At 40.7% G+C, this 70,687-nt stretch overlaps 6 protein-coding genes and 2 long non-coding RNA genes across 9 annotated transcripts in view; 2 read left to right on the top strand and 6 right to left on the bottom strand.

Moving 5' to 3' along the window:
- The window catches only part of hspg2 (heparan sulfate proteoglycan 2), a 122,381-nt gene extending 117,316 nt beyond the window's left edge, over nt 1-5,065 (bottom strand). Inside the window, exon 1 of the mRNA XM_032519888.1 lies at nt 4,637-5,065. Coding sequence (XP_032375779.1) covers nt 4,637-4,705 — 69 coding nt within the window. The 5' untranslated portion in view covers nt 4,706-5,065. The remainder of the gene's footprint in view (nt 1-4,636) is intronic.
- Nucleotides 5,066-12,702: 7,637 nt separating this feature from the next.
- On the bottom strand, nt 12,703-21,089 carry LOC116691984 (uncharacterized). Its single transcript, XR_004332606.1, has 3 exons — nt 20,999-21,089; nt 15,889-15,891; nt 12,703-12,714 (listed from the first exon to the last, which is right to left on the bottom strand). It is a non-coding gene; the product is annotated as an uncharacterized LOC116691984 (long non-coding RNA).
- Nucleotides 21,090-22,172: 1,083 nt separating this feature from the next.
- On the bottom strand, nt 22,173-30,107 carry agmat (agmatinase (putative)). Its single transcript, XM_032519916.1, has 7 exons — nt 29,734-30,107; nt 28,247-28,449; nt 27,293-27,341; nt 26,575-26,770; nt 24,482-24,661; nt 24,208-24,292; nt 22,173-23,787 (listed from the first exon to the last, which is right to left on the bottom strand). The coding sequence occupies exons 1-7, from the start codon at nt 30,033-30,035 to the stop codon at nt 23,714-23,716; spliced, it is 1,089 nt and encodes a 362-aa protein (XP_032375807.1). The 5' UTR covers nt 30,036-30,107; the 3' UTR covers nt 22,173-23,713.
- A 991-nt stretch (nt 30,108-31,098) lies between these two features.
- On the top strand, nt 31,099-34,694 carry LOC116691965 (tubulin alpha chain). The gene is made up of 4 exons (XM_032519901.1): nt 31,099-31,294; nt 32,271-32,493; nt 33,072-33,220; nt 33,595-34,694. Exons 1-4 carry the CDS (start codon nt 31,292-31,294, stop codon nt 34,573-34,575), a joined length of 1,356 nt encoding a protein of 451 aa, XP_032375792.1. The 5' UTR covers nt 31,099-31,291; the 3' UTR covers nt 34,576-34,694.
- Nucleotides 34,695-35,215: 521 nt separating this feature from the next.
- LOC116691980 (uncharacterized) lies at nt 35,216-44,062 on the bottom strand. The gene is made up of 3 exons (XR_004332602.1): nt 44,051-44,062; nt 43,780-43,784; nt 35,216-35,735 (listed from the first exon to the last, which is right to left on the bottom strand). It is a non-coding gene; the product is annotated as an uncharacterized LOC116691980 (long non-coding RNA).
- Nucleotides 35,886-43,763, bottom strand: pink1 (PTEN induced kinase 1). The gene is made up of 8 exons (XM_032519898.1): nt 43,324-43,763; nt 42,095-42,370; nt 41,877-41,980; nt 41,180-41,362; nt 38,691-38,854; nt 38,470-38,597; nt 37,255-37,485; nt 35,886-36,679 (listed from the first exon to the last, which is right to left on the bottom strand). The coding sequence occupies exons 1-8, from the start codon at nt 43,678-43,680 to the stop codon at nt 36,395-36,397; spliced, it is 1,728 nt and encodes a 575-aa protein (XP_032375789.1). The 5' UTR covers nt 43,681-43,763; the 3' UTR covers nt 35,886-36,394.
- A 373-nt stretch (nt 44,063-44,435) lies between the features above and the next one.
- Nucleotides 44,436-52,186, bottom strand: LOC116691973 (trypsin). Of its 2 annotated transcripts, XM_032519921.1 has the most exons (7): nt 52,053-52,186; nt 51,158-51,230; nt 50,716-50,872; nt 49,851-49,989; nt 49,496-49,750; nt 48,320-48,504; nt 44,436-44,451 (listed from the first exon to the last, which is right to left on the bottom strand). In XM_032519921.1, exons 2-6 carry the CDS (start codon nt 51,228-51,230, stop codon nt 48,355-48,357), a joined length of 774 nt encoding a protein of 257 aa, XP_032375812.1. In that variant the 5' UTR covers nt 52,053-52,186; the 3' UTR covers nt 44,436-44,451; nt 48,320-48,354. The 2 variants fall into 2 exon arrangements, with proteins under 2 accessions (XP_032375812.1, XP_032375811.1); XM_032519920.1 differs by lacking the exon at nt 44,436-44,451 and having other exon boundaries at nt 48,128-48,504; nt 52,053-52,185.
- Nucleotides 52,187-56,535: 4,349 nt separating this feature from the next.
- Nucleotides 56,536-70,117, top strand: LOC116691972 (trypsin-3). Its single transcript, XM_032519919.1, has 5 exons — nt 56,536-56,699; nt 59,745-59,904; nt 61,920-62,061; nt 66,318-66,584; nt 68,240-70,117. The coding sequence occupies exons 1-5, from the start codon at nt 56,645-56,647 to the stop codon at nt 68,408-68,410; spliced, it is 795 nt and encodes a 264-aa protein (XP_032375810.1). The 5' UTR covers nt 56,536-56,644; the 3' UTR covers nt 68,411-70,117.
- Nucleotides 70,118-70,687: the final 570 nt, after the last annotated feature.

Below are 70,687 nucleotides of genomic sequence, written 5' to 3'. Positions count from 1 at the left end.
CTATCTCAATAATTATTGCCAGGAAACCTCCAATAAGAACTTGCTGCACTGAGATCAGCTGTAATCTGACCTCTTTGGAGAGCAAAATCCAGAAATTGGAAGTGATTTAGTATCTTGCTCATGGGCACTTCAGGAAGTCAGTTGATGGCCCATACTGGGCCTGTTTATTTGAGGGATGGCCATTAATCACTAGACTGCACTGCTTCCACACCGCTGACCATACAGACATGTTTAAAAGAGAAAAGAAACATTTGAATTCATTCCGAGTTTGGAGGTGTGTTGAATGTGTTATCGAAAAGATAATCAAAGCGAGGCGTAGGAGTCAATGAGGTTAGATGGCTTAAAATGTAGTACCTTTAAAAAAGTTAGATCCAAACTTCAAATTCACTCCACATACGTAATAGTTTAAAGATCTTGTTTCAGAATGTCACTTGACCTGAGAGAGGCTCGAGACCACTCCGAGGATGACACTTTAATCTGGCAAACTGTGGTTTGACACAAAAGCCATCCACGGACATATGCTTCAGAGAGAAAAGAGTTGTTAATGGAAAGAGTGGGACTCTAGTTACAACAGGCGGTACTAAAGAGTATGTGTGCTCATGTCAGCACATGCACAGCGTTGCGGCTGTACCAGCTGAGGTGCAGCTGTGTTTGGAGTTGGCTCTTCTGCCCGACACGGATGTGACTTTGGGCATGAAGGTGCAACACTACTCAGCCACAGAGCTTTGTGTGTGTGTGTGTGTGTGTGTGTGTGTGTGTGTGTGTGTGTGTGTATATGTGTGTGTGTGTGTGCAAGGATAGGGTGGGGTGGAAAACCCATATATATTTTATGTATCTTTAGGGCTTTGATGCATCCACATATTACACTGATCTGTGAGGTTAAGGAAAACAGGGTTCTGTCAACTTTGAAAGAAGTGTATTTTACAATTCTAAAATTACTGTTTATTTACGTGTAGTCTGGTGGCTTTAGCAAACGCAATTTCACAGATGTTTTTATGCTTAAAAAAAGGATCTTACTCTTTAACAGAAAGGCCGACCTCTTAGGGACCGTTCGGTATTTATGGACTGGACCACTGGAGGAAAATAGGGGAGGGTTATGTCTTTATATGCTTTGTTAAGGGGAGAGTCACCCAACATTTTTTAGTCTAAGGGGGAGGGTCACCCAACTTTTGTATTCAGGATAACAGCAAAATTTCAAAATGGTATTATCAGCCGTGTGTGTTTGTGTCGGCCGCTATCCATTTCTTTATGCACAAGTATAAACTTCAGGCCATGGCGAAAGCTCTGCGTGGAGCTTCCACATGACCATAAATTGTCACCTTTCTGACCTCTATAGCTGCCCAAGTCACACCTCACTGCAGAGTCAACAAATGCCAGCCTGCGGGCCAGCACTCCATGTGTGCCAATGCACTTGAGGAGGGGATCAAGCCACTTCAGTGCAGCATTGTCCCATCAGCCAAGATGACCTCTTCCCCTGGGCTTTAATTCAACAATGGGAGGTTTACTGAACCCAGTCTTCAAGCAATCCTGTGAATGGGTCTGGAGGGGGCAGACCTTCCCTAATTTTCAAACTGCACAGTGGAGTTGGTGGTTGCAACTTCATAGAGTCTTCATCTACTGTGAATGGGGATTAAACACCAGTTAGCCGGGGGCCTGAACCGACAAGGCGCCACTCAGAGAGACCAACCACCTCGCCTGGTTGATGCTTTACCCAGCATAGACTAAATAAATCATCACATCAAACTGTTGCTGCATCCCATTTAGCAGCGAATGAAGGGGTTGAGTTGCACACCGGAGAGAAAGACAACAATTTACGCCTATGACACACGCTCTGCAGACTATATAGTCATAGGAATCCGGGCCGCCCTTCCCCCAGCCCCAGTCCAACCCCCAATGAAGTCAAAGGACACTTGTGACAGTCTATACTGGGAGAGAACTCTGAGCCAAAATTGTCAGCAGTGGTGCTTACAGTTCTGATGTCATACATCAGAAAACAAAGTGGCCTCACTCTCCTTTATATGACTGAGTAAGACTATATCAAAGACCATTGGCCGTATCAATTCATTACCACTTGTGAAACTCTAATAGAAGTAGGGCTGCACAATATATCATTAATCATCGATCAATATCAACAGGTGCAATAAACAGATTGCGAAAGGCTGTGACATATCGCGAAAGACAGAGATTTTTTATGTTAGTTAAAGTAAAGCATCAGTAGAAAACCGCACGTTAAAATGTTGCTGTCATTCTTTTTTAATGGGGCCTTTTAAATTCCATTCAATGTTCAATTTGTTCAACAAAAGAAAGTTGGAAATGATTTCCATTGTTATAAATTCAACCAGCAATGTGTTGTATTTTGGCAGAATACTGAAATCAGCAGAAATGCAGAACTGAGCTTACTTTAATATCTGTAAGTAATATAGGTATCGCAATATTCAACAACGTTGTCGCATATCACATATTTTCCTCAAATCGTGCAGACCTATAAAGGAGTCAAAACAGATTTGTGAGTAGCCTTCTATACAGTATTTATATATATATATATATATATATATATATATATATATATATATAGCTGTAAAAATACTTGACTCGGATCATTCTAACCCCAGTGCTACTGATGGTTCACAGCAGGATACAGGTCTCATTTGTGATGGAGAGCTCTTACCCATTGAGAGCTTTTATTGACTTTGATTGTTTGAAGTAATGCGCATGACCCTGACATTCCAGTGTGGAGAAAGTAGAGGCCGTAGTAACAGCAGTGCGTGTGCTTAATTGAATCAAGAGGCAGTTGGCCTGCTGTGACACTGTGGTTCAAAGTCATAATGCAAGAAACAGATGCTTGTGGTTCCAGATAATTCATTTATGAAGGTATTGTTGTCCTAGTAGTCAATCAAGGCTGTGGTAAAAGTGTTGAGGCCATCTCCTATTACCTTCCAGTGTGATGACACAACAGCTGATGATATCCCTCTGGGGGGACTGGATAGCTTCTGTAGATCGATGATACATAACGTGGGTTGCCATTGACAATGCAGGTAATGCAACTTCTGAGTCCAAAGTGACACAAGGTGATAGATCACGCCACGCCACAGGAAAGGCTCTGCACTCGATAGCATGTTGGATGTTAAATTTACCTCAAAGTCATCAACACTTTCCTAACGTCTGGAATATTACTGCTCGTGCACTCTATATCCAGCAGGTGAAAGATTTATGTCTGCTTGCCACCGCAACTATGTCCCATCATTCAAAAAGGCTTTCCTTCAGATCAAATCAACACAGAGAGGAGTCACAGATATCTCAACCATGACAGCTCTGTTTATTGGGGGGCATAAAGGTGAGCGACCAGACGGGATTTCTACAGGGTGGGGGAGTCTATTCTCAGCAGCAAGCCAATGGTCCTCCGTTTCATGATTCATACCACAGATATAGTCCAGTAAAAACATCTTATGTCATCAATAATAACGCTATAATGAATATCCAACAGTGCATGGGCAGCATACTAGAGCTGGCATAATTGGTTATTGAAAGTGAAATTGCAACAATTTTGGTAATCGATTCATCATTTAAGTCTTTTAATTAAGCAAAGAATGCCAAACATTGTGTTTCCAGCTTTTCAAGTGTGATGATTGGCCGCTTTTCTCTGTTGTTTATCATTATAAGCCAAATACATTTGGGCTTCGGGATGTTGGTCGGACAAAATGAGCAATTTGAAAACCTAATCTTGGGCTCTAAGAACTTGGGTGGGATGTTTTATAAACTTACTAATTTGGCGAATAATTGAAAAAAATAATCAACAATGAAAATAATTGTTAGTTGCAGTCATACAGCATACTGCATAATGGTGAAAGCAAAATGAATAGAAGCAGAGGATGTAACTCCCAATAAGGGGCACTCTCCCAACTGCAGCAGGTCCTGGATGGAGAAGAATGGCGCTGTGTTGAAGTGTAGCAATGTTGTTGGGTTTTTTTTCATTTCTTTTACAACCTAAAGCTCATTTGTTTTGCAAATGAACCCTAACTTTTATTCTAAAGGATTTACACAACTGATTTAGTACGGAAGACAAAAAGAAGTCAATCGGAATGGGTGAGGACACAAAGGACGAACAAGTAATAAATGCACATTTTCAAATATCTTTTGCTCACAAAATAAAGCCAACCCCATACATAGTGTAGGCTATATCATATTAAACATGCAGTGTAGCCTGACTAACTCTGAGAAGGTTTAGGAGTTGAGGGGAGACTATGAATAGCTTGTTTCTATGGATAAACTTAGCCCAGCTTCACTCAACAGCAGCGTCTAGATTGTCATATTACTTTGAAAAGCATCTTTACAGTATGTATGCTGATATGACTGTGTGGTCCGGAATCTGTTATACAGCCCACTTGCCTGTGAGCAGCCCTGCACCAGCAGACCACACTATTTACTGAACATAAATAGTAACATTAACACATGCCTGACAATTTTGTGTGCCTTTAATAGGACATAAAAGCACTGTTTTGTAACTTTGACTTGACTTCTTGGGGGGGGGGGGGAATAGACGGTTTTATTGGTCAATTTCGTGGGTGCATGGAACTTAAAATCCAAAGTGGGGAGTTTAAAAGTGAAAAGTAAAAAGAGAAAGTTTGAGCTCACTTACAGTAACCAGCTGGCATGCGAGTATCAAAGAGAGAATAAGTCCACAGATCGAAGTGGTCGGAGTGCCCATTTTCCCGCAACCCAGCACAGGCTGCAAATGCCGGGGAAAGGAAAAAGCCGAGGTCCCTCACTCCTCCTGGCCACCGGAGAGGTGTGTTGACTGCACTTTTCTCAGACTTTCCTTCTCTGTGAAGAAACCCGACTGCTCCTCTGCGTCCCACACCCGGAGGGGCTTCATCAACAGGTAAAACCAATCCTTTTTCGTCCTTGTTCTTTGTGTTTTTTTGCAGGGGGGGGCTACGTTAAATATCGACTCTCCTAACTTGCTCCTATGCACTACGCAACTTGGTACTTGTAGTGGGGCTAAATGAAGCCTTGCAAAGTCACTTGGAAGTCCTGTGCTGGGATACAGCAAAGAGAGAGAGAGAGAGAGAGAGAGAGAGAGAGAGAGAGAGAGAGAGAGAGAGAGAGAGAGAGAGAGAGAGCTGCCGAAAAAGTAAAAGGCGGAATGGAATTCAGGGAGTGCTGAAAGAGAAGACAGCTAATCCCAGTGTGGGGAGACGCCACCTAGCAGAGCCATGCTAGCTAGCGCTACACACCGCACTCCTCACGTGTGTCGGGTCCCGACAAATTGCTGTTGTATTTTTCACACAACGTAGGGTCAGTCCGCCTGTAGCTCTAAATATTCAATTTACAGCAGGTTAAGAGACATTTAAGCAGTAGTGGAAAGTAACAAAGTAGCCTACATTTACTCAAGTAATTATCGTGACAAGGTTGAGTCAGTGGTAGAGCAGGCACACATGAACTAAGAGGTATGTGTGTCTCGAAGCAAAGGTCCAGGGTTCGAATCCGACCTGTGACAATTTCCTGCATTTCTTCCTCCTCTTTCACCTAACTGACCTGTAAAAAGTTAAAGATGGAAAAGCTAAAAAAAATGCATAAATTATCGATACAAAATATGAATAAATCTATTATTATGGATGAAGACAAGACTGTATTGACCCCTTGGTGTGCGCAGCATAAAGTATATATCTATATAAAGTCATTTCAATTAACTCCACGTTTACCAGCTGCAATGTGATAAACACAATAAATACATCAATAATTGTAACCAAATAGCCCAATATAATATACATTATTCTGACAGAGGCCGTGTTGTATGACTACTTTTACTTTTTGTACTTTGCGTTTATTTGAGTACTTTACTTAAGTAAAATTTTGAATGCAGGGCTTAGTGTTTTTACACTGGTATTACTACTTTATCTGCATACGTCTTCCACCACTGAGTGAAAGTAGCATTATTACAACTTGAAAATACTCTGTTACAAGTAAAACCCCCATCTTCAAAATCCTACTTAAGTAAGGTATGTGAGAATTATCAAAAACATACTTAAAGTAGGCTATCAAAGTAAATACTCACGATGCAGCCCAAATGGGCTATTTTGTTGTATGATATATATTATTAGATTATTTATTTTTGATGCAGTAACAGCATGCAATAGAGCTACTCCAATTTATTTTTTTTATAATGTTGTGTGGTTTAATTTACTGTATAACAATGCATTAAATGCTCATTATAGAGTTTCTAAGAAGCATTTTAATATTGTTGTTGGTTGAGATGCTTGTACCAACTTTATATACTGTTATATACTTATATACTGCAGGTTTCAAGTGCCCTGTCTGATCACAGCCTTATTAGGCTACAAAACAAGCTTTACCCAAACAAAAACATCCTCAGGGATTTCCCATTTTTCTTTGATTAGGCAATAAACCTGCTCCACGGCCTGTAGTGTACTTTTCATACCCTCAAGACACATATTTCTCAAAGTCCTTAATGGCATTCCTGAAACGTAATTCCACTCCACTCAACATTTTACTTAAAAAATAAATGGTAAATAAATGTTTTTATGAAAACATCTGGTCATTGAAATGTTAAGATTTCATTATTTTGGTAGAAAACAGAACTACTACTTACGTATTACGTTGGTTGCTACAACAACTTCTTATTGCTTTGGCTCTTGACACAGTTACAGTGATACCCGGTTGATCTCACCAAACATCCAAAGTAGGCTAAGTTACTGTGTGCAACACTTGAAATGCAACTATGCATCTCTAACTTATTCTCTTACTGTAAATGAATGATTTTCTGTCTGAGCAAAAATATTCATCGCAACTATATGACTTCCCAGTACAGCTACCTCGGTAATACAGCGGGCAACACCGCAGCGTATAGAGAAGACCTTTACGACAGCAGGTGTGTTGAAAACACAACCACTTTTGTCCAAAGTGGCCGTTAGAATCATGACAAACTGGCTTACATATAGCCACTTAAAGTGTCAAGTAAAAATAGAAACAATTAACTGTTGCTGTGTTGCTATCCCATCAGAGACAGGTCCTAAACATAAGCCACACACAGAAATACATGGTAAACTACACATCAGGAGGACTGTATGTTAGTGTCCATTCATGTCACTGGTGCACATAGCACTGGTACACACAGAGACAGCTGTTGCCAATTAAAAGCTGAACCCTGAATAGAATTGGCAAAGAGCCATTCTCATTTGCTCACCAAAACAGGCTAAAAGGGAGATGAACAGCATGTTCATCCAGTTGGCGGGTACGTGATGAATGCAGCACTTTGTGATATCTGCATCTTTACAATCTAAACACATTATAAAAGCTAGGATCTGAAAATCAAATCCTTCATCCAGACATGTTTTTAGACAAAGAAAAAGTGGTCTGCTTTGAATATTAATTTGTGTTGGATGTTTTTACACACAAACATTTGTTTTTAACAATTTCTTTGTTGATTATTACATCATTACTACATTACAACTTTTGTTTAACAAGGTGTACTCATGCAAGGGGTGACCAGAGACTGCAAGTTGCCTTATTTTAGGATCACAAGCCATAAAAGTTCGGGAACCACTCTAGTGAGTCAAATAATCAACATCTGCAATATTTAATATTTACATTTTGAGCATCTTTGTTGATACAATATTCAAGACTACAACCCACTTTATCTCTTTATCAAAGTAAACTGCGGGACTCAGAGCAGACATTTGTTCCTGTGCTCTCCTTTTCTTGAATACATGAGAGAGATCATTTCCGGCCTTTGACTGTGAATACATACTCGAAGCATCTCAGTGACCACCGTGGTGTGCTTTAGGGACTCCTCCCTTGCTTCCTTTCAGCAGAAACGGACTGGAAAAATTGTGTCAAACATGTTTAGTCAAAACCATCGTATCCAAAACCAATGTACCATTTAGTGAAATGTTAAGGAGACATCGGCATCCTCCACTCCTGGCCTATCTTCTGTGACTCGCTGCCATCTATTGGTGTTTGTTAGAGTCTGGTAAAGTACACTGTTTAACCAAGCTGCATACAGTATTTATTGCCCAGATAATCTTAATTGATGGTAAAAACAACATAATGTAATACAAAAAGAAAGTGCCAATTTTTTCTCTGGCTCTCCAACATGACATCAAGACTTCACGTAAACATACACGCTGACTTTCTTAAGCCGAGTGGCGTGTAATCTTTATATGTCCACGCTGTATACACTTGGCACGTTATCACGAGAAGAAAGCAACGGTTGAGTTTAGGAAACGTGACACGTGGGTTGGGTTTAGGAAAAAAACGGGGTTGGCTTTAGTAAAAAAGAAACCAACGGTTGATTTTAGGCAACGTGACACGCGGGACACAAAGGAACCGTCAGATGTGGGACACAATCGTCTCCTGGGTGAAAAGTCCCGGGTTTTAACTCATCCCCCACCCCGAGCATCCTCCCTACGCAGATTTTTGCCCTTTCATACAACTTGCTACGGCGTAAATTCACACGCAATTACAAGGTACTGTGAGTCAATGGCGGCCAAACAGCGTTGACAAACATGCTAAAAAGCGAGTATGCGTGTTCATAACACGGCAATAATGCCATACAAATTGAGATCAGTCTGGGCTCTGAGAGATATATCTGAATACAGCCAATGAGGGATTTATGCTGGGAAAGAGAGCTTATTAAACTACAAGAACAAACAACCAAATACAGATATTCTAGTCAGGCTTATTAAACAGCTCTATGTCACCACTGAGACAAAACTTCATCCATTTGGGCCAGTCCTTCATAACATTTAGGAGCAGTCTGCTAGCACAATCCAAATCTGATTCGCTCCCAGTTTTTTTGTTGCTGTGTTTGCACTCATGAGGCAGATATGAGGTACGGTGGCGAAGATGTGAGATGACTCACTCTGGCACTGACCCGCTCTGTGTGTTACATTAGAGGATCTGCAGCACAGTGTGTGTTGCCAACTAGAGCTGCAGCTGTAGAAAACAGCTGGGACAATGATCTGCCAAAGAATATAAAAATGCTTCCGCTGTCAGTACGAGTCAATGCCCTTGCTCTCTGATTCACAAGTTACACTGGAAGATGACCCCCCCCCCATTTCATCCAAATCATATATGGGTCATATCTCTCCTTGCCTCCACCCTTGCTTGAACCTCAATCTCTCTGAGTATCTCTGAGGAGCGAGGATACACGAGAGCAGCCTTCCTAGATGCCGTGCAGCTGAATGCCGTTGCTAAGCAAAATAATGTGACGCTTTAGAGGAAAGGACGTCTTATTTCTCTATAAACTCATTTCTGATGTCCTCACGTCTTCCTTGGTGGGATGGACTGAGACACGAGGATGGCAAGGAAGTGAAGGAAACGTGCATGCAATTTAACAACGTGAGATGTACGTCCTTTGTCAGCAAAGGACGTTTCTTTTGAATCCTGTTGCAGAGTACAAATTGAAGATTTTGTTTATTATCTTCTCTTGAAAGTTGACAGTGACTATGTTGAGATAAGATCCAGGATTTAGCCAACGAATTTTCACATCAACAACTTCTCCGTCCCCCCCCACCCCCCCGCTAAAGCCCAAAAAGTCTCCTAAGCCCCTCCCCCCACAAGTATTACCTGCTTCATGTAGTTCTACTTAAAAATAGGGTCAGTTTCAGCAAATATGAAAATTTGTTTTATGTAAATGTGCTGTATTTATATAGCGCTTTTCCAGTCTTAACAACTGCTCAAAGCGCTTTTACATCTACAGGAAACATTCACCATTCACACACATTCATACACTGTGGCCGGGGCTGCCGTACAAGGTGCCACCTGCTCATCAGATAAACACTCACACACATTCACACTCCGATGCGCAGCACCAGGGGCAACTCGGGGTTTAGTGTCTTGCCCAAGGACACTTTGACAATGACTGCAGGGGCGGGGATTGAACCACCAACCTTCCAATTGGCAGGCAACCGCTCTACCACTGAGCCACAGCCGCCACAGCCGACGGAGCTCCTTTTTATAAGTCTTACTTACTGAATCTTTAACTACACAGAATGTGATCGTTTCAGAAACGCACAGCCACAACTAAGTAAATTCCTACATCTGTAACTCTGTTGAGACATAATCCCCAATAAAACAAATTTATGACTGATAAATGTTAAAAACTGTTGGGTGCCCTGAAAGTTAAACAGAATATTGTCACACTAATCTTTGCCCATATACTTAGGTTTGAAAGTTTACAAAGCAAGTTAAAGAAACCAAAAATTTCCCAGACGAGCCTATGTGGAGTCTGAGTGTAAAATACGAAGCATTAATGGTCTAGATGATTCAATGGGGCCCCAGATAATAGTCCTGGTAAAATGAGAGTGGCTCGTCGTCATCAACATGTCACTGGTGGCAGAATTTCCCTCAAGTATACAGTCCAGTGTCTCTACCTATCAGGAGCCTGACAGGGTTTCACCCCAAGACACGCTCCGTGTGTTTGTCCCATGGTCCCAGAGGCCTTAGGAAGAAATCCATAGCAAGGCAAGTCTATCTATAGCTGTGACTTGCATCTGACCGGGGCGGAGCCACGGATGTATTACAAGACCTGGATACAGAGTTCAGGACGGAGCTCCTTTCATTCCTTTTTTAAATATATTATTTGTTGGGCATTTTTAGGTCTTTATGTGACATGACAGCTATCAAACTACCAACTGAGCTAACTGAGTTGTGTTTCTCCCAGAATTCCTCAGGTTAAGTGAACAAGCAAACCACGTTTTGGATCTGGTGGCTGCACGTTTCGCTAGTGGACTTCTACCAGCATGATCACATCACCCCCATCCTGAAATCTCTTCACTGGCTCCCTGTCCCACTCAGAATGGAATATAAAGTCTCCCTCCTCCCCCACCTTTGCCTTCACGGACATGCCCCCCTTTACCTACAGGACTTCCTCACCCCCCAGACCTCTTCACGCACCCTCCAGTCTGCAACCAGACCTTTTTTATGAACATTGACCACCACCATCAATTTCAAGTATTCCATTGGCTTGAAATTGTACATGTGTGCTTGCACATGCTTGCGTCTTGCCAGGAGAAGCTCGCAGACAGTTTGGACTTATATTAGCTGTTTAGGTTTAATTACTAATGTTAACTAGCATGTTAGTTAGCTTTAATTAGCCTGTCTCTATGTTATCTCCTAACATATACCTGCGCTCACCATCTCTGCTGATTGATAATGATTGAGATTTCTGTTGGCACAGCTACCAGAAGACTTACAACTTTCAGACACGTTGCCCATGTCACACCTACGTCATCAAGCTCAGTTGGAGGCTGCGCAGTAACGCCTAGCCATCACCGGAAATTGCTTCTATTTTCCTTCACTGGTCTCCATCCAAAACAACGGGATCTGTTGGTCCATTTCTTTAACTGTCTATGGGTAGACGCTCCATATCGTAAAGTAAATGGAAGACACTCAAACAACGAGAAAAAAGAGAGTTGTCTCGCAGGGAAAATAAAAGGCAAGTTGCATCTGCATCATCTCAGGGATGTGTTAATAGCGTGGTTGTTTTCTTATTATAGCTAGATATCTTGCTACCAGCTGGCACATTAGCACTATTACAACTTGTCCAATATTGATCATGTGTTGGTAGACGGTGTAATCTATTTTGTCTAGAAAAACAAATGTTTGCTTGAATGTTGTATGACTCTTGTATGAAACTGAATGAAAACATATTAAAATGTCTCGAAACAATTCGATAAACCAATTTGACTGAAAAAAAGGTATGTGATGTTATTACGTAGGTTTTTATTCACTTTAACGCCGTTGGATGGAAACACACTTTCACCAACTTCATACACATGAGTTTTTTTGACCAAACTTCAGATAATCCCAGTGACAAGTGAATGGAAACTTAGCTTGTATGTTTATAGGTGCATGACTCACCTATAAACATACTGTAGGTCTTGCAACTCTTTTGGATCTGGATTTAAAAAGGTCAGAGAGAGAGCTCTTGTAGGATTTTATTACATGTCCGTGGATGGAATACACTTTATGACTGCAGCCTCTGCACACGAAAACTGATATTTAATCAAAGGGGTGCTCCAGTGATTTAGTACGAGAAGGGCATGGGGGACTTGCCACAGAAAGATTCAAATGGAAAGAATGGTCCAAATCTACGCATCATGTTTAAACAATGAAGATTAGACCTAATCCACAGAGATTTGTCTTGTTTTTCTTTGATTGGGCAATAAATGAGCCTGTAGTGTACCTTTCATGCCCCAAGTCCTTTCTGGCATTCCTGAAACGTAGTTTCACTCAACGTTTTACTTAACCCTCCTGTTGTCCTCGGGTCAAATTTGACCCCTGTTAAAAATGTCTATATCTGAAATTTGGCACTCTTTTTAACCAAATTACCACAAAAAAGGATGGATTCCATGCGACACTCTTTGCAAATACAATCGCTTTCATTAAATTTTGGGTGAAAACTGAAATGGTTTCAAATCCGTATCCTGACCAAACTCATCCACTCGACATACATTCCTCTGATCTTAACTATTAGTCAAAATAATTTATAATTTCTAATGAAGTTTGTTCTTCGAGGTCACATTATAGGTTATGAGGCGATGGAAAAAAGAAAATCTAAAGCTAGGTTAATTGAAATTGATAGTCAGCTATCAGATTTGGAGGCACTATATAGAGTGGACAATCAACCTGAAGTACTGAAGAAAATCACAGCATTAAGATATGAGTACTATTCTATATTGTCCAAATATTCTTGGGAAAGTTTTAGCCAATATATTAAAAGGAGCACATTTGTTCCATTATTCATCATGAACAGTCAGTTTTTTCCAGGTAGGCATTGTACTTTAACTTGCGCCGCCTGTTTCATATTCTGTATAAAGAACACACAGAAGAGACTAATAATTTGGTGGAATGGCCCTATGTCTTGTTTACGCTTAAAAAATTTGGTTTCGGGCCATCCTTTATGAGGTGGATTGAGATTATCTATTCACACCCTACCGCCTCTGTTATAACCAACCAAAATATCTCAAGCCCTTTTACAATCGGTCGTGGAACTCGTCACGGGTGTCCCCTCTCCCCTTTCCTGTTCGCAATTAGTATTTAACCGCTAGCAATCAGTATTAGACAAAGGCGTCTAATTTCTCCTATCAACATTAATGGACAAAAGCATCATATTTCACTGTAGGCTGATGACATTATTTTATTCATTTCCCACCCTCAAGCCTCAATACCTCATCTTTTTTCTTTAATTAGTAATTTTGGCAGATTCTCCGGATTTTCTGTTAACTGGGATAAAAGTGAGTTGATGCCAATTTCTAACCAAGCCAATATGACATTTATACAGTCTACTTATTTAAAAAAAAAACTTTAAAGACTTTTCATATCTTGGTATAACTGTGACTAAAGACCCTGATGACCTTCTACAGAAAAATTGGGCTAATAAGATTGAGCAACTTAAACAAAGTACACAATTCTGGAACACTCTTCCTATTTCTCTTGTTGGTAAGATCAATGCAATTAAGATGACTGCACTGCCACGTTTTCTGCATCTCTTCCTGTCTCTTCCATGTTACATTGCCCAGTACTACTTTAAACAATTAGATTCAATTATTGCTCCTTTATCTGGAACAACAAAGCCATCAGGATCTCTAAAAAACATCGATGTAAACCAAAACATGTTGGAGGCTTTGCCTTTCCAAATTTTACAATGTACTACTGAGCGGCTCATCTGTCCTTACTTGCCTGGTGGTGGAAAGGACCCCCCCCCTCCTCTTCTTATTCCTGCCCTGCTTGGCTATGCATAGAACCATTGCTTTGTAACAAGACTTCTTTTCTGGCTATGCGTAACAGCCCCACTGAAGTTAGTAAGTCACATTATGGTACTAGCTTTGTAATCAATGGCACCATGCGCACATGGGAGCAAATAAAGCTCCATATTAAGGCGCCAAGTGTATTTACCGATACTCCAATTTGTGAAAATCATGCTTTCATACCTGGCCTAAATGAAATTGCTTTTTCTGCTTGGAAACAGAAAGGCATTAAAAGCGTGAATGATTTATATATTGGGGAAAATTTTGCCTCATTTGGGCAGCTGCAAGCCAAATATAGAATACCGGCTTTTTTCAGTTACGTTTTTTCAGGTTTTTGCAAATTAGAGATGTTGTGAAAAAAAACATACCAAACTTTGAAGTTTTGAACAAACATAATACTCTTGAGGCAATTAACAAATTTGACCCGGGCTCCTGAGGGGTAATCTCTGCTTTCTTTCGTATGCTTCACAGTGGAGCTCATATGAACATGGAGGTGTATAAACGGGCATGGGCAGAGGAGTTCAATATGGAATTAAATGATGAAATTTGTGAAGAATGTCTACGTAATGTGCAAAGGTGTTCAGTTAACACTAGACACAATTTAATACCGTTTAAAACGCTCCATAGACTATACTATTCAAGAGAAAAGTTACACAAATGTTATCTTGATATCTCACCAGTATGCAACCAATGTAAGTCCCAGATAGGTACCCTAGCACATTCCTTCTGGGCACGTAGTAAACTTCAATCATACTGGAAGTGTATTTTTATGTATTTTTCTGAGGCTTTTGGTAAGAATTTGGTACCCAGCCCCTCATAGCAATCCTGGAGGTCACAAGTGTCCTCTACTCCATCAATAAATCTGAAAGAAGAGCCATTCAATTTGTGATGGTGACTGCAAAAAAGTTAATTTTACATGAATGGAAAATGGATTCTGTGCCTTCATTTAGTTTGTGGCTGCAAGAATTGTCAAATACTTTGCATCTGGAAAGACTGAGATTTTATAATGAAGACAGAGGAGACAAGTTTGATAAGACATGGGACCCAATATTGAATTACCTTAAAAATGTTAACCCAGACGTTGGCTATTTTATAAAACCTCACTGTCGAAATTACTATGTGATTTGTAGATGTCAAATTCATTTAACTTTATTATCTTAAGATGTTTTTGTTTATAGTATCCATCCTAACTATGACCGTGGAATATTATTGTAATCCAAGATGTGCATGTTCTTCATGTTCATATATTTCCTACTTGTAGGTTTCTTCCCTTTCCCTCCTTTTCTTATCTTTTCGAAAAGGCAATAAATATTTTAAAAAATTTTTTTTTAGTAAAATTTCTAGTAAACATAAAAGTTAGATCCCTTACAAAGGGTTAAGACAGGATTCCGAAAAACGTATGTAAAACTATGGTAGAGGGGTTTGAAAGACAACAGAGAAAAAAAACCGTTGAAAACACAATGAAAAATAGTAAAAAAAATAGAATCTTTTGACCTCGGAAAGACACCCAAAACTAGTGAATGAAATTTATTGGTTTAGAAAACCTGGTCTTTAAAAGCCAGATTATCTTATTTCGGTAGAAACAGGACTGCTGTCACAAAACGGAAATGTAGCCGGCTCAATTCCAACATGTCATATTCCTCCCCCCTCTCTCACGCAGCCCGGTCTGCCTGTTTCACTGTGATGTTAAAAAAGGCAAATATGACAAATTCTCTTAAAAAAATGTCTCTCAAGTAAAAACTTTTCACAGTAAACTTGAGCATTGAGTGCCCTCTACTGGAGTTAGAAGGGCCATTACAGTGAAGACTAACAATTCTTCTCCATGCACTGGATAAAGGACCAACTCGAGCATCAAGTAAAACATGAAACACAATGAAGTGTTCAGTGTTGCTGAAATGAATAGCATGACCTCATCAAGAGACACCTCAAAACATCGGTCTCTTTTGCTTCGAAGACAAATCAGAACAGAAAAGTTCCCTATAAGACACAGATTTCCAGACTTTAGTCTCTAATATGTATCAAGCACAAAAACACTAAAACCAACACTTCCAACAGAGAAACTTGATAGTGTCTTTAGATTGACCTCCCCTGCCTGATAAATACACGTCTTTTAAACTACCTGTTCCGAATTTGTACCGCAGGGTTCTTAGTTATTAGTTAGTAATCTGCAAGATCCAGCCGAGATAACCATGATGGCACAGACATTGGAACGCTACAGGTGACTAAACAACTTTTATTGTGAATGGCTGTTTATTGCAATCCTTATGGATTTCTCCATAAAAATAAAGCACCTGTCTTACCTGAGTGCAGACAGCGTGACACCCACACAGACATCACATTGGGAATCCACCTAGGTAAAGCCCGGAGTCCGTGTTGGATTTGCCAAAATGTGAAGATAACTTTTTTTTAACAAACAAGCTCATACTTTAACAACAGTTAGGAGAGTTTCAGGCATGACATCCTACAACATAAATCTTACTTTCTAGGATGTCTTCACTTACACATTTAAGCTAGGCTTTGGATCTTTACTCTAGCTTTCCACCGTGTTTATAAGGCCACTGCTTCACATATGCTAGTATGATTATCCATTTCATTGTTCTAATAGACAATTTGAAATTAAACAAAGCAGAATTAAAATATCCTTCATATAACTATGTATGCTTATACTGCCATACAGATATGGCATGTCTGTCTGTTGGTTTTCAGTGCATTGTATAAAAGAAACAAGGATCACATCAGTGAGTTCATATCAGTGTTTTTATGGGGGTCTGTGTGTTTGGGGCATAAACCAAACTCTATTGATTTAGATTGTTGCTTTAAAAAAACAGAAAGGGCCCAAAGTACATTTTAACAAAATCTCTGATGAAGGTCAAATTAATGACAAATAATATGGTTCTATGAAATAAACACCACTTAAAGACGTATTTAACCCTTGTGTTGTCCTCCCATGTCAAAACTGAAAATTTACAATTTTTTAACGCTTTTTCAACACTTTTTGACGCGTTTGAGATACTTTTTTTTCAACATTTTCTTCATTTTTGAAACACTACCGTCAGTAAATTGTACACACCACTAACAATATATCCTTTTTTTTGTCTTTTGACAAAGTTTCTTTAGGGGAAATAAAACAATAAACTAGTGAACTAATCCTACGTTTAACTTGCAAGAAGCATTATATGGCACCATCTGTGTGATATTTGGTCAATTCGGATGAAAGAATCCCAAATTTCTGATGTAGAAACTTTTAAACTTTTAAAAACAGATCAAATTTGACCCCAGGATGGTTAAATGATTATTAATTGCTATAAAGTGTCAATGGGCTCCATCATTTCATCCATGAGATCACCTTCTGGAGATTTTGCTTAAAAATGTAAACGTTATACTTTTGATATTTTGGGATAAATAAAAAAATAATAATATGTATGTAATGGAGGCTAACCAGTATTGTATACAAAGAGCAATTTTAAAGCCAGCTATGGTATTTTAATACTCTATTAACCATGACCTGTAGTAACCCACTGATAAGAGGCAGGGTAGCAGGTGAACACTGAGCGTTCACTAACGGAAATTAACTCTTACCATGCCAGTCAGTCGGTGCCATAGAATGTGCGCAATAATTCCACTCCTTTGTGAAGTTTAAAGTAGGCCTATATCTTGTTTGTGTAAAAATATCAGAAATTTGTTTATCATTTCGTTTCTGTGCACGCCTGAACCAACGAGCCATTTCCTTGTTTATTTCCCCGCCTGCTGTGATTGGTCCACTAAAGAGCGCACGCGGACAGAGAAGAAAACAGGTTAGGTTAGATTTTGTTTACCTCACTCTAAAAAAGCCTAACACCACGGGCCGAACTCGGCAGTATAGAAAACGGTGTGAACGTTTACATTATAATCTTAATCATGACACGTCAACAGGATTATAACATAGACAGTTAAAGAAGTGGACCAACAGATCCCGTCGCTCTGGCCTGAGACCAGTGAAGGATATTAGAAGCACTTTCCCGGTGAAGGCTAGGCGTTACTGCGCAGCCTCCAACTGAGCTTGACGACGTAGATCGTACGCAACCTGTCTGAAAGTTGTAAGTCTTCTGGTAGCAGTGCCAAGAGAAATCTCAATCATTACCAATCAGCAGAGACGGAGAGCGTTGGAAAGTAGTGGTGGGCGATACTGCAAAATTTGGTATCGATCCGATACCAAATATATATAGGGTCCGTATTGCCGATACCGATACCAATACGATACTTTTTACTTAAAACAATACTTTTGTGTAGGGGAGAGCATTTCATTATTTCTGAGGTGAATGAATGATCAATTCTTTAGGCAATATTTTTTTATTAATGTATTGAAGTGCACAAAATGATTAGTTATTAGGCACTGTAGAATGAATACAGCGAGTCGCTGCTCCTCTGCGCGTTGTGTCAGTGAGTCACGTGACGACACAACAACGAATAACAGCAGAGGAGCAGGAGGGGGAGGAGGAGCAATGTGGGCCGAGATGTGAAAGCGGCGTTTGCTCAGGAAGGTGGAAGACACAAGCAAAGTATAGTGAACGTAGAGGAGAGATATCTAAATTAAAATATCGATTAATTTACAGTTGTATCGATCAAATACCAATACCAGCGTTGGCATTGATACTATCGATATTTAGATCGATCCGCCCACCCCTATTGGAAAGGCAGCTTTATTTGTATAGCACATTTCAGCAACAGGACAATTCAAAGTGCTTTCCACAAAAACAGTTAAAAAACAGTTCAAAATTAAAAACAGATAAAACACGTGAATAAACAGTTAAAATAAGAACATTAAGACACATAAAACACAAGAATAAAAGTTACAGTGCAGCATAAGAAATTAAACATTAAAGAAATGAGCAGTCATTTAAAGAAAGGCAGCATCAAAAAGAAAGGTCTTCAGCCTTGATTTAAAAGAACTGAGAGTAGCAGCCGATCTGCAGGTTTCTGGGAGTTTATTCCAGATATGAGGAGCATAGGAACTGAATGCTGCTTCACCCTGTTTAGTTCTGACTCCGGGGACAAAAAGTAGACCTGTCCCAGATGACCTGAGAGGTCGGGGGGGGGTCATGTAGTAGCAGATCAGAAATGTATTTTGGCCCTAAACCATTGAGTGATTTATAAACTAGCAAAAGTACTTTGAAATCAATTCTTTGAGGCACAGGAAGCCAGTGTGAAGACTTCAGAACTGCAGTGATGTGATCCAGTCTCTTGGTCTTAGTGAGGACCCGAGCAGCAGTGTTCTGGATCAGCTGCAGCTGTCTGATTGGTTTTTTAGGGAGACCTGTAAAGACCCCGTTACAGTAGTCAAGTCTACTGAAGATGAAAGCATGGACAAGCGTAGGTATATGTAAGGAGATAACATAGGTGCAGGCTAATTATTGCTAACTAACATGCTAGTTAACATTAGTAATTAAACCTAAACAGCTGATGTAAATCAAAACAGTCTGCAAGCTTCTCCTGACAGTATGGTGATTTGTCGACTATGCAACAGCAAGTCGCTTGGTTATTGCACAATCCTTAGCCTACTTTATTTTTTATTTTTTTTTACAAAAACGTCTGCTACGGAGCCATAACGTGAGATACAAGGTAATGGAGCCTTTTATACATTGTTGCGTTTCTTTAGAAATAAACAACGGACAAATAGTCTTGAAACGCTTCAGATGTAAAGTTATTCACTGTCAAAGTGACGTCAAAAAGAATGATGCTAACGGCGGGTGATGGCTTCGTAGCATTAAAATGGCGCCATAAGGACCTACGCTTAGAGAGGAAGGCTAACCCCCTTAAATTATAACCATAGATTAGAAGTGTAATGAGTGTTGCCATATTATTGAACATGTATGTGAGTACCTAGCTCGCCCAGCCATATAGTCAGTTTGCTGTTTTCACCATATTTAGCTAACCGTTTTTACCACATGGCTTTATTGTAAAAGGCAGTGATGAAACAAATTTGATATACTACTTCATTTGGATATTTCTATCTTGTGTTTATACTCATATTACACCACAATAGGAAATATTTTACCCTTTACTTAGATTTGACACTATATACCGTTAATTTTTACATAATAAAATTCTTATATGATATGAGAAACAAAATGCTCTTTAACGTATTTGTTAGTGATAAAAACAGCAAGCCATTCTTAATCGCTCATTTATTTGAATGTTTGTATGATTTAAGATTGAATGTACAAATGGGCAAATCATATTATCTACATCCATCTTCATGTTCATTACATTACCACAATCTAAAAAGTAATATAAAACACGTGTATGATGTATGCACATATTGCTATTTGTTCTAGCACACACACATCTAGATTTAATCCAGTATAGACTAACGTGCCAATTAATACCGTTGTGGGCAGATTGATGACATTCAGCCATACAGCAGTGGTTGCTATGGTAATCCCCACGGCAGCTTTTACTTCAAGAAATTCTTCCTTTCTACAGCAAGCACCAGAGGGACTTTATTCAGTACAGTATATCAACAACGTGGGCCCTGACAGAGATAAGAGACCATACCTGATAAAGATCATTGACTCTGTAAATCAAAAGGTTGATATGTGTATGTCCAAGGTGAGGGTGGTGTGAACAACCCAGACATATTTTGTCTATCCTTAAGGCTTTGATGCATCTCTGCAATCTAAATTCCTAATTTGCAACACAGCACACATATCCCACTGATCTCTGAGGTTAAAGGAAAATATATTCTTTCAGGAAAATGCCAGCATTGATTATGTTCTACTAAATACTATAAAATAAACTGGCATTGGAGAAACATTGAAATCTGGCTTAAGGGTGTGGTAGGTCTGGGTGATATGACAATATCTATTGTCAAAACAATAAAGGTCTATCATGCTAAAAACCCAGGGGCCAAACTGTGTTCTGACAATAAACACCCCATCCATACTGGTCATCCATTTTTGACATTGTTAATACATGATGGATAAAGGAGGCCCGCGGGCAGTTTGTAGAAGACGCTGCCCTCAGAGACTTGTTATTGAGCGGGTAAGCCGTAATAATGAGAAATATTAGGGAAGGCATTGCATGAAGGAGGACTACAGACTTGCAAGTTGTACATACCTACATCACATGTTGGAATTTAGCATCAAAACCATAACATTATTCATTAGGTAGACAACTTTTCCATCCCCATCAGGTCTTCATCAGGCATTAAAACATTGCCTTTCTATGTAGCTAAAGTAATTTCTAACACAAACATCAATAATGTATCTCTACATCTCCATAACTGACATGTTTTGCTTTTAAAAGCACTGCTTGTGATATTTGACTTCATGGAGCAGGGCCTTTTAGGCTGAATCCCAACAATAAGGAGCCCCAAGTGTGGTTAAATTATTCACTCCGTTTGGTTTAATTATTCACTCTTATCTCTGGACTCAACATGTTGCACTTTGTTCATTACAGCTCAACCTCACTATTTCTTTTTCTATATGCTTGGGTTAGCTCTCTGCATGTCAAATGAAAAAGCACTGTGGTGTTTTATGAGCTGTCCTCCTGTCACCAGTTCCAGAGGACAGAAGAGATCTATGCTTGGTTTACTTCAGAGAAAGTGACCAGGTGATGCAACATGAACCACATCATACATTAATAGAGGTGTTTTAAGCTGTACAGTTGGTATGAACTGGAATTGGAGTGGAATTCAATACCATGCCATATCAGACAATTAAACACATATATATGTCTTTTACTAAGAAGCTAAAAAAATGGATGCGCAATAAATATATACATGTCAGCAATACGCCTATTTATTACGTATGTATTCTGTTAGTTTGCAATGTCAACATACATACGTATATGAACTTGTTTCCTCTTAGTTTGCTATTGCTTGTACCGTCTCAACAGCTGTGTCTAATCTTTGTACTCTATGCTCTTTTCTTTTATCTCGTAACCTGTTCAGCTTTGTTTTGTTGATAATCTGTTTGCTTCTGTGCCTTGTTCTACTTTGCTTGTCTTGTCAATCTTTTTTGTTTCTTTGTATTAAAAAAAGCCTTTTTTAACATTGATGCCAGGGGACTACAGATGAAAAATAGCCTTTTGGCTAATTTTGGCTTTTTTAACCCATGTAAAGTCATGCGTTTCATTAATTTGCACTGTCCCCTTCTTAAATAAACTGAATTGAACTCATTGACTGTAAAGTACAGTATATCCTCCAATCAGATACTGCATCCTGCTGGTCACACACACACAATAAAGAGAGACCTTTCATTCTAGGAGCCAGGTTTTTTCTTTCATTGGGCTATTCCAATCAATCAACATGTATTTATATAGCACTTTACATCCAAAGTGCTGTATGCATATACATATCATACAATAAAAAGAATGAAACATAGAAAACAGTCAAATCAGAAAAGGCTACATAGAAACAAAAGGAGGAAAGGTATCATGTCACACCACTACTACGTATTAAAAGCCATTCTAAACAAATTGGTTTTGAGTTTGAACCTAGAAGAACTACATCTGTAATAGTATGGATATCAAGGGGGAACTTGTTCCAGAGTCTTGGGGCAGCAACTGCAAAGCCTGACCCCCCCACCGTTTATACTTGGACCTTGGGACTTCTAAAACCAGGGGCGGATTTAATCATTTTGAGGCCTAAGGCAAACACAGGCATGGGGTCCTCCACAACCCGTGTTCTCCCCCTTTTCAATCCTTATTTATCTGAGAAAGACGTGCTCTCTGTCTCACAGACAGAGCCAGAGTGCTGGATCATCTCCCATCATAACACATTGATTAGGGTGACTGCTACTCACGGGGTCTAGTTGCTGAGTATTATGTGTGTCACTATCTTTCGCTGATGCGCAGTAGGATAATGGAATAGTCCAATGTAGTGGGGACTGGGGGAAGTTTCTCATCATGAATTAAACAATCGGATAGCACTTTAGCGTATCAATGTTTACAGATATAATTGATTGGTGAAAAGTAAGACAACAAATCGTAAAAATAACTTCATGAGACGTTTTACGGGGCCCTTGGTAGCTTGAGGCCTAAGGCAATTGCCTACCTTTGCCTATTGGTAAGTCTGCCTCTGTCTAAAACCAGTTAATTTTAAGACTGCAAAGACCGGTTGAGCTCACGCAGGGTTAAAATCTCAGGCAAATACTCAGGAGGCAGACTGTTTAAGGCCTGGAAAACAAACTATAAAATCAATTCTAAAAACACACAGGGAGCCAGTGTAGGGTGTAGAGAACGGGAGTGATGTGTGCACAGTTCAATGTAAAAGTGAGCATCCGCATTTTGCACAAGTTACAAAGGCCAATACTGAGAAGTTCTGAGATTTGCCTGAGTCCCACCTGCAGCAGCACCACACATGCAGAACCAGGAGAGTGCAGTGACTACCGCAGGTAGAGTCATCTATGTCCAATGACTGCCAGATGCACCGTGTTATTTAGAAATGGTTGCTACAGTCTCTAGCCTATAGGTAGCAAACATAACAGGCATTTCAAGTTCTTAATGTCTTAATATGATAGAATAGAATAGAGGGACATGACACATGAAAGCAATCTTACCGTGTGCTTGATTCATTTTATTTGTTCTGTCTGTAAAAAGTAGTAAATATAATGTTATTGGTATTGTGTTATACATTACATAACCATGCCATCTATTGGATCTAAGATTATTATTTCATGTAACCAAGTCTGCAGCTTGAAAGATGAGAATACATGGGTTTTACAGTTTACATGATGTGTGCTACAGTTGAGTTTCAAATGGTCTTCAATGGTGCATTTATCTTGATGCTTGTAATGAAATGCAATATGTTTATTGATTCAAACTTTAAATTACATATTTTGGGTCATTTGCCTTTCTTAGGTCAGCGGGGCAGCCTGCTTAACTGATTATTATGAACAAACTAGCTGGTTGGTGTGTGTGTGTGTGTGTGTGTGTGTGTGTGTGTGTGGAGTCTGTAATAATCAGTAGTATTTCATTTTTGGGAGGACGCACAACATTTCAAAAAGGAGGTTGGCACCAGTCAGTGCAGTGTTCCCTGTTGAGAAAAAAGTATAAACAATAGCTTTATGAATATAAAATATACAAATGTAGAGCTTAAGATTAATGGATTAGTTGTCAACTATTAGATTAATCACCAACAATTTTGATAATTGATTTGGGTAATTTTTTATGAAAATAAAAGTCAAAAAATCTGATTCCAGCTTGTTAAATGTGAATATTTTCTAGTTTCTTCTCTCCACTGTGACAGTAAACTGAATATCTTTGAGTTGTCGTCAAAACAAGACACCTGAGGACGTTGTCTTGGGCTTTGGGAAAACACTTATCTTCGGACATTATATAGACAAAACAACTAATCGACTAATCGAGAAACTAATCAACAGAATAATCAAGAATGAAAATAATCCCCAGTTGCAGCCCTATATCAATTTGAAGAGAAATAAAATGTAACAAGTACCTGTGGTGTCGTAGGGTGGAGACACCTCCACCAGATCACATCCAACAAGGTTTAGACCACGACAGCCCCGAATAATCTCAAGTCCCTAAATCCAACCAAGATAACCAAAATATATTAGTAGTCATACAGCCGAGAAAATTCACTTGTGTTGAAAAAGAACCTCCTAACAGTTACAGTATTGTGTGGAACTACTGGACTGAAATGCATACTCGTAATATGCTAAAATGGTTTAAGATTAAAGTCATAGAAGCTAGTTTACAGGGACCGTGTTTACCTGTATGGGAGTAAGCCCTGCTATCTCTGGGGTGCCTGTTCCCGGGGCAAAGCCTGGGTCAAGAGCGTCGATGTCGAAGCTGAGGTACACTGCACCGCCGCCCATCTGGTCTCTGACCTCAGCCATCACAGGGGCAAGAGATTTGAACCAACACTCTTCTGCTTGTACCACACGGAAACCCTGCACAATATACACATCTTCTTTTTTACTTAAAGGTGCACTCTGAGTTCCTGCATGGCTTCAACTCAATTTCGTTTTTGTCTCAAATCGTTGGCATCTCTTCTTGATCTGCTGGCAGCCTGCCCCCTGAATACACGGTGAACAAGCCCGGTCTCTGGAGACAACCCTAGGCCTGTCACCATAACAACTGTTAATGGACGATAAATTGTCCCAGAAATTATCGCGATACATGATAATATTGTCGTGGACTCACAGTCTGCACTTGAATGTGCAGACTGAATGCACTTGAGTAAAAACAAAACAGTAAATAAAATGGAAATTAAAAACCACACAATCAAAAACAATAACTAAAATGGAAATTAAAAACCAAACAACCAAAAACAGTAAATAAAATGGATGTAAACAAAAAAAATATTAAACATTAGGTTCAGACATAAAGAGTGCCAAAAAGATGAAGCAGATGCCTCAACGGGCCATATATGACCATATGCAAAAAGCTTTAAAAAAAAATATCTCCAGCATAAAGCTTTCATGTTCACATAAAGCAAAAGTGAATTGCGGTCTATGTCCACAGCAGGGTGTGCACCAAGGATTAAGACAGACAGACAGACAGACAGACAGACAGACGACAGAGAGAGAGAGAGAGAGAGAGAGAGAGAGAGAGAGAGAGAGAGAGAGAGAGAGAGAGAGAGAGAGAGAGAGAGAGAGAGAGAGAGAGAGAGAGCATTCGTTGAAATGCAAGCTTTTTGACAATCCCAAAGGACAGCATCTCTTTATTAATGAAGCGAAACTACACTGTCTGTGAGTGCGCACCATGTTGCACTACCCTGTTTGTACTTTGTCAGAGATTGTGTACTGTCAGGAAGACGGAGATGGCCCATCAACGACCTTTGTAGTTTTTCCCCCAGCTCAGAGAACTGCAGCGGATGATTGTATTTTAGGTGCATATGCATGTTTGTTCTGTTGCCGTGTTTAGTTGCTACCGTCTTACAACAAATGAAAGATACCGGCTCGCTCCGGTTAAGTGGGGTCACCGCGGTCATTCGCTTTGAATCCCAAGTGCTCCCACACTGCACCTACCATCCATCCATCTCTTTTTTTAATTCCTCCAACTCCTTCACTAGAGTTTTCTCCTAACGCATGTTTGTGTGCTGCTGCGCTTCCTTGTGTGTTTGTGTGTGTGTGTGCACAGCTGTGCATTAGCCTAGGCACATTTTACGAATGCGCTATTAAAATAACGATGAAATGCTGTGCTATTGACTTTAGGCTATGGGCGCAAAGATTACCGTACAGTGGCTCGCATAAGTTTACACACCCATGCTAAAGTTGATTAAAAAGATGAATTAAAATTTTTTTTTTATCTTATTGCCTTAATTCAAATTGTATTTGTGAAGGAATAATGTATTGTAAATAAATCTTCCTTCCTAAATTCTTCCTTAAAATACAGGAGGCATAAATATACACACCCCTATGTTAAATTCCCATTGAGGCAGGCAGATATTTATTTTTAAAGGCCAGTTATTTCAGGATACTATGCATCCTGATGAAGTTCCCTTTATTATTTAAAGCCTTTGGAATTAAAATAGCCCCCCAAATTAGACCACGGAGGCCCGTTTAATAAGATTTCGGCCCAGGACCATAGGAGTTTTGCTTTTAGATGTTTTATAACAGAAAGTGTAGGAAACTCTTGACAAAATAATCGTGCATTTTATCATTGTGTTAATTATAGTTAGTGAAGATTTTGATGAAAATATGGTTCCTCCATTTTCCTGGGGACCCCATCAAGGACCCACGGGGGTCATTATGGGAACCACTGACTTAAATAATGCAGCTGAACCAGAATGTTGCATTGGTCTGAGGCACTGCCTTGCTGTACGTTATATCTAGCAGAACTGCAGTGCTGTAGCAGGTACCTGCGCCCGGCTCCATTCATATGAATCTGCAGAGTAGCCTGAACCACGCAGCCCGATCTGAACCACCCTCTTGCAGTCCAGTAGCCCTTCCTCCACACAACGTCTGAATGGAGTCCCATGTCCAATCTTCTCCCCCAAGACCACATCACTGGTGTCAGCATGAGCATCCACGTGGATCAGTCCCACTGGGCCATGCCTGGCAAATTATTACACAACAGGCTGAGTGAGGCAAGGACAACAGGGTGTGAAAAGGGTTAAGAAGTAGATAAAGTTAAGAGTTCAGGTTGATGTGGGCATACAACTACAAACAATGTACAATGCAAACAGCCCCACGCTTCCACATGGAGCAGAATAACATTACTAATGATGATAATAATGCTGAAACAACATTTATTGGTTCTGGCTCCTTAAATGTGAGGGTTTACTGCTTTTCTCTTAGTTGTTTTTATTATTATTTTTAATTGAATGTACTTTTGGTTTTAGATTGTTGGTCATACAAAACAGACATCATTTGTTTTTTACTTTTACTCATAGAATAAATGATGAATCAATTAATCTTAAAAAGATTTAAAGGATTATTTGCTAATGAAAAGAACCCTAATCTCTTTACATTTTTGTTCACCATGGAAACAAGGAAAACGTCCTGTCTAAACTTGTCCAGGCAGCGTGAACTGTTCATATAATATATAGCGTGTTTTGACCCTGGCAACGAACTTACTTCTCAGCAACAGCTTGCAGGATTGGATATGCAATTGTGTGATCGCCACCTACAGACACCAACAACAAACATGAACAACAGTTTATAAGGATATTTAAATAGCTAATAAATGTACAAAAATAGCAACAAAATTTACTATGACAGATAAATAGATAGTTAGATAGATAAATAGATAATTGTCATTCAAGCATGTTAAAAACATGACAGAATGGAAGTTGTCACACAGACTCAGCAGAGTACACAATAAATAACGATCTAGAATAAAACAGTATACATAATCTAAAACCTATAATAAATAGAACACATAGTTAAAAAGCGAGCAGCAGTTAAAAGATTAGTGAATCAGTAAGCAAAAACGTGATTGGGCAGATTTAAGATGTGGGTGATAAGCCTCACAGCCTCTGGGAAGAAGCTGCACTTTAGCCTTGTTGTTCTGCTTTCAGGCTGCGCAGCTACCTTCATAGTCTCTCATTGCCAGACCCTCCTCCACAGCGCAGCAAATTTGTGTTTTAGTTCTGGCTAGTCCATACAGTATTCCGGGATGGGAGAAAAACGTGCTCTGGTTTGTTGGCAACAATCCAAAATTGTCATGGGTGGCGCTAAGCGTCGGACGGAGCCACGGTGCCGCTGCTGTCTTGAGAAGGAACTTGTTTTGGTGGAACGTGTACATTCAAAAGTGGTTTTAGTTGTGCAACAGAAAACTTGGACAGATAGTCTAGCTAGCTGTCTGGATTTACCCTACAGAGATCGGAGGAGCAGGTAACCAGAGTCCTCAAAAATCCACCGGAGTTGAGAATGCCAACACAAAGGAAGTGGAAGATAACTGGCATGCGGCGTAATTCCCCGCGGTACCTGAACAATCTCCGAAGTGGAACGACATTGATATTGACCGTCTGTCTAAGGTGAAAAAAAGAATGTAATCAGGTTTCTTTGTGATCCTCTAGTCACTCTCACCCATAGTCAGAGGAATACAGCCAGTAGCCAGGATCTTTCTGTAGGCCTCCCTGATGCGTTTGCAGGTGTCCTTCAGGTCATACACATTGACGTTGACGTCCCCAATGTCAGCCACCATGAGGGACTCGTAAGGCGCTGCCCTGGTGCCGCTGTTGTAAGATCTCAACATGGCAGATTCCACTCGGATCTGCCGGGGACCAAACCTGCGGCGAGGGAGGGAAGATCTGGTATTTCATTTCAGTGCTGTAGAGCAAACTGGAACAGTTGGGACTGTTATTATCAACATATGTTTACTCAAGTACAAGGGCAGAGCAGGGGGGGGTGGCTTCTGGGGCTCCAGCCCAGAATGTTGACTCAAAAGCCCGAAATCTTTTAGGTTTTACTACTACTACAACAATGGCCATGGAGAAATCTAATATAATTGAGTAAATGTTCTTCTGTTGCCCTTATATTTAAATCAGATTATTGACCACATTTACTTGGCATTGCTGGAGATCCTTGATTTGCATTTAGAGCAGCCAAGATTATGGGATTTTGAGTCAATCTGAGCCGATTTGTCAGCTAAACATTCATTCTGTGAACTGTACCCGATAGCAAAACAAAAAAAGAGTTTCAAGTAATGCTTGTTTATGCTAAACTCCTACCCTACCTGTTATGTAAGTTAAAAATAGTAACAAGTTTTGCCTCTTTTTAGGTAGCAGGAGTGAAAATGCATCCTCATCATTTGTTGTGTTCTGGTTTCAGAATGATGAAGACAGTTGGATACAAAACAGAAAATAGGTTCTACATCATGTCCCCCCCTCAAATGATGTACAAATTATCAGTCATTCTATTATCATATGATCTATATGGTTTAAAAATGTCCTTATAGCTGCTGTACATGCTAAAACCATAGATATACAGAAGATATGTTTTATATCTATGGGTCAAACAATCTCCCTGTGGGAGCATGCTCCCCCCAACCACTGTAGGTTTGGGCTGAGTTCCTAATGCTTACTGCATCTGGCTACACTCCTGCTCATGTAGCTACACTACTTAAGAGAGGAAAATATTCTACTTTTCCTACTTTACATTTATATAACAGCAATACGTATGTGTTACTTTTCAGGTAAAGCTTAAACAAACAACATATGATGACTTTATACAATAGAAAGCACTGGAACTACCAAGCAGTATTTTGAAGTCTTTATCTTGAGAATAATATGTATAGGATAAATAAAACACTCGAAATGTTACAAATCTGCACAATGCAATCTGAATGCAGTTCTTTTCCTTGGAAAGTACTTGTAATGGAGTATTTTTGTAATTGCTGCTTTTACTTTACTTAAGTAAAATATGCCACCACTACTTCCACTATTGATAATTCATTATAGGCCTACAACTTACAAATAATAAAAACATTGCAATAGGGATCCCGTTTGCAGGCACTACATGGCCAGCAGCAACAGGTAGCAGCAGAGACCCCCCCCCCCTCCTCCTCCTCCCACCTTGCTCCGGGTCGGTTGGAGGTCCCGGTGTCAATTGGGACCCCGATAAACGCCGCGTCTAGCCCGTCCGCCGTCTCCTGGAAAGGTAACTTGGCCATGGTGGGGATCCCCGACACCCGGGCAACAAACTCGGCGCTCGGCGGCACATTGTACCGTTTCCCCGAGCACTTTCTGCTGGAGGGTCTGCTCAGACGTCGTCTGTCGCTGCAGAGAGACGAAGTTGGACGAGGTAGAAAGAATAAGTCCGCTGCAGTCCCTCTGGACACGCCTGGTAGTTTAAGGGTTCTCCAAAATGAAAACATGCTTGTTTTGAGTTCTGAGTATGTGCGTTGAGTGACAGAAGAACTCCTGCTGCTACTTTAAGTGTTTCCTAGTGGGCTCGGAAAATTCTGTATTAGCCGTAGCAATACTGGACAGGATATGACATAAAGTAGGCTTCACCATGCAAGGCTTTCCGCTGCTGTTAAATGCACCATCAGATCAAATAAGGGTCATTCATATTTTGAGCTGTTAAATCGTGTGAAACGTTTTGTGCACACAGATGTAATTTTAACTTGTGTAAAAAGGTTTTACCGCTGTAACGTTGCACGTTTAAAAGCAGAGGTGTCCAAATTCTTTCATATGAAGGGCCAAAATGGATCTGGATGGAAGACAACGGGCCGAAAATAAATGTTGATGTTGTGGAACACCGTAATTCTTGCCATTCTTTGTAGACAAAACATGCGTATAAATGGGAAGTTTAACAGCACTGTGTTTTACATTGCCGTTAAACTCAGATTACCTTTAACTGCACAAAATGTACGTTTCGTAGTCATTTCTTTTAAAATAAAAGGAAAATAAGCATGAGCATGTCAAATCCATGGCGGGTAAAAACAAAGAGAACGAACTTGGCCCGCGGGCCCCAAATTGGGCAGCCTTGTTTAAAAATGTTGTGCTGCGCACATTTATAATTTGCATGTGTAAAACCTTTGTGTAGCTGTGGTATTATTTTGTGCATGTGTAATAAAATCAACACGTTTCCCATCTGTGTGTCCAACCTTGAAGTTACAAGCTACACAATACGATTTATTTAGTTTTTAAATTTCTATGGTTACAAGCATTTGTGCGAAGATTCTCTAAATCTATCCTCTTTGTCTAAATCCTACACCGTTCAGATGTACACGCTTCTGTTTCCTTTTTTCAGGATGGCGAAGGCATGTCCCACCCTACTCTGCCTCTGATTGGCCCACCATTGTAGTCTCACCCAACCCTAACCAATCCCACTCCTCATGCCTAAAGCCTAATTAAATTCACCCAATAGAGACAACGAGTAGGTCTAGGCTACTAGCCAATCAGAGTCTGAGTAGGGCGGGTCAAGCCTTCGCCGTCCTAGGAAACGCAGATTTGCAAAAGTTGCGGCAAAAGGGGGAGGGTGTGTAAATGTGCGCACTTCACCTGTCCTCCTCAAGAGGCAGAGCTAGTGCGGTACATCAGCAGATCCGCTGCAGACCCCGCGCACCTCGGACGCAAACACTCCCCAGACTTGTCTCTTTACATAGCATAATAGCGACAAGCCATCATGGTAAGTGCGGTTTTGAATGCCATTTCTAACATGTTATTCCCATATGTGTTGTTTATCGATGATAGTAGGCCTAGGCTATAGGCTACTAGGCCTATAGGCCTATTGAAAGGGATGGGGAGGAAAATTAGTGTCTGTGAGATTTCTCCGATTTTGCCTTTTGTTGTCTCGCCGTATTCTGCAGCCCATATAAATCGTTATATTGGCAATATTCGTGCTGTCAGAACACAAAAATCGTGTGTTTTTCACGTATGCATTCCTGCACGACTCACGCCTTAATCCTTCTCTGAGGTTGTTCGTCTAAATCTTCTTAGATCTGCTTGACCACATGGTTGCACACCAGCTTGATATTTCATATAACAGCTTTTATATAGGCTAGGTCTACATTTATGTTACATCCAGTCAGTGCTCTTTGTTCTGAAGACAATTTTATGTGAGATGAAAAAACATCTTTCACAGTCTTTGTGTGTAGCCTATCATATATTATTCATATCATTATTATCTGTAGGCCTACTTGAATGAATAAATAAAATAGAAATGAAGAATGACACATGATGTCAGGTGGAATGTAGCTTTTTAAAGAGACAGCTCTGGTCGTGTCTGACCTAGATAATCCTCTCCCAACGGTGGCTAATCCTATGCGCAGTCGCAGTAGCAGTCTTTTGTCGCAGCAGAAAATGGATGGGTTCGTGTAAAATGAATGATAGACTGAACCACAGTCAGACATGGTATCACGGATAAGACCTGGTGCAAACAATAAAAAAATGTTATGCAAGGAGAGAAGAATTATTCAAAGTGGGCCTAGTCTGTGCTGATCTGTAGCATCCATTTAAAGGTGCTCTCAAAAAATCGTCTATTCTATTTTAATTAGCAGCAGTGGTTGTGGTTTCCTTTGTCAGCACTGCAACGATTCCACATTATTTAATCCAAATCTTCTCTCCCCCTCTCCTCCCTCACCCCCTACCCCACCACACCCCAGCGTGAGTGTATCTCCATCCATGTCGGTCAGGCCGGAGTCCAGATTGGCAACGCCTGCTGGGAGCTTTACTGCCTGGAACATGGGATCCAGCCGGACGGGCAGATGCCCAGTGACAAAGCCATCGGAGGAGGAGACGATTCCTTCAACACCTTCTTCAGTGAGACCGGAGCTGGAAAGCACGTCCCCAGGGCGGTTTTTGTGGATCTGGAGCCCACTGTCATCGGTAAACTCTCATTATAGATGTATAGATATAGATATAGATATTGCATATGCACAATCAGGGGCGATTGCAGGATTTTTGGGGTGCCAGGGAGGGACAATCATATGTCAGAGGGAGCCAGTGCTACCCCGTGTCTCTCGTCTAGCCCCGCCCCAGTGCACAATATATCAGTTTTTTTTTTAAATCGTCATGGCAACATCAACTAGCACAGGGCGCAGCGACATATCACAAACAACACTTACACTTTTTTGTGTTAGTGTGTTAAAACTACAGTTTAAAATGTAACTAATTAGTTTTTTAGTACTGCCTTTAATGTTCAATTCAATGCAATTTGTTCAATAAAAGAGTGTTGGAAATTAGTTCCTTTCATTTGTTTTAAATTTAACAAGCAATTTGTTGTATTTTAGCAGAATGTTGAAAGCAGCAGGATGCAGAACTGAGTACAATTTGGTATCTGTTAATATTCATCAAATTATCGCATATTGCACATTTTCCTCATATCGTGCAACCCTAATCTAATCTAACATCTTCATTTAATTGAGTCAAAGCCTCAGTTTATTTCTGATTGGATGTGTTTTTAGATGAGGTGCGCACCGGGACCTACCGCCAGCTGTTCCACCCTGAGCAGCTGATCACCGGTAAGGAGGACGCTGCCAACAACTACGCCCGCGGACACTACACCATCGGCAAAGAGATCATCGACCTGGTGCTGGACCGGATCCGCAAACTGGTGGGGAACTAATATCAGGAGGGATATTTTCCTAATTATGATTTCAAATATTTAAATGAAATGACATAAGTATATCACAGGGGGTTTGATTAATTTGATTAATTGCACAGCCCTAAGTTGCTCCCCCAGTTTTATTATTTATGTATTTAATTATTATCTGCTCTAGTTTTTACTACGTTTTAGATGCAGTAATGGTAATAACAATAATCCAAAAATGATGTGAAATTTTATTTTTTCAATTTTTTTTTTTTTAAATGTAACATTTTCTTGAGGGAGGACCCTTAAACCCACCGTCAAATACGTGCATCTAAGACTTCCAGGAACAGGGAGAACACTGTATCATGTGGCCACTGTCTCTCCCTCTCTGTCCCCAGGCCGACCAGTGCACCGGCCTTCAGGGCTTTCTGGTCTTCCACAGCTTCGGAGGTGGCACTGGTTCTGGTTTCACCTCCCTGCTGATGGAGCGTCTGTCTGTCGACTACGGCAAGAAGTCCAAGCTGGAGTTCTCCATCTACCCAGCTCCCCAGGTGTCCACGGCTGTGGTCGAGCCCTACAACGCCATCCTGACCACCCACACCACCCTGGAGCACTCTGACTGTGCCTTCATGGTGGACAACGAGGCCATCTACGATATCTGCCGTAGGAACCTCGATATCGAGCGTCCCACTTACACCAACCTGAACAGGTTGATCAGTCAGATAGTGTCCTCCATCACTGCCTCCCTTCGTTTCGACGGTGCCCTCAATGTTGATCTGACAGAGTTCCAGACCAACTTGGTGCCATATCCCCGTATCCACTTCCCTCTGGCCACCTATGCCCCGGTCATCTCTGCCGAGAAAGCTTACCATGAGCAGCTCTCAGTGTCAGAGATCACCAACGCCTGCTTTGAGCCAGCCAATCAGATGGTGAAATGCGACCCTCGCCACGGCAAATACATGGCGTGCTGCCTGCTGTTCCGTGGCGATGTGGTGCCCAAAGATGTGAACGCTGCCATCGCCACCATTAAAACCAAGCGCTCCATCCAGTTTGTGGACTGGTGCCCCACTGGTTTCAAGGTGGGCATCAACTACCAGCCACCCACTGTAGTTCCTGGTGGAGACCTGGCCAAGGTCCAGAGGGCTGTGTGCATGCTGAGCAACACCACTGCTATTGCAGAGGCCTGGGCTCGGCTTGACCACAAGTTTGATCTGATGTACGCTAAGCGGGCCTTCGTCCACTGGTATGTGGGTGAGGGGATGGAAGAGGGAGAGTTCTCCGAGGCCAGAGAGGACATGGCAGCTCTGGAGAAGGATTACGAGGAGGTGGGAGTCGACTCTATTGAGGGCGAGGGAGAGGAGGAAGGAGAAGAGTATTAAAGGAACACAAAAGCACCAGTTAAACATAAGCACAGAACTGTTTGTCTATTCATTACCAGCTTCGTTATGTTCAGAGTAAAAGTCTGGCTCTGTCCTAAATAAAATTCCTGTAATGTGAAGTTGTTTGTGTTATTTATTGAACCTTTTTGTGAATACTAAAGAATAAACTATAAGTTACAGGTGTCATTTTATAATCTTGAAATACCAAATCCTATACCTTTGGATGTCATCAGATGAATTGTAGATATGTTTGAGAAATAGCTGCACACAAAAACAACACTGTAGATCACATGTCAGGTTTTGCAGAATATACAAAGTGTTTGAGTTCTACATTATATGTGCTATATTTTTAAACTGGCCAGCGTATTTGATCTATGGCTACCAAATCATGTAGGATTTGTTTGTTTTCTGACAGCAACAATGCACTGCTTTATTGCAGTACCAGAGTTAGGCAGGAAACAGAATAATATCTCTGTCAGAAGGGAAACCCAACACCCCCCCTTTACCAAATTATCTCAATGCGTATGCAACTATCTAATTAATCAAATTAATCTTAATTCAGTTAACTTGCAGAGATATAAACTTAGAAAGAAGAGGTGGTTAAATAAATGACAAATGACATAAATGACAACCGTGTTTCTTTTCAGACTTTTATTCTTAAACACCGGAAGAAATCGAAATACAGTATATCCAAAGTATTTCTCACCATCTTTAGTATTAAAATGTACACTCTATATCTTGCCTCCCCTACTGTCCACATGTTCTGTAGTCAAAATAAGATAATAGTGAAGAGTGAAATCACTATTCAAATCATCTTTTTTTCAAATAATTTACCAGAATATAATAGATACTATAGATAAGCTGGCAACAAACAGAGATAAGCCATAACAATGGCTCTGAGCAAGTGCAAACATGGACATAAAGTGCAAACCACAGGAACAAAAACAAAACAAACACATTGAGGTCGGTCAATAAACTGCATGATCCATGCCATCTACCATCATCATCTGGATTACCGTAGAAACATGTTGGGGAGGATTTTTCATGCATTGAGATGTGCACAATGGGGGAATAAGTGATTGTTTGGCTTACACTCTTACACAGACCCCCAACCTGTATTAGCTGACAGTTTGATGGACAAACTAAGGGTGCCTGTTACCCTACACAGTAGGGTCTGACAAGTGCAGTATGCACTTTTTACTCTATGGCAAAATTACGTGCATTGGCCTTCATCTTTATCAGTCCAAAACATCTCAACAGGCCAACTTTAATCAAACACAGGGAACAACAACTGCAGTGTGGGGTCTTTCTTAGCAAATTTCTAAAGTGCATCAGAGCTTATGAAAGTAAATATCTACTCTTATAAACAAATACCAGCAGCCATTGGTACCTTGCATTTCTGGGCCAATTTAGTAGTAAGAGATACCAAGGTCTTTTCTCCACCAACAGTAGCCTGTATAGTCTGTGATCCCACACACCCACAAGACCTGTTGTATTTTGCATGAAGGGGCACTAGTAGCACTTAGAATTAACTCCAGCCGATGCTGTGGTGACGGTGAGTTTGTGAGAACACATGATCAAGAATTTTAGTAGCAATAGACTATTTTACGGGTGGATTACACCATTTGATAATTCACGATAACTGCTGGAATACACTGACAGTCAAAGATGATGTACAACAGTGTAAGAGTACAGTGTTGGTGGAGTCTGCCTTATTAGCCATTGGATATAAAGATTACAACAAAAAACTCTACGCAAGGCTCCCAGTCTATCCATGTCGAACATAAGCTATCCGTCTCTGAATAAGTGAGAGGTGGACCTATGCAGACAGAACGCAGGCCTGACGCTGCTCCCGCCCGTACAGTAGGAAACCCACAGCGGTGCGCAGGTCCTCCAGGTCCAGGTTAGACAGGAAGCTCCTCTGAAGCTCCGCCTCCACCATGTTCCCCCGGAGTCCACTACAGCCCGTCAGGAGAACCACAGCAGACTGGCACAGCAGCCAATCAGCCAGCTTCCTCAAGCCAACGCCATCCTGGTTGGCCAGAGCCTTCCGCCCCCAGAGGCTAAGATGTAGCATGTTAGCTGCCACACGGGCACTGGGGCGCTGCAGAGTAATAATAACATATAAGAGTACTAAAGAATAGTATCAAAGAGTTGGTTTAGTGATAATATCATATACTGTACAAAAAGATGGACGAACTTCCTACCACTGTACAAAAGTGAAGCCAAAATATTCTGGATATGCGCGCCGCCATTTTGTAATTTTGGAGGCAGTGCCTGCACAGTGACGATTGGGCGATGGAGCCGCGGTATCGCTCCATTACACACGCTTGATCACTAGCTAGTCTCAATCAAGAAATTTCACCCAGTTTTTTAGAATCATAAACCTTCTTAAAACCAATTTTATCAGAAAAATGAACACTTGAACAAGCATCAGCTTGATAACAACTACCTAAAATGACAGAAACCACTTCAGGAAAAATGTCTTTGACGTGTACTAGACAGGATCTTTTTGTTTTGGTCAGTGTCCCATGAGCTTCCATGGAGGAGGCGGGGGTTGTGACCTATACAGCAGCCAGCCACCAAAGGGCGATCCAAATGTTTTGGCTTCACTTATAGAGTCCATCCATCAACCCCAGGTTAATTATCAATCATCAAATGTGCACAGCCCCGCTATACCTTGCTTGGGTTCCTCCTGAGGAGCAACTGGATCACTAACTGCACATCAGCTGGACATCCGGAGGGCAGAGGAGGAAGCTGCTTCTCCTGGTAACTCCTGCTCTCCAGTCCCACTGCCCGATAGAAAGGGTTAGGCTGGCCGAATATCTCATAGGAGATGGCACCCACCGCCCAGGCATCCGCCTTGCTGTAGTCAATCACCACACCACACCCCGGAACTGCAGTGGCCACCTTTAGGCAGACACATCATGGTAATGAGAGTGATTAAACATGGGTTATTTAAGAAAAGTAATATTAGGGGTTAACTGTGGTGACTTGTATAAATGTACATAGAGCTTTAACAATTCCAAATTTTGCTGTACAATTAATTGTCTTACAAATAATTTCGATTGACAATCTAATTGTCTATTTCAGTCAAATTTAAAAACATTCATTTCTTTTTCAAACAAATTTAAGTTTTGAATGACAAAATCTTTTGGTTATAGCACTGTTATGTGACCCAGATAATGTTGTAACACAGGTACACTGGCTATGAAGTAAACCACGCCTCTATTATCATAAAACATTTATGCTCATCAGTTAAAAAACAAAAGCATTGATATTATAAAAAAACAGATTTAATTAAATTAGGAGTACAAAAAATAGTCATCACTATTGGCAAACTGTGGCAAAATAGTAATCACTGCATCTGTACTTATGTTTTAATTAATAACTGTATCCCCTCCTTAATTGCTATGACCGTGTATAGGGACAAATGCCAACAACAACTAACAAAAAGCAAAGTTTTAGCTCAACAGTTCGAACAATTTGGCATATCCATACAAAATCAACAATTATCAACAATTAATTATCAAAAGCCATACGCTTCAAGACCAGCTAATGTTAGCAATTAGTCCCAATAGAAATCGCAATTACGTAAAAATATTGCGAATAGACAACTATGTAATAATTGCTACTGGCCAAATTGTACAAGTGTTTTAAACTAAATGTTTTGTCTTGGTGTGTCAAACTCCTGTTTGTGTAAATCTGTATTGTACAGCATTGTATAAACAATGATTCTTGCACACATCCCTTTAAAAAACACACCCTTTTGGGTGTCTGATGTGCTGTGCTTCTTTATTACCGTTCTGCTGTACAGGGATCAATAAGAGACAGCTCAGCAACTGTTGGCCATTCCTATTTCACGAATAACAATAAAGAGCTGCTAAAGCCTACCTCGGGGGCCATAAGGGAGGCATTCCCTCCCCTGTTGACCCACATGCTGTTGAAGGGCAGCTGTAGCTTGGAGTCACTCTGAGCCAAGCAGCAGCCAAAGTCAGTAATCACTAAACGAGGACAACCATCTGCATGAAGACAAAATCAATTGTAATGTTAACAGTGAACTGATGTAATCAAATCCATGAATTGTTCTCTTGCTGACCTTATATTTCTCTGACCTGAGTCAAACTCCAACAGCACGTTGTCCGATTTGAGATCCCTGTGGGCAACACCCTGTCTACACAGGTGGTCAACCCCCTCCAGGAGCTGCAGCACCATCAGAGAGCCCTGCCTGCGGCCGGGTGTTGACATTTCCAAGTACTGTCGCAGCGTGCCGGGGTAGCTGTAGCACAGAAGACACAATGTTAGTCGTACTCCACTCTACACCAGCAGTTTTCTCATAAACACCTCTTTTCAAGTTGTAATCCTTAAGTTTTTCATAAAATCCAAGCCACTTTGTGATACTATGTATGATCTGAGATCCGAGTTTTTCCCAGCAAAAGTCGTTCAATGTATTTCCATTCTGTCATTACCTCTCTATATAGTGGTGGAAAGTGGGATTTATTCTTCTGCGGAAGCTCCACGCTGAGCCTTGACCACAGTCTACATAAGTGGCCTGAAGTTTATACTTGTGCGTTGGAGTGTGTGTGTCAATCTCTTTAAGAGAATATCAGGGCAGTTTGGGGGTGTACGTGGGGTGTGAGTGGTAGAGCGAGTGAGAGTGTGGCGGGAAATTCCCTTCGGAGCAGGTACGGACTCTAGAGGCATAGTGAGAGAAACAAAGTGTCTCCCCTGTGCTTTCTGACCACAGTGGGAAATCTGCAGCAGGAATTTTTTTATTTTTTTTATTTTATTTTTTTAAAGATGCTTTTGGGGCTTTTTCACCTTTATTTGACAGGACAGCTAGGTGAGAAAGGGCGGGGGGGAGACATGCAGGAAATCGTCACAGGTCGGATTTGAACCCTGGACCTCTGCGTCGAGGAATAAACCTCCCTGTGTATGTGCGCCTTCTCTACCCACTGATAAGCAAAAGGCCACTGTAGAAGGAAAATTAACCCTCTCCTTGATTTCCTGTTGTTTATGGCAAAGGAGAACGGGAAATTAGTAGGTGGAAATGCAACGCCACCACAGCCAAGCGACGTGTTACGCTGCAATGTGTAATTACATTATTTTTTTATAAAAAGTGCATATCAGGCTACAGCGTAGGCTCCATATATTGTCATGTACCTACGTATGTACCTACAACATAAATTTAATAAAAAGAAGAAGCTTAAATTGGCGTGTGAGTGTGAAGGACACAAATCGTCAACTAGGTGTCACTTTTGTGCTTTAGGAGCCTTTTAGGTAACAGGTGTGTTATTGGATGGGGGAGCCCAAATAGTATTTGACCGCACCGCAATGCCCCAGTAGCTCAAAAATGTTAAAATGTTTATGGAGCTTGATGGACACAGATGAATTCTTACGTTTATTTTGAAGATCATTTAGTGAGCAATACATATCCATAAAATGCAACGAGGACCATCGGACTGTGTTATTTCTAAACAATACGGAGTGTACAGTGTACAGCGAACGCATCAACTAAGTCACAAGTCATAGATTGTTTGTTGTTAGCCCCGTCTAGCAGCCTCTCAGTGGCTTTAAGTTTTAGGCTTAGCCATTAGAAGTGCTTTTCATTTTAACTGGTGGGGTCCGCCATTCCTGCTTGGGATTCAATCCACAGGCAGGAGGGATTCACAGGAAACGACGCAGCATTTGTTACTGTATGCAATTTTATCTCACAAATATGTATGACTCACTTCCCACTCACTTATCCACTAATGCTGTTTCAGAGCTGGAACTGCTCATTTTAACCAAAACTTTCATTCTGCTCCAAGCTAAAAGCATTTAACTGGCAAAACACATGCATTCACATGAAAACGCAATGTATTTTCACCATGGTTGATGCTGACAGCCATTGTGCATTAAAATGCATCAAAAAAGACAATTGTCATTGTTCTGATTTTCTTTACAGTGGATCCGGTTTAAATATTGCAGGGAGTAATGGAACATAAAGGAACAGCCACAGCAAATAGTTAGATAATAAAATGTAGTGTGCCCTGCTCTTATGTGGAAAACTACTTGCACCATGTGCAGCACGACATTAGATCATGACAGGTACACAAGCTGCTCAACAACAGTTTGCTGCGGTATTAAACTGCACCTGAAGTGTTTTCCCTAGGATTGTGGAAGACTATAGCGCAGGGTTTTAGGGGTCCTCTCTCAAGAAAATTTTGTTTTAAATAAAGAAAATATTTGGACTAATATTACGTCTGTATCTAAAACATTGAAAAAAACCTACAGCAGATGATAAATAAGACTCAAAAAGCTTAAAAACAAAACTTGCTAAAGATGTCCACTGGGGTTCGACTACAATCATTAGATCTGGGAAAAGTAATTTAGTTAGTTTTGATGCTCACATGATTTTACATTAATTTTGCTTAGGTGGTGCTCAAAACAGCTTGGGTGCTGCACCTAAGCCTCATAACTGTGGGAAAAAACCCTGCACTTGCTGTTAACATAATTTACCACAGTTGTCACCAAATCAACCGGGATTTATGATGATGACTTTAAGATGAAGCGGGTGACAGTTGTTTTTAAATCAGAGAGAGTGAAAGATGGCAGGTCTTACTTCTTCATGACGAGGAAAAGAGTGCGATTGTTGCCCAGACCAGCAGGGTTAAGCCTGGCTGGCAGCACATCTGGATACTCTTCTTGGGCACCTGCTAGCAATGGGACGTCCGCTGTGAAAGCCCGGTACACTCTGATCACATTAGGGTGTACTGATACTCGTTTGGGCAGGACTCCAAACTGTCTGCATGGAGAGAGCTCACAGCAGTTCATAAGCATTTTCCTGCACCATGTTCAGGACTCCAAGACTAGTATATGAAAGTCACACATAGGGCTAGGCACCTAATTCAATACTTTTAAGCCCCGACCCAATTACATCTAAATTAGAGAGTATTGGAAAATGCCTAGTCATTCAATACCAAATTTCAATACCTAAGGAATAAATCTCTTCAGCATCAGTGAACCAATAAATATGCAGCATGCTTCTACTAAGCTCTGATCATGTTGGTGACTGGCTGTCTAACGTTACACGTTGTAGAGACATGCAGGAAAAACTCTACGTTACGCATGGAGACAGGGCTCACGTAGTAGGAGCTGAAAAATGTATACAAAGATTTGTGGCTAAATGTGTAATGTTGTTATCGTTGTTTAATAAAATTGGTATTGAAAAAGGTAAAGTTTAGGAACTGACATCAAAGTCAAAGTATTGGTATCTGTATGGAAAATGTTTGAACAATCCCCAGACCAGTCATACATACCCGTCCAGAGCGATTTCTTCTCTTTCCCGCTTTAAGGCCAGGGGGCCTGCAGGCACCAGCTCTTGTGACATGGATTTTAATATTGCCTCACTTGACGACCCGGCCTGCAAACAAATGGCATTAAAAGATACATGTCAGCCCTGATCTGTGCCTGTCATCTGTTAGGACTAGTTCCTACAACTGTGAGCAAAAAGTGTGCAATATTGTATAATACCAACCCCAAAGTTCCACATCATCTTGATAGCCATAGGGAAGGTTCTTAGCGAGCAGCATGTCAGAGACCGAGCCGTCTCCCCTTTCTCTTCGTCTTCTCTCAGCTGCACCATGGAGCACTTGCTAGCACTCTCCTTCGGAGGGGCAAACCGAGCTGCAGCCTCGTACACAGCAGCATTGGAGCCTTTCCCAATCTGATTCCCGATAATGTAGTCCTCCAGTTTATATCCCGAGGTGAATGGCTTGAGTGGGCTCTGAAATCTTTTCTTCCTAAACACCGCCTGCAAATTTGGAAAATATATTATAAGATGCAAAAAGATAGTTATGTGCACACCCCATCTGAAGGCCAGTTGAAGGATATGGATATGCATGGTTAAAAGTGAATACAAATGAAAGCATCAAGACACAAGATACGTTTATGGTCACTGTTCTGTTACAATGAAACGTTGTTTGGAGCAAGCCTGTAGATACCTATTTAAGGATAAAAACTATTACGAAGTATAACAGTGAGTATAAGATAAGAATATATAAAATAAGATACATGTAACATATTAAAAACCACATTTACACAGAATAAAAGTGACCCATACAGGAAGCAAGTGAAGCCAGTGGTGCAACATGATTTGAGAGTTATTGCCAGAATAATTTTTGTATAGTATAGTGCATGACTGCACTTTAAATTAAAAGAGGTAGGATAACTTATAAACAGTCACAGTGGTTAAGATAGAAACATCCTACGCAGTAGTAACAGCAGTAAGAAGGAAATGGTCAGGATTAGTGCTAAGCAGGTGGACAACTTTTACTTTAGATCTCAATAAAATCCATACACAACAACAATACTCAAATCCTTTACTAAATTAAGACTAGAGTGTTTTTGGATTAAAATTTGGTTTTATGTAAAAGTACAGAAGTATTACTAGCAAAATATTAAGTATGCAGAATGTTTTGTTATACATTTTTGTATTAATTATATTGTTGGATCATTAATACTGGTGTTGATATGTTAGAAGATTTTAAATTGGTATAAAATAAAATAGTTAATTTTATGTCCTTTGTTGGGTAGGCTAGTTTAATCTACAACAACAATGCACACTATTTTATAAGTTGATCATATGTTTTGTATGTAAAATGTCAATCAGGAAGTAGTTACAGGTAGTCAGTTAAATGTAGTGGAGTTGTTATCAAAGTTATTTTATACAGTACTTAAGAACAACTTTATCTGGGGACACCATACCTGGATCTCCTCACATGTCGCCGCACTATTTCTGTCATCTTCAAGCTGTTGTTCGATAAGCCCCACACCGAGGCCAAAAGCCAAAAACACGGCCCTGTTTCGCGGGGACCCGCCGCTAAACCTTCTCCTGAAGCCGGCGGACTGAAGCTGGGCTGCCAGGCCCTTCAGAGAGGTGCGGTAATAGCGGTACCGAGACGGCAGGAAAGCCTGAGGCTGAACGGTGCGGACCGACGGGCCTACACGGAAACGGTCAGCTCGGAGCTTTGCTGCGACTCGGCCACCCGATTTCAGGAGACCCAGCTGAAACACCGAGCGGCCCAACTCAAGCCCCCGGCTAATAGCGTGTTTCACTGACATAATTTACCCGGAAAGGTAACTTAAGTTGTTTACTGAGTCGGCTTGAATCAGGCAGTTCTCTGCTATCTCAGGCAAGGACAGTGTCGTAAACAAAACAACTGTTACTGAGCATGCGCGATAATGACAGGTGACCTAGATATCTTCACAACAAGTGATTGCATTATGTTCGCCAGCCTTATTTAAATATAAAGACTGATTCCAGTTTTTTTTTTCTTCTGCCTTCTTTCAACACACAGTCTGTGGACAACTACATTTTCAGCTCATATATTTGATGGTTGAACATGCTACATAATAAGTCACAATGTAATTCAAAGGAAGTGTTTTTTATTTCTGCTGATAGATTATATGACAGATTTTACCATACAAACACACATGTAGAACAATGCCTATATTCTGTATATTCAAGTTTACTGTACGGTTCTCAACCTTTTGCAAGCTGCCCCCCCCCAAAAAAAAAGTTGGTTCATTGCAGTTGCCCCCCCTTCTTCCTGGCGCCACCCCAACTACACCACCTTGCGTAGCTAGATAGATAGAGAGACAAAAATCAACTATATCAACTATATATTCTTATTATTTTATTTTAACAAATGGGTCTTACAACTGGTCTCTTCATCTTCCTCCTCCTGATCACTCTCTACCTCTGTCCCTCTCTCTGAATCTGCAGCCTCCTCTTCCTCCCTGTCATCTTTATCTGCCTCAGCCTGATCACTAACCGCCTCTGTCCCTCTCTCTGAATCTGCAGCCTCCTCTTCCTCCCTGTCATCTTTATGCCTGCTCTGACCTGACTGGACTCTCCAGTTGACTGACTTCTCCTTCTTCATTTCCCTCCTCCTCTTCGTCCTGTGCACTAGGCCTACTCATAATTTGAATATAAATGATCAGTTTCAGCAGTGAACCACTGTTATACAGCATCCATTCAAAAACATTCATATACTAGGCCTACATAGGGTGACCATATTTTGATTTCCAAAAAAAGAGGTTACTCGGCCGGCCTCGAAACACAAATTGTCTTTTACAGAGGTTAATGAACATTATTTATTATGCCTCAATGGTATAAAAATAACTTATGTAGCATAATAAAATAAAATATGTAACAACCTGTAACAAAGTAATAGATCTTTTCAAATAAATAAATATGAAATAATGTTCTAAATATGACCTATTCTGTGTCAGCTTCAAAATCTAGCTTCAACTAAATATCTCTTAAAACCTTTTCAATGTAACGAGATAAGGTTTTTCAGTGTCCATGTGAGCTTTGAGATCTCCAGTACCTTTATTAGACACTGAAGCATATGTACTAGCTTTGCATACGGGGCACTCCGCTTCCTACTTGTCCCGACCGGGACGGTACGTGGAAAGTTTATTTTGCAGTTCAACTGTGAAGCTGCCCTTACGCTTCAGCATTTTCTGTGCAATGCTGCTCCGCAGTCTGATCTGCTCCCTGTATGTGCTCCCTGTGTGTTCTTCCTGTACATGTGCTCCCTGTCTGATCAGCTCTCTGTATGTGCACCCTGTCTGATCTGCTCTCTGTATGTGCTCCCTTTCTGATCTGCTCCCTTGTATGTTGTCCCTGTTTGATCTGATCCCTGTATGTGCTCCCTGTCTGATCAGTTCCCAGTACGTGTGCTCCCTGTCTGATCTGCTCTCCGTATGTGCTCCTGTCTGATCTGCACCCTGTATGTGCTCCCTATCTGATCTGCTCCCTGTATGTTCTTCTTGTCTGATCTGCTCCCTGTATGTGCTCCTTGTCTGATCTGCTCCCTGTATGTGCTCCCTGTCTGATCAGTTCCCAGTATGTGTGCTCCCTGTCTGATCTGCTCTCCATATGTGCTCCCTGTCTGATCTGCACCCTGCATGTGCTCCCTATCTGATCTGCTCCCTGTATGTGCTCCCTGTCTGATCCCCTCCCTGTATGTTCTTCTTGTCTGATCTGCTCCCTGTATGTACTCCCTGTATGTGCTCCCTGTATGTTCTTCCTGTACATGTGCTCCCTGTCTGATCAGCTCTCTGTATGTGCACCCTGTCTGATCTGCTCTCTGTATGTGCTCCCTGTCTGATCTGCTCCCTGTATGTGCTCCCTTTCTGATCTGCTCCCTTGCATGTTCTCCCTGTTTGATCTGATCCCTGTATGTGCTCCCTGTCTGATCAGTTCCCAGTACGTGTGCTCCCTGTCTGATCTGCTCTCCATATGTGCTCCCTGTCTGTTCTGCACCCTGTATGTGCTCCCTATATGATCTGCTCCCTGTATGTGCTCCCTGTCTGATCTGCTCCCTGTGTGTGCTCCTTGTCTGATCTGCTTCCTGTATGTACTTCCTGTCTGATCTGCTCCCTGTATGTGCTCCCTGTCTGATCTGCTCCCTGTATGTGTTCTAGGGCTGCACGATTATGCCCAAAATGATAATCGCGATTATTTTGATCAAAATTTTGATCGTGATTATTCTCACGATTATTTGTTGATTTTAACCAAAACAAATTTTATTGTCACATAGGCTATTTATAACTGCGAGAGGGAGTGTGATGGACGCTACTCACAGAGAGACGGCTGACTCATTATGAACGGGTCCAGCACGGGGTCGAACGGCGGATACACACGTCGTGTGTATTAAAAAGTCTGTATCTTCACTGCGCTGCATTTTTATGAACTATGATATTCTGGCCATGGGTCACATCTCTGGTCCTGGTCCAGGCTTTGGAACAGCGCTCCGTCTCCCACGCTGTTACTCTACCACTGAAGTTAGCTGCATTCAAAAACTTCTTCTGTGTTCTTCGCCGTAGCGGCCGCGATAACAGTTTACCCGCGGAAACACTGGTACAAATACAGGTTTGCCCCCTCATACTTACCAATATACAGCTGTGTTAATGAAAAAATTAAAACTGTAGACAAATATCAGAAGTGTGGACCGGTGGCCGCTGTTGGCGGGGCGCGGAGAGTAAGACGAGAGAGCGTAGAAAGATCCAACACAGGCACGGCTTTACAGACGAAATGGGTCATGTAACGCAAAATTAAACCGTATCCATATAAACAGCATTGCAGCGGATGCGAGGACATTAGCACCGGTGCGTCCTAGAAGAGCTAACAGACGCTACTAGCTAACAGCTAACAGACGCTAACTAGCACCGACTAGCACTGGTCACTGCTGTTGTCTGAAAAACAACAAATGGGACAAAGTGTTGCGTTTACTGGTAAACTGGTAAACCTTGAGACTGACGTATTACCGACTGCTATCTGTTGAGTTTTCCTCACGCTATTCTGTCCTCTGTGACTGTCTACATCTAGAAACTTAGCTGCACGGGTGCAGTGAACTACTCTGACTGGCTCATGAGCAACGGCTTTATGGAGCGGGAGATTGGCTTTGCCAAAAACCCGGAGCGTTCTATGAAATGACGCTTTATAAAAATAATCGCTCGATCACGCAAATTTGATCTTGGAAGTCCAAAATCGTTTTTAAAAAACCCGTTTTCCTGGCAAATAACCATGGTTTTCAAGTCTCTTTTGGTTAATAAAAAGAGCAGAGCCATGTTTCTTTTTTCTTTTTCTTTGTTACAAAAAAAATAAACCCAAAAGGTTTTTAAAGCAAAAATGCAGTAGCCCAAAGCCCCCGTAGAGTGTCTTTGTAACTTGCATGGCAGTTTTATGAAATTAAAATCGCTGAATAAAGTTTTCCTTTTTTAATTTTGAGGTGAAATCGCATAGCAATGTTTTTGGCCTTTAAGGCTCATAAAAAAACGGTTTTTGATCTATTTGCCCTATTTTTGGTTTTTCTGAGGTTTGTTAGAGTTTTTTCATTGGGACCAGCGTGTCGTGGGGGGGAAAATTTATTTAAATTGGCCTAATTGGTTCAGCTGTGTTGTGCACAGAAAGGTCCTTTTTTTTGACGGGTTAAGGTAGTTTAAAAAAAGGGCTTATTTTTTTGATTAGTTTGTTTATTTTAAATAATAGATTGTCTTTCCCAAAGGAATTTAAAACTTTTGGACAACAATTTATTCAGGGAAGTTTATAAAAAGAGCATTTCCCCAATGTCAGGGTTTTTATTTAAAACCGAACAAAGGGAACTGGTGCAACACAGATGTTGTGATTAACCAGGAAATGTCATTAATTGGCGTTTATGTTCATGATGGAAGGCAAGAATCTTGAACGACAGTTTAGCATAAAAAACTCGGGGTTTATCAATCAGGGTTTTTTAGAAAACATTGAGAAGGATCCGTGTAACCCAGTACTTTGGTAGAGGGTATTTTAAAAAAATATAAATGGGCAGGGGGAAATTTCCATTTATCTTGTTTTTAACCTATTGCCCAGCTTATGTTTAATTTTTTTTTAAAAACTTCTATCTATACTAATACTAAGATAATAATGATAACAAAAATACAATATAAAAAAAGGACAATTAGGTTTATTTGGGTTTTTTTTTCTCTATGAACAAAAAAGAATGGAAACAATTTTGTAAACATATTCCCACATTTCCCGAAAATTACTCAAACCCCCTGCGGCTCAAATCCATCCCAAAACTTTTATGAATTGAAATTAAAAAAGTTTAAAGGAAAAGTGTTTTAAAAATAAAATAACAAAAAAAGGTTTTAGAAATGAAACCCCCCTTGTTTTTGTTTTCAAATAAATAAATTTTAAAGCCGTTTTTTTTACTGCCGTCAAGGATTGTGGTGACTGTTCATGGTGTCTTAATGTTGTTCCGTAATCCATTTGATCCAATGGATGTAGTTCCTCACTTTGGTGTAGACTCCAGGGAAGTAAGGGTTTGCACAGCTGATACCCCAGGAGACAATGCCCTCAAAGAGGCCGTTGCAGATAAGGGGACCACCGGAGTCACCCTGTGGATCACCAAGACAAATCCCAGATGATGGACTAACTAAAACAGTTGCTGAAGTAGGAAACACGCATGCAGAGCAACAATGAAGAGAGGGGTAATAATGTTACTAGTGATAACATGCACTGCACAGCGGTGGTGGAGGAAGTACTCAGACATTTTACTTTAGTAAAAGTAGCCAAAACCTCAGTGTAGTAACACTCTGTTACAAAGTGTAATGAAAGGAACAACATTTTTTAACATCAAATGTACACAAAGTACTCATTATGCAGAATGGCCTGTTTCAGAATAATGTATTATATAATTTAATTATAGTTATTGATGCATTAAGGTGAGACCCTGCAGGCAAAAGCATAATTTTTCAAATTTGAGTTTTTCATTCCATTAGATATCTTCTTGCAGACTGTTATAGATAAGAAAACATCCAAAATACACATTTAGATGTTCATTGTACTACACTTTTTGCGCCTGTGAATTTCTTCTAAATTCACCAAAGGTTAGCTTCAGAGAATGCTTCATTTGCATACTTAAACATACAATTTCAGAAAACTTGTAAGACAAAATAAATTTGTCATAATGTAAGTAATCAACAGGGGTTGGATTCTATATATATATATATATATATATATATATATATATATATATATATATATTGCACAATAATGTGTCTGCAAAGTCATTGAGTCGAATTAATGAAGTGAAGTAGCACAACATTTGCATACACAACATTGTAGTGGAGTAGAAGTATAAAGAAGCATAACATGTAGTTAGTTGAAATACAAGTACCTCAGTACATTAAATGTACTTAGTTACTTTCCACCACTGCTACACAGGACATCATTATGCTACATTGTACTGTACTAACTAAAACGTGCAACGCAGAATCATATTTCCTTTGGGATGAATAAAGTATCTATCTATCTATGCCGAGCAATAAAAAGGGAAATAGAGCATGCAGCACATGCATCAGAACAAAAGAAAGAAACAATCTGTACCTGGCAGGAATCTTTGCCACCTAGTTGAAATCCAGCACACAGCATGTTTGAAGTGATCCTCCCCCTGTAGTAATAGAAGCAGAGAGGCACTATTCTCACGTCCACAGAACGTAGCACAGGAGACAGGTAGTAACTGTAAATCTGTGTCACACCCCAGCCGCTCACTGTGCATACGTCATAAAAAAGCGGAGGAGTGCTTTCATCAGGCAGAACAGCTGGCTGGACGTTGGCATTCAGCTGGGCTGGCCTACTCAGCTGTAACACAAACCACAGTTTGTCACTCCAGAACCAGAACGACGCGTGTGTGCGTGTCTCAAGAGCTCTGCGTACCATATCTGCTGTTTCTCCTGCTTACCTTGATCATCATGATGTCGCTGTCGAATGAGTTGTAGTTAAAGTTGTGGACAAATATCTTTGAGACATTAAAGACCTGTTCAAATCCTTCTTCCGTGGTCAGGCTGTGCTCACTTAACACCACCAGCATTCGACTGCTCCTGATGGTCAAAAACAGACAGAGTGCTTCAGAAATGACCCTTTAACTGTAAAATATCCTTTTCACATAGTTACTGTCACAATTCCTTCCTCATTATATATTAACATATTCAATTATAACATCTCAAAACATCAGTGTCAATCAATCAATCAATCAATCATCAAACCAACCAACCAACCAACCAACCAGTAAACAACCAACACAAATAACCCCCCCCCCCCCCCCCCCCACCACACCACACACACACACACACACACAGAGGCAAGGAACTTAAAACCAAAAGATCAAATAACTACATGGAATCTGTAAACAATGGCTAATAAGTTGCCTACATTAACTGCAGATTGTGGAAAACAATCCATAAAATACAAATAAATAAATAAGTAGAATAACAACTTATGAAATCAGTTATAAAACCAATCAAAACAAACAAGCTACATGTAAATATATAAACAAATAGATCATAAGTAGATAGATTACAAAAAATGTTTAATAAAATGGATAAATAAAATGGACACATAACTGTTTGATGAAAGGCCTGACCAAAATGGTAGCTTTTGCCTTTAAGATAGATAGAATAATGATAGATAGATAGTTATTGATCCCCAAAAAATGGGAAAATATGGCAGCAAACATACATCAGTCACACAGCACAGAATACTGTATAAATAGAAATGAAACACTAGGATACAATGTGCATCCGTAAAAAAATATCAACAGTTCTTACGGTCTCCAGCAGTGGGCAGCAGACACCACCCACTCAGGGTGCACTAGGGTTCCTCCACAGTAGTGTTGCTTGGTATCACTGAACTGCAGGGATGCCTGGTATTTGATAGAGTACGGCAGGACCTCCTGACCCCCTATGATCCTCTGTGGAGACACTCCTGTAGACAGTAAAAAAGAACGGGTGCTGTGTGAATTTATTTCATATTTAATGCTCTGTGGTCTTCATAATCTTAAAGAGTGGTTGGAGGCAGTCTTAAGGCCATTTCAGCAAAAATTTCCTACATCCGTTACTTCTTATATATATACACATATTTCTTGTTTTCACCCTCATGTCAGCCAGTGTTCTGTGAAAGTCTCTTTCAATGTGGTTCTACATCTTGAGTAGGATTTTATACATGTTATTATGCACACAGGAATTAAAATGTTGTGTTTGAGGAACTTACCTGATAAAGAAAAAGCCAAAAGCAAAAGCACAATAGCAGCGCCTGGCAGCGGAGCCATAGTTTGACTTATCATCTGTAATCAAAGTCAAAGTGTCTTTATTAGTCTACTTGAGGAGAAATTTGTTTTCAATGCTGGGAAAAAATAGCTGCAAGAGTTACAACAGAGACACACAACTAGCGCATGGTTATAACTAATACAGAACCATGACTTTTAATGTGTATAATAAAATGCATTTAAATACCCTGACAATCCTTTTTTTAGATTATTTTTGGGGCTTTTCCCTTTATTTTAATGACAGTGGATAGACATGAAAGGGGGAGAGAGATGGGGGATGACATGCAGCAAAGGACTTTAGGTCAGATCCGAACCCGGGCCGCTGCAGGACTCAGCCAACATGGGGCGAACGCTCTTACTGGGTGAGCTAGAGGCCGCCCAATAACTGGACAAACCAGATGAAATCCAATTATGTTTGTGTGAACTTGAACACAATAATTGCATTGTTTCAAATTATGATTAGGCTGTACACATGCACAAATTTGCTGCATAATTTATTCTTTGAAATGTTCAAAGATTACATAGTTACTGAAATGACACTAAATAATGACAAAAAGTTCACAACCTTCTTCTAAAATCAATGGCTAAACCTTATTCCTTATCGGTCTACTTTACTGAATCACCATAATTTTGAACCTAATATTTACTAAAATGATACACTGTACACACACACACACATATATATATATATTTCAATTTTAAGATACATGACAGAAAAACCTTGTAATGTAGGGATATGGGTTGTTTACAAAAAAAACATCTTACCCTGTAATATGAGCAACTCGCTGAATATAAATCATTAATTTTGAATGAAAAGGTTTGGAATGACTTTCTACTTACCTGTACAAACACAGCAACCTTCAGAGCATCTCCAACTGTGGGACCAATGCTCTCCAGTTGCCTTTTATAGAGTAACTGAACCTTTGCTCAAATCTTTTTGTTCAAATGATCTTTTGTCTTGTTTTGTGCTTTGAGCATCTCACGCTGGAACAATGCAACTGACCTAGTACATGACAAAGCTGTTGTTCTCATGTATTATGTCTGTTCCTAAGATCTTGTCTTCTGCATGCACCTTGGGATATGCAGAGGCATCAGAAGTATTCACATTCAATACTCAGGTAGAAGTATAGACACTAGGGTTTAAAACACTTCTGTAGAAGTTAAAGTATCAATTCTAGCTTTTTACTCAAGTAAAAGTGTAAAATGACTTGTCTCAAAACTACTTAAAGTATAAAAGTAAAAAGTAATGTAAGGCGGAAAAAATGCCATTGAGGACAAAAGCTAAAAAGGATAAGGATCTAACACAGTGCTCTAGCTATCGGCCTCTGAGCCTGCTTAACGCTGACATAAAAATCTTTGCAAAGCTGAGCCCGTCGTTTGGAGTCTCATATGGCAAAATTAGCGAACTCTGACCAAACAGGGATCATATAAACGGGACTAGCAGCAGATAATGTTAAACGCCTTCTTCACACATTGTTGATGTGGCAGAAGACAGTAAGACCCCAATGTCACTTCTTTCTCTTGATGCAAAGAAAGCCTTTGACAGACTTGAGTGGGCATTTTTATGGTCAGTCTTAGAAGTGATGGGCTTTGGTTACACTTTCATTGGTATGATAAAGTTTTGTATTCTAATTCCTCAGCCCGAGCATTAACTGGACGCACCTCCTCCTCTTTATTTTCAGTTTCTAGATCCTCAAGCCAAGGTTGCCCCTTGAGTTCTGCACTATTTGTCATTTCTCAAGAGCCTCTGGCTCAAGCCATTCGCCAATTTATTATGATGTCACCCATAAGCATTTGTAACACACAGCATCATCTCTCATTATTTGCGGCAGATTTAGAGTCTAGAGATTTAGTCTTTTTAGAAAACCCATCTCCGTCTCTTCCTCTCCTATCTTTATGCAAGGAGTGTGGAAGCTTAGCAGACTTTGAAATTAACTGGTCAAAATTTGCACTCCTTCATTTAAATGACTGCCCACAACTCAACCACCAGGGTCCTCATTGTAAGATATTAGTAAGGCCTTTCTTCACGGTTTAAATTGCAAAAAAACTGCCACTGGGGAGATATCAATGTCTAAAGTCAGGAAAACTGTCTGTCTGCACATTTGTGGGCATGGGTTTTAAGGAGTATAGCATCAGTAGGCTGGAGGTGGGCGATTTCATACATCTGACCCATGGGAAAATACATTTACCGTTTGGCCTAGGGAACAAAGCCTTGCTGAGAACACAAAACCCTTTGAAAGGCCTTGTTAATCAGTCATATCAAGAGGATATTGAGCTGGGGAACATAGAACCATGGGAATGTGATTTGCTCCTGTATGGAATATGGTTGACATATCGGACTTGATGAAAATGGTTAATGGGGTGGCCTCGAGCTCGTTTTCCCCTTGTAGGCTGAGGCCTGCAGCTTTGCGGGTTCAAATCCAACCTGCTGCGTGTCATCCCCCATCTCTCTCCCCCTTTCCAGTCTATCCACTGTCACTGTATATTAAAGGGAAAACCCCTAAAAAAGAATCGATAAAAAAAAAAAATGCTGGTTAATAATCATGTAAATTGGAAATATTTTAATTAAATTAAACAAAAATAGCCATCCCTCAAATTACAAATCATGCTGATGACCAACTGTTTCTTACGCATTCTAAACTGCATGAATACTTTTGACTGTGAATTGATCCACCTTTTTACCTATGAACTGTACATACAGTATATTAAAATAACAAAACAAAGTCATACTTATGTTTAAGAGGTTTGGTAGGTAAGTGCAATTTATTGTTTACCCCAATATTTTGAGATCCAGTAAAATAATCTATTTTTATTATATATTCATGTAATAGGAATTCCTCTTTGACTAGCTGAATATTTTAGACCTTTTTCCAAGAAGGAAATGCATCAGGATGCCAGTGCTGAGTCATTGCTGCAGCATAGATGTGATGACAGCGATACTAGTACACATAAGACATTAGTGTCACACCAGTCTAAAGACTGAAAACCAAGATTATCTCAGGATCTCCAGCACGTGAAACATGTTACAGTATCATGAATTAGTTCTTTTTTTAAGTCACTTTTATACTTTTTCTTTTGTAATTTCAGTTATTAAAAATGACAAAGAGTGTTTGCCATCTTGCAGTCCATTTAAAATCATTTAAAAGGAGCTTTGTTTATAATCTCTGTCAAATCTTATAAATGCAATGAAATACTGCTGTTTGGCAATTGTGGAAAAAGTAGTCAGATTATTTACTTAAGTAAAAACACTAATACAACACTGTAACAAATACTCTCAAAGTAATTGTCCTGCAGTGACAACGTTACGTGAGTAAAAGTATGTAGGTATCATCAGGAAAATGTGCTTAAAGTCTTAAAAGTAAGAGTACGCAATGCAGAAAAATCCTCACATTTTAGAAACTGGTAACGATTAAAACTGTCAATCAACTAAGTGTGTAATAGTCTAATCCTTTTAGCTGTACATCTACATGTGTCGGGTAGTTTAAATTATAATAAAACATTGTATTTTATAAACTACATGTGTTTTGTTTGCCTAATTTGTAAAGTAACTAGAAACTAAAACTGTAAGATTAAAGTAGTGGAGTAAAAAGTACAATATTTCTCTCTGAAATAGCGACGTAGAAGTTGAAAATGGAATGAAAATATAAGTAAAGTACAATAACTTCAATATTTGTACTTAAGCACAGTGCTTGAGCAAATGTAGTTACCACTGCTGTTTGGAGAGACGTTAAAACCCTTTCAACTTAACAAAACAAGGAAAGCCTGTATACTAGATAATGATAAGGGAATTGTAAAAAAGAGGAGAGTAGGGATTGGAGCATTGTGATTTGTGACATAGCGTGGATCTTTCATTCCTGTGCCAGACAGATGAATGTGAGAACAGGGAGCTGGCAGCCATGTGCGATCATGACAGCACTTGGATTAAAGAGTGGGTCATGTTTAAAAAAGGCAGTGGTCAGCACTCAGGGGATGTGAGAGCACGGCTATAGCTATCAGTAGCCAAGAGAGATCAGGAACTCCATAGAGAGATGGTAGCAGTGATGAGACGTGCCTGAGTTCTGCTCCATGCAGCACTGGTTTGGCCTAGTCGGATGCAAAAGCTTTTACTACTTGTCATCACTGAAAACCCTTCAGTGAGGGGAGACGGTAACATTACAGTGATGAAGAGCTGCAGAGACTCTGTTTCTCTTTTCATTTAGGACCCGTTTCATCCATTTTAAGAGCTTCAATCACAAGCTGCAAAATGTCAATTATTGGAGTTGACAAGGCTACAACATCAAAGTAGCTGTTTTACTGTAAACTGGCAACACTATAAGCACATGATAAACTGGCAGAATTGTAATGTAACAAACTATGTACAAATACTTTGTTACTGTCCTTAAGTAGATTTTTTACTAGTGCTTCGGTATTTATATTTCTGGAAACTTTTACTTTTACTCCAATACATTTCCCCTAAGCATCTTTGTTACTCGTTACTACAAAATAAAATCTGAAGAAATTTCTTAGACCGCAAAAAAGCGGGTGTGGCCAATCCGTGCTCACACGAAAAATTCTTTTCTCTTTGTTGATGTGAGACTTTGAATTTGATGTTTAAGAAGATGTGGAAATCCTGAATATTAAGCCTGAAGTTCATAATCATACGTTTTTAAGGTAAAGCACTTTAAGGTAGGCTTCTTTTACTCAAGTATTAAGAATTGCGTTCAAGTACCCTTTACAAGACTGTACACTGGCCACTTCATTAGGTACACTTGTACAACCTAATGGGATCCATCACAACAGCTCTGCCTTAGATTCTACCTTGAAAAAAATGTTCAGTTTTGATTGTCACTGTCAGAGAGGTTGAGAGGTAGTCATTTAACCACATGTTTATTATTGAGGTTGTAGTTTGCAGTGGTGTTCAACCGGACTGCATTATATTGAGGGGTGTTTCATATATTTTGTCCACGCTATTTGGATACATGAGAGGGACAGATTATTAGAAACATCTTCCAATATAATGCAAACAATACAACCTCAAACATTAACATGAGGTAGAATTATTACGTCTCTAACAGTGACAACAAAAAACTGGAAAATGAAAAGCTTTGTAAAAGTAGAATTTATGGCAGAGCTGTTGCATTGGTTAGCATTACATTGTACAGGTGTACCTAATCAAGTAGCCGGTGAGTGCATGCTTTGCCTTTTGTGTGACAGTAAATGGGACTTCAGTAAACTGTCTGATTATTTTACAGTCCGAGTAGGTCAAGGAAGAGGTGATAAAATGGGCTGTGCTCTGTAAGCTTTAATTATATATTGGTCCAGGACAAGGAGGTGACCATGGCGACGGAAATAAGAACTATAAGAAACCTGAGAGTGCAGGTGCAATGCCCTCCCGTTGAGATTAGACGACTAGCACGCAACCTCACTCACACTGCTCTTCCCATTGTCTCACTATGGACCTGCCATTTCTATTTCTTTGTATACTGTTTGAAGTCCTGGCTGTAAAATGTAAGTACGCTTCTTTATCTTGAATTTACAGTTCATTTATGTATGAAAGGTTTTTAAGTGAAGTTAAGCTTCTGAGTGATGCTGACAGGGAAGTTGGGATGTACTGTCTAATGTTGTGTAAAATTAAACACTGACAGTTTGGGGTTCATAAATTGAGTGTGCATTTATATGGGCTGAACATGTATCTGATATGTTATTAACATCCCTTCTATCAATGTTTTAAAAGTTGTCTTTTAGCATCAAGACAGCAACTGTGGCACTTGTAGTCCTGATGCTCCCTTGAGACAGACTTTTTACAAGAAAGTGTAACTCAGAGCCATTTTCATCTGGGCATGACTGAGCTTCTCACTGCTTTAAATAAATCATAAATTATAGCAGAGTAATAGGAGAAGGGCAGGAAAAAAAGGTGAGAACGTTTTCAGAATTAAAATGTCCAGTCCTAAATACTGTTAATACGCCTGGTTGCGGAATTTGCTGATCTTGTGAATTTTTTAAGGTTTCATTTAAAACTAATTAGCGAACTTGTGCATTGTTACTTGGTGCATCAAAAATATATTTTTTGAGAAAAAGAGCTATTTGACCACCACTTTTATTCACCTAAAGAATTTGACCCCTCAGAAAGATCAGATGAAGGCAAATAACTAATGGCCAACACCCCCTTTGTGCCTGGAAAATTATATTGCAAAGATAAAATGTGAAAGGAGACTATTGAAAGGGTCTAGCATCTGGGACTGAACAATACCGTTCTATAACGGACAATGCTGGAGACTGATACACTTACACTTACAAATCTTAGCTTGTGAGAATATGAAAATGCATGTGTATGAATGCCAGCTAACTACATTAGCAGTAGACAGTGAATAGCATATATTTAACTTGCTACAATGCACAGTCCAGCAGTGTGGGCAGTAACTATCAGTTTGAGCCCACATTACACACAATAGGAGACACATTGTTCAAGCTGCAGTTTCAAGGTCCTTACATAATACCTTTCTAATGTACTGTATGTGTGTCTGTGTGTGTGTGTTTTTCCCACACAAACACAATCCATGCCATGTGCAGTATGTTGTATAGAGTTACCATTTTGCTCTTGACTAACACGACTGCTGCTAAGTATAGCCTGGGGTCAATATTGAGGACAACAATGGCTCTCAGTCGCTGTGACGGACAATTGAGTTTTAGGCGGAACGTTTTAAACGTTTACAGTGTATTAACTCTCAGGGCAGGGATTCTAGAAACACTGAGGTCAAGACCCCCAAGTGCCCCAAAGTCCCCCCAAGACGTTAAAGTTTGGATCCTTCTGGGCACCCAGATAGCTCAGTTGGTAGAGCGGGTGCCCATGTATAGAGGTTTACTCCTCGACGCAGCCGGCCCGGGTTCGAATCCAGCCTGCGGCCCTTTGCTGCATGTCTCTCCCCCTCTCTCTCCCCTTTCGTATCTTCATCTGTCCTGTCAGATTAAAGGCTTAAAAATGCCCAAAAAATAATCTAAAAAAAAAAAGTTTGGATCCTTCATATTTTATTTATTCTGTTAACAATTTGGAAAATTTTATTTCCCAATGTTAAAGTCTGTTGTGTGAAAGCCTGCCAGGAATAGAGTTCTTATGAGGTAATGCTTTTCCTTGGTCTAAAAGTAATCAAATATTGGGCGCCCAGATAGCTCAGTTGGTAGAGCGGGTGCCCACATATAGAGGTTCACTCCTCAGTGGGCCCAGACTCCGACTTGACTCTGACTTCCGGCTCTTTGCTGCAGGTCATCCCCCCTCTCTCTCCCCTTTCATTTCTTCAGCTGTCCTGTCAATAAAGGCCTACAAATGTCCAAAAAGTAATACAATATAACTATATTATTATTATTACTCTCTACTGCCTCCAGATCTCAGCAGCCAGGCTTCTCAACGGTTTTAACAGACACCGTCACATCACAACAGTCCTAGTAGCTTCACTTCACTGGCTCCCTGTCCACTTTAGAATTGATTTAAAATTTGACTGGCCACTGTTAAAGCCTTGGCAGAGATGTTTTAGAACAGAGATGGCCCAGCTCAGACTAAGTTCCTGTACATGTCACATGGTCTTTACCTCTCCCTCGCCTCTTTAGGAGACTAGCAGCAGGTCTTTAGTATATTGGTTCCAAAGGGAAAAGTGAACATGAACAAAGATTATGACCGATTCCTTTGCCCAAAAGACACCAAAGCAAATATTGGAGTAATTTTTCTTTCTCCAGACGGACACATCCAGAGAAAATGTAATCTGTTTAAGACCTGTTTCTGTCTAAGGACCAAACTCTCACGAGATCTGGCAACACAGATAAGCTAATGTAAATTAACGTTCGTGAACACCCGAACAAAACAAATTTTCGTACTGCTAAATATGTCTTTGCTGTGTTACTATCTAATGTCAGCAAACAAAATATTAATAAATTATGCAAATATAACCATCCCTACCACACTCATTAAACTTTCAAATGAGGCCACATGAAAATTTCAGCCCTTGTGGATGTGACAATTATACATATTATTGATTTTTCCACATCGGCAGTGGTAAATATTGGATTCTTTATTCTTTGAGAGTGCATCATTTTTTATAAAGTCACAATACATTTTGTACAATGTACAATTTTAATCTATATACCTGCAATATTTCCCTCTGAATTGAAGTGATGTAAAAGTATAAAGTAGCAGAAAACAAAATACTTAATTAAAGTAAAAGTACCTCAAACTTGTACCTAAACACACACACACAAGTAAGTAAATGTACTTACGTTACTTTACACAACTGCACTACTGTGTTTATATCAGATGGATACTGTAATGGTGGTCAGACTCATCCTCACTGTGAACCATTGAACCTCGGCAATGAGATCATTGATCCATATGAAAGCAGTGTGTCTGTGCACTGAAGTCAGCTGTTGTTTCCTTTATGACTTGTACTCTTCTTGCTCATGCTGCAGCTGCATTAATAACATTACACCTGTGTTAGCTCCTTAGGGCTGTTTCTCTCTCCAAATCCAATCTAAACTACTCTTTATTTACCTCTGTGTGTGTCGCAGGTCAAGAGCCGGCACAGGCACGTATTGTCGGAGGATATGCACCAGTTCCACATTCAATCAAATACATCGTGTCCATACAGACAACCCAGCGTCAGCACTTATGTGGGGGCTCCTTGATAAATAAGTACTGGGTAATCACAGCAGCACACTGTAACATTGGGTGAGCTATTTCTTTTCTTCTTTTCATTTACTTATATATAAGCTCAGGATAATAAAGTTCTAAAACAAACCCTGGTCACAGTTGCTGTATTCCTTTGTGTCCTGATTTAGCTTTTTGTAAAGAAGTTGAACACAACAATAAGAGGCATGACCTCAACTTTTGTTAATTTGTGCATGCAGGATTGGGTTAAAAGATCCAGTCATCTGGAGCCATATCAGGTAGTAAGTTATGTCAGTTCTCAAGAGAAAGCACATGAAAGTGATACAAGAACGGCAGTAACAATGGAGCTCTGTGGTTTGGGAATCTGAATCAAGCATATGATGGCCTCAAGTGACAACACACTTTCATATAAATTAAAAACACTTTGGCTCGTAAGGAAGCAATCATTTTACACAATGTTTGGTGTTTAATTCAGACTCTATGGTCATATTAACAGTCCTACATCTGCAAACTGTATTGTCAGTACCCAAATGTGAGTATTGCCCACTTCCCTATCAGTCAGCAAACAGATTTAGTCCTCAACAACTCTTACTGTAGAACTAAGCCACTGTTATTGACTGTGATTAATATAGAAATACAAATATATACACATATTTACAGTATATATGCATTTATATATATATACAGTAATATATATATATATATATATATATATATATATATATATATAGCTCTTTCTTTTATAAATTACTTTTATATTAATAGTTTGCAACAGCAAATATGTTTCTATTTAAACGTAATATTGCCAAGATTACCTTTTTATCAACATAATGAGGAAATGTTAATTATCTCATCTGCTCTGCTTGTAACTCAGTGCTTGGACCATGCTTTGCCATTTTTGCATATACATGGGTTTGATTTGTTCTGGACAAAGTTGCACAGACAGACCAAGTCCTGACTTCATGTCCAGACTAGACTCTGGTCTACTAGCTTCTGTAGCTCAGTGCAATCTCTCATTCCCCATTTCTTCCTCTGTGTGTTACGTTTAGGGAAATAGCGGGCCCAGAAATACAGAGACAGCAGGGCAGTGGTGAGCTTGAGGATTTAATAAAATAATGAGCGATACAACAAAAAGAGTCTTGAAAACAGTAGGCAAAATAGTTCCAAAAGAAGAACCCAAAAGACCAGGAATCACAAAAAAACTTGAACACAGACAAAAGGGGTAGACATACACACAATTATCTGACAACAGACAAAGACAACACAGAGACAAATACTAATAAAGGTAATCAGGGTGAAACAAGTGACAGGTGACACAAGGGCTCAGGAACAGGTGGGCAGGGGCAGACTGGGACAAAATTTTAGCCCTGGCACTGTAGCCACACCTGCCCACATTACCACACCCATGAAGCCCCACCCACAGACAAGTGCATTCACTAATTACATTTAATTAGTGTAGTAATTAGTGAATCCTCATTGTCTGAGCCCTGAACTCACTAATGAACTAACATTTTCTGATAGGGTCTGGCAAAACAATCTGACAGAGTAGCAGTCAGCCACTCTTCCCGGGGTTTACACTAGACACACAATACCCATTATATCACAGACATTCCATTACAAGAATATATGTTAAATCATATGCGCCCACATACTGTACATATATAGTATATGTATGTGTACAACCGCAAACATACACACATGTACATTTCCCTTAAACAAGAGATCAAACTAACAGTCTAAACAATCTAAAATGGTGTCTATTAAGAGTCGCTCAAAACATAAATATTGAATAACCAACAATATTAGATAATTTTTCAAAAAACTGACATCCTTGTCTAAACATGTGAAGCAAGCAACACAACATATTGTTGAGAAAGGCTCTGTATTTTTAGCTAATGGCATAGTTACAAATGTCAATGTGATTTGTGAGAGCTAACAGGTTGCTGGCTGTAGTGTCGGACAGACAAATCCCAAAATATTGAACCATTCCATTAATATCAACAAGAACCATTTCAGCTAACATACTATCTTTGCATTACAACATGGTGACTTTAATTTGCTTTTTATCTCTGCAGGGTAGAGAAAATGATGATCATAGCAGGAGACTACTCTCTGACCATCTATGAGGGAACAGAGCAAGAAATCCTGCCTGAACTTTTGGTTCCCCATCTGGAGTACAACTACGCCACCAACAACAATGACATTATGCTTATTAAGGTACACTATGCAAACTATTGGTCTATTTTTCATCAGTTTTACTCCGTCAGCCTACTCTCAGGCTACATCTACACTATGTTTTCATTTTTAAGAGGATTTTTGACACAAAAACAGTCTCTGTCAGGGGAGCATTTGGGCAATCTTTCTGGGACTGGGACAATTGGGCCATTCTGGAGGGAGGAGGGGATCAGTGGAACTATGTCCATCTTGTCTGTGAACATTCCACTTGAAAGAAGATGATTTTGCTGCACCTGTACCCAACAGGTTTGAATATAAATGTATTGATTTTGCTATACAGGCTTGAATATGAATGTATTGATTTTTCTATACCTCTCCGGGAACCATCACCTTATCGTGGTGGAGAGGTGTGTGTGTCCCTATGAACCTGAGGGCTGTGTTGTCTGGAGCTTTTTGCTCCTGGTAGGGTCTCCCATGGCAAAGAGGTCTCAGGGGAGGGGCCAGACAATGTCACCTCTCTGTGGGGGAAGGAGCCGGAACTTGTGCGAGAGGTGGAGCGCTACCGGTTAGATCTGGTGGGGCTTACTTCTACGCACAATCTCGGTTCTGGAACCGTACTCCTGGATAGGGGTTGGACTCTGTCCTACTCCGGAGTTGCCCATGGTGTGAGGCGCCGGGCGGGTGTGGGGATACTCAAAAGTCCCCGGCTGAGTGCCGCTGCGTTGGAATTTACCCCGGTGGACGAGAGGGTCGCCTCCCTACGCCTGCGGGTGATGGGGAGGAAAACTCTGACTGTTGTTTGTGCATATGCACCAAACAAGAGTTCGGAGTATTCGGCCTTCTTGGACACCTTGAATGGAGTCCTGTATAGGGCTCCAGTAGGGGACTCCATAGTTCTGCTGGGGGACTTCAATGCACACGTGGGCAATGATGGAGATACTTGGAGAGGCGTGATTGGGAGGAACGGCCTCCCTGATCTAAACCAGAGTGGTTGTCTGTTGTTTGACTTCTGTGCTAGTCATGGATTGTCCATCACAAACACCATGTTCGAACATAGGGATGCTCATAAGTGTACTTGGTACCAGAGCACCCTAGGCCAAAGGTCAATGATTGATTTTATAATTGTTTCATCTGATCTGAGGCCGTATGTTTTTGACACTCGGGTGAAGAGAGGGGCAGAGCTGTCAACTGATCACCATCTGGTGGTGAGTTGGGTCAGGGGGTGGGGGAAGACTCTGGACAGACCTGGTAAGCCCAAACGGGTAGTGCGGGTAAACTGGGAACGTCTGGAGGAGGCCCCTGTCCGATGGACTTTCAACTCACACCTCAGGAGGAGCTTTTCGGACATCCCTGTGGAGGCTGGGGGCATTGAACCTGAGTGGACAATGTTCAAAGTTTCCATTGCTAAAGCTGCGGCGGCGAGCTGTGGTCTTAGGGTTTTAGGTGCCTCAAGGGGCGGTAACCCACGAACACCCTGGTGGACACCGGTGGTCAGGGAAGCCGTCCGACTGAAGAAGGAGTCTTTCCGGGATATGTTGTCTCGGAGGACTCCGGAGGCAGTTGCAGGGTACCGATGGGCCCGAAGGGCTGCAGCCTCTGCCGTGACAGAGGCAAAGCAGCGGGTGTGGGAGAAAGTCGGAGAAGATATGGAGAAGGACTTTCGGTCGGCACCAAGGTGCTTCTGGAAAACCGTGCGCCACCTCAGGAGGGGGAAGCGAGGAATCATCCAAGCTGTATACAGTAAGGATGGGACGTTGTTGACCTCAACTGAGGAGGTAATAGGGCGGTGGAAGGAGCACTTTGAGGAACTCCTAAATCCAGCTGACACGCCCTCTGTGGTAGAGGTGGAGCTGGAGGATGATGGGGGATTGTCGTCAATTTCCCTGGTGGAAGTCGCTAAGGTAGTCAAACAACTCCACAGCGGCAAAGCCCCAGGAATTGATGAGATCCGTCCAGAAATGCTGAAGGCTCTGGGTGTGGAGGGGCTGTCTTGGTTGACACGCCTCTTCAACATTGCGTGGAAGTCTGGGACGGTGCCTAAGGAGTGGCAGACCAGGGTGGTGGTTCCCCTCTTCAAAAAGGGGGACCAGAGGGTGTGTGCCAATTACAGGGGTATCACACTTCTCAGCCTCCCTGGTAAAGTCTACTCCAAGGTGCTGGAAAGGAGGGTTCGGCCGATTGTCGAATCTCGGATTGAAGAGGAACAATGCGGATTCCGTCCTGGTCGTGGAACAACGGATCAGATCTTTACTCTCGCAAGGATCTTGGAGGGGGCCTGGGAGTATGCCCAACCAGCCTACATGTGTTTTGTGGATCTGGAGAAGGCGTATGACCGGGTCCCCCGGGAGAAATTGTGGGAGGTGCTGCGGGAGTATGGGGTGAGGGGGTCCCTTCTCAGGGCCATCCAATCTCTGTATGACCAAAGCGAGAGCTGTGTCCGGGTTCTCGGCAGTAAGTCGGACTCGTTCCAGGTGAGGGTTGGCCTCCGCCAGGGCTGCGCTTTGTCACCAATCCTGTTTGTAATATATATGGACAGGATATCGAGGCGTAGTCGGGGCGGGGAGGGGTTGCAGTTCGGTGGGCTCGGGATCTCATCGCTGCTTTTTGCAGATGATGTGGTCCTGATGGCATCATCGGTCTGTGACCTTCAGCACTCACTGGATCGGTTCGCAGCCGAGTGTGAAGCGGCTGGGATGAGTATCAGCACCTCTAAATCTGAGGTCATGGTTCTCAGCAGGAAACCGATGGAGTGCTTTCTCCGGGTAGGGAGTGAGTCCTTACCCCAAGTGAAGGAGTTTAAGTACCTTGGGGTCTTGTTCGCGAGTGAGGGGACCATGGAGCGTGAGATTGGTCGGAGAATCGGAGCAGCCGGTGTGGTATTACATTCCGTTTATCGCACCGTTGTGACAAAAAGAGAGCTGAGCCAGAAAGCAAAGCTCTCGATCTACCGGGCAATTTTTGTTCCTACCCTCACCTATGGTCATGAAGGCTGGGTCATGACCAAAAGAACGAGATCCAGGGTACAAGCGGCCAAAATGGGTTTCCTCAGGAGGGTGGCTGGCGTCTCCCTAAGAGATAAGGTGAGAAGCTCAGTCATCCGAGAGGAGCTCGGAGTAGAGCCGCTGCTCCTTCGCGTCGAAAGGAGCCAGTTGAGGTGGTTCGGGCATCTGGTAAGGATGCCTCCTGGGGGCCTCCCTAGGGAGGTGTTCCAGGCACGTCCAGCTGGGAGGAGGCCTCGGGGAAGACCCAGGACTAGGTGGAGAGATTATATCTCCAACCTGGCCTGGGAACGCCTCGGGATCCCCCAGTCGGAGCTGGTTGATGTGGCTCGGGAAAGGGAAGTTTGGGGTCCCCTACTGGAGCTGCTGCCCCCGTGACCCGATACCGGATAAGCGGATGAAGATGGATGGATGGATGGATTTTTCTATACTAAAGGCAAAAATGACTATAACTCTCATCTGGAAGAAAATGGGGGCACCTACAATTGGTGCTTGGATCCCAAATATGGTGCAATGTATGTCCATGGATAGACTGACTTCTATAGAGATGCATTCTCTCAATACCGGTTTGTTAAAGAAGACGATATAGGGGAGCTGCTACTGTCACATGCTTCTTGTTTTTTGATTGTTGTAATACCCCAGAGGTTAAGAGAGAGGTTTTGTTGTGGGTTGGGATGGGGGGCGAGTTAAATAATTGCCGTCTATATGAACACATCTGACAATGCATATCACATGATTATTTGCATGGTTTCCAAAGGTCTCCATTTATGCCCTTACGTCCATCTAGACTACAAAGAATCCCCAGAGCTTTCAAACCAAATTGGGGACAGCAGTGTTTCCAAATTTCCCCATTTTAGGGGCTCTAAACGCCTCACGCCTCACCCGTGTAACCAGGCTGTTCTCATGAACCGTTCGTACATGTAGCTAAGAAAAGTAATTTGTATGTATTCCACAGAGTTTTTTCGATGGGTGGGTCCAAACTATGATCTTTTTCCTAAATTTAACAAATCTTTTTGGTGCATAAACTTAAATGTCGTCTCAGCATCACTCTTTGTTAGTTCTCTGTAATGTCTGCCATTACAACCAACAAAGTTCTGTAGCCGGTGTCACGTGACCAGTCGGCAGTCACCTAAATTTGTAGGATATCGTAGGAATCGGTGTGCATAAATAATTTTTGATATTGTGCAAACCCTTTTATGAGAATGCGTTGCATAAACGTAAACTAAAATGTGGTAGTGTAAATGTAACCTCAGTCTGTTTGCTGATCAGACTGTGTCCCCCCCCCCCCTATTACTCCAGCTAAGGGCCCCGGTGTATCTGAACGCCTACGTCTCAATCGCTCTACTGCCCCGATCTGGCGCCTCCATCGCGGAGGGCAGATTGTGTCGAGTGTCAGGCTGGGGACACACCAGCCCCAGTGGAGGCCAGATCCCCTCCACCCTTCGCACCGTCACGCTGCCCATCGTCTCCACAGAAAAATGCAACAGCAGTGAGTCCTTTAACGGCGACATCACAGAAAACATGCTCTGCGCTGGTTTCAGTACTGGTGGAAAGGATGCCTGTCGGGTAAGAGGACCTCAGCTGTTTTAATCAGTGTGTGGAATTGTTGCCTTTTGGAGATTGCCGTTTACTTCACCGCATTTACCCTCAAATATATAGTCAAGAAGTTATTTTCTTAACCAGCTGCAATGTAAGATGTTGCTTTACATTAAAGGTCCGATGACATGGTGCTTTTATATAGACCTTAGTGGTCCCCTAATGCTGCATCTGAAGTCTTTTTACATAGGCCTTAGTGGTCCCCTAATACTGTATCTGAAATCTCTTTTATATAGGCCTTAGTGGTCCCCTAATACTGTATCTGAAGTCTCTTTTATATAGACCTTAGTGGTCCCCTAATACTGCATCTGAATTCTCTTTTATATAGACCTTAGTGGTCCCCTAATACTGTATCTGAAATCTCTTTTATATAGGCCTTAGTGGTCTCCTAATACTGTATCTGAAGTCTCTTTCCCAAAATTCAGCCTTGGTGCAGAATTACAGCCACTAGAGCCAGTCCCACAATGAGCTTTCCTTACTATGTGCCATTCATTTTTACGTCACTTTGACAGCAAATAACTTTACATAGGAAACGTTTAAAGACTATTTGTCCATTGTTTATTTCTAAATAAACATGACAACGACCTTGTATTGTTATGGCTCCGTAGCAGACGTTTTTGTAAAAATAGGCTAACGATTGTGTCATAACCACGGAACTTACTGACGCACAGTAGAGGAATTACCGTGTAATACAAGGTAAGCTCACGGACAGTTTGGACTTACATTAGCTGTTTAGGTTTAATTACTAATGTTAACTAGCATTTTAGATAGCAATAATTATCCTGTGCCTATGTTATCTTCTCACATACAGTATACCTACGCTTTCCATCTTTGCTGATTGATAATGATTGGGATTTCTGTTGGCACTGCTACCAGGTGACTTACAACTTTCAGACACGTTGCCCGCGTCACATCTACGTTGTCAAACTCAGTTGGAGGCTGCGCAGTAACGCCTAGCCATCACCGGGAAAGAGCTTCTAATATCCTTCACTGGTCTCAGTCCAGAACAATGGGATCTGTTGGTCCACTTCTTTAACTGTCTATGATTTACAACACTGCAAAGAAAGTCTGTTCCAAAGTAGCGGTCTGCTGTTAGCCTCCACCGGAAAGCTAACGTTAGTTTAGCCAACAGCTGTTTTGGCTAACCACTAGCTGACAGCTTGATTCAGTCTAAAATAACGTTACTCAAACTAAACAGTGTGAAAAGCAGGCTAAATCCAGCAAAATTAAGACTTTACAGTAACAATAAAGACAAGTATTGAGTGATTGTATTTCAATTGAGCACAAGTAAAGTAGAACTGACGTAACAGCTGTCATATATTTTAACGATTATTTTCAGGTTTGAGGGTCTTTTACTTTCTGTCTCAGCTAACGGTTAGCTGAATCAGCTGTTAACTAAACTAACTTTAGCTTTCCGGTGGAAGATAACGGCAGACCGCTAAAGTGGAACATATCGTCGCAGCACAGATCGTTTATCGACAGAGATGCTACTTTCAAATCTTGCTAGGTTCTCAACATTACCAACCCTGCCTTCAAGTTTCTTGTTAATTAAAACTTGACTCCACTAGGAGGCCTGGAAGAATATATTGATATTCCTGATGTTTCTTTCTTTCGTGCCGTTTCAGGGGGACTCTGGTGGCCCATTAGTATGTGAGGGCCGGGTCTATGGTTTGGTGTCCTGGGGGAGAGGATGTGCTGATGCACAGTTTCCTGGAGTCTACACCGCTGTGTCCAAGTTCCGCAGGTGGATAGACAACACCATATTTAGCTACTACAGAAAGTGTAAAAAGGAATAAATGATGTTACTTCAGATTTAAAAAAAAACACTCAGTGGAGACTTAAAGTTCTTAATTTCAATTCTTTGATTTAATATGTTCTTTTTACCATTTGTGCACATTTAATTATATGTCAATGTGTTAAAATAATAGTTTGGGAATTAAACTTACAGTATTTGTTTTCTAGCTGAGAGAACAGATGATTGTTACCACTCTCTCTCAAAATGTTTGAATGAAACCGTTATCAAGCTCGTCTATTTATCATCTGTTGTTCAACTGTTTAACGTATTCCAAAAGCAAAACAAGCAACCAACTCTAGTAAAAAAAAAAGGACATATTGACCACATTTCAACAACATCAAGAACGAGGTGCCATATCACTGCTTCAATTTCTCAGTGCTCATGGAGAACTATTTGAGATGCTATAAACAAGTGCATGCATAATTGAACTGGTACTATCCTGCACAAAATCAAAGATCACATGAGCGTTCAATGATTGTTCACAGGCGATCGACACAATAACAGCAACAGCTGTACAATATAATGCAATCCAATACAAGAGCCCTGCAAAACACCATATTTGTGAAGCTTGCCATGTTTAACTGGAACTGAAACAATTTGGAAAAAACAACTATTTTAATAATCAATTATTCTAAGCAAGTATTGGATGGTTACTGCTTCTCAAATATGAGGGTCGGCTAATTTACCTTGTCTTACATAATGTTACTATAGATGTTTTGTTGGGCTTGAGAAAAATTGTGGTGGGCATTGTTCATTATTTTCTGACGTACCAATTAATGAATTATGGAAATAATCATTGATTCACTGATAATGAAAATTATTGTTTACTGCAGGAAATTGTTGAATAAAGCTTGGGTAGGCCGTTTTCATTCAGTAACCTGTATGAGTATTAGCCATTCATTTCAATCATCTCAATCATAATTGTGATCCTGATGCAGTTATATAGGGGCAATTCTGTGAGAATTACCGTCCTGTTTTCTTTGCAAACTTGTGTGCCTGTTTAGCTCTTTGAGATGACATACTGGGATTCAAAGCTGTAGCTAGCAACATGAACATGAACTTGAATTAGCCACGGTTGTAAGAATTTGGCTGCCGTCAGCAGAAGGCTGTGCAATTAGTGACATTTTCTTTTCATCTCTGAATTACTTTGCCGGTATTGACACACATTTATTGCGTTTATTGTCAGACTCTCTTTTTAATGTAGGCGGTGTAGGCAGTTATTGCCAATGATGGAAAAACAACTTTTCCTGCAGGACCTTCCACCATTGAATCAGGCTTGCACCATCTGCATTTGTATGACAGCTAATAGAACGCTCTCTCTGAAATGACCCGCAATTGGCCTAAGTCTGCTGTCCCGGCCTAGATTTTCTAACAGGCTGAAAATAGAGCCAAGAGGAGGTACAGAAGTTTTTTTTCTCAAGCCACTTAAATAACAAGAAGCTGAAAGGTTATTATGGAATTACTTCCCAATGACAAAAAGAGAAAAAAACTATAGGCTCATTTTTTTACACCCACGTTGTTTGTGGGTTTGTTGTACTGGATTGCAAAACCAAACATCAAATGGTAGAATAAATGCTTTTGATCAACTCTATTAATATTGAATAAAGGCACAAATGATGCACAAATTGATGGATTTATTCCTTACAGTCACTTTTGCTCAATATGAGACCATTAATACCTAGAGAATTTTTCTCAATCTGAGTGTGGTGTGTGTGTGTGTGTGTGTGTGTGTGTGTGTGTGTCTGTGCAGCTGCCTTTTCTGAGCATGTCCTTTAGTTTATTTAGTAAGTCGATGATTACTGCCAATTTCATGTGGTTTACCTATAGAGTTGTGGTGTAATAAATCTGGCACTGTACATAACGCACCTTTAAGTGTGAGTGAGTTGAGCAAATGATTCGAAGTTGAGAAGAGAGATTGAAATTATGTTTGATAAAAAATGACTTGAACTGTTGTGTGCTTTCTTCATCAATTTAATAAATGACTGATCATCCCCATTCTCTGATCAACACCTTCACTTGTAATTACAGCGCCGTTGTCGAGGCTCGGAGGCCTTGGACACTGCTTTTGCTACTTGCTTGCTTCTGTAGTAAGGACTTTAAATAATGGATTACACAAGCTTGTTTGGATAGATAAAAAAGTAAAGTCCTACTTATGCTGTGTCACTTATACAGCAGGTCAGTAAAGCCAATATGGCAGGATACTTAATAAGTCACACACTACGCAAATTAATTTTAAAAACTACAGTGATCCTTTAGTATACAACAGAGATCTTCAACA

This window comes from Etheostoma spectabile, chromosome 7 (assembly GCF_008692095.1).
Source record: "Etheostoma spectabile isolate EspeVRDwgs_2016 chromosome 7, UIUC_Espe_1.0, whole genome shotgun sequence".
Lineage (NCBI taxonomy): Eukaryota > Metazoa > Chordata > Actinopteri > Perciformes > Percidae > Etheostoma > Etheostoma spectabile.
The sequence above is the reverse complement of the archived record's forward strand: the minus strand, read 5'-3'. Positions and strand labels throughout refer to the sequence as shown.

Excerpts from the sequence above, each read along its gene's own strand:
- agmat (XM_032519916.1), bottom strand. The coding sequence starts at position 30,035 with ATGTTTTCATTTTGGAGAACCCTTAAACTACCAGGCGTGTCCAGAGGG. Across the intron at positions 24,662-26,574 it reads ATGAATGGAGCCGGGCGCAG|GGTTTCCGTGTGGTACAAGC; the intron begins GTACCTGCTACA and ends TATATTGTGCAG. Across the intron at positions 24,293-24,481 it reads CAGGGCTTACTCCCATACAG|GGACTTGAGATTATTCGGGG; the intron begins GTAAACACGGTC and ends GGTTGGATTTAG.
- LOC116691965 (XM_032519901.1), top strand. Across the intron at positions 32,494-33,071 it reads TCTGGAGCCCACTGTCATCG|ATGAGGTGCGCACCGGGACC; the intron begins GTAAACTCTCAT and ends ATGTGTTTTTAG. Across the intron at positions 33,221-33,594 it reads TGGACCGGATCCGCAAACTG|GCCGACCAGTGCACCGGCCT; the intron begins GTGGGGAACTAA and ends CTCTGTCCCCAG.
- pink1 (XM_032519898.1), bottom strand. The coding sequence starts at position 43,680 with ATGTCAGTGAAACACGCTATTAGCCGGGGGCTTGAGTTGGGCCGCTCG. Across the intron at positions 38,855-41,179 it reads CTTTTCCTCGTCATGAAGAA|CTACCCCGGCACGCTGCGAC; the intron begins GTAAGACCTGCC and ends TCTGTGCTACAG. Across the intron at positions 36,680-37,254 it reads TCAGGAGGAACCCAAGCAAG|CGCCCCAGTGCCCGTGTGGC; the intron begins GTATAGCGGGGC and ends ATTACTCTGCAG.
- LOC116691973 (XM_032519921.1), bottom strand. The coding sequence starts at position 51,230 with ATGATAAGTCAAACTATGGCTCCGCTGCCAGGCGCTGCTATTGTGCTT. Across the intron at positions 50,873-51,157 it reads TTTGGCTTTTTCTTTATCAG|GAGTGTCTCCACAGAGGATC; the intron begins GTAAGTTCCTCA and ends TACTGTCTACAG. Across the intron at positions 49,990-50,715 it reads GCTGCCCACTGCTGGAGACC|GAGCAGTCGAATGCTGGTGG; the intron begins GTAAGAACTGTT and ends TTTGACCATCAG.
- LOC116691972 (XM_032519919.1), top strand. The coding sequence starts at position 56,645 with ATGGACCTGCCATTTCTATTTCTTTGTATACTGTTTGAAGTCCTGGCT. Across the intron at positions 56,700-59,744 it reads TGAAGTCCTGGCTGTAAAAT|GTCAAGAGCCGGCACAGGCA; the intron begins GTAAGTACGCTT and ends TGTGTGTCGCAG. Across the intron at positions 62,062-66,317 it reads ATGACATTATGCTTATTAAG|CTAAGGGCCCCGGTGTATCT; the intron begins GTACACTATGCA and ends CTATTACTCCAG.